Source organism: Capra hircus, chromosome 1 (genome assembly GCF_001704415.2).
Source record: "Capra hircus breed San Clemente chromosome 1, ASM170441v1, whole genome shotgun sequence".
In the NCBI taxonomy this organism is placed as follows: domain Eukaryota; kingdom Metazoa; phylum Chordata; class Mammalia; order Artiodactyla; family Bovidae; genus Capra; species Capra hircus.
In genome coordinates this window covers 3,336,156-3,408,244 of record NC_030808.1, presented here as the reverse complement: position 1 = coordinate 3,408,244, position 72,089 = coordinate 3,336,156, and positions in this window count along the sequence as shown.

The following is a 72,089-nucleotide window of genomic DNA, read 5'->3' as shown; positions in this document are numbered from 1 at the left end:
AAAAAATAGTTGTAAACCTTGAATTTAAAAATGATGAGTGTGTGTGTTAAATAAATATCCTCTTAATTTTCTCATATTTACTTCTACTTCCATTTGAAAATACCATTTCCTACATGAAAAGAACAATGTGTACAATTCATGAAAGAGAAATATTTTATCACAGTGTTTAATAGCTTCATAACTGAAACTATAGTATTGATAAAAGAGAAACTAGCAAATGTGTTCTGTCCTTTATTGTGCTCCTCTTTGCATGAAATGTTCCCTTGGTGTCTCCACTTTTCTTGACAAGATCCCTAGTCTTTCCCATTCTACTGTTTTCCTCTATTTCTTTGCCTTGATCGCTGAGGAAGGCTTTCTTGTCTCTCCTTGCTATTCTTTGGAACTCTGCATTCAGGTGGGTGTATCTTTCCTTTTGTCCTTTGCCTTTAGCTTTTCTTCTTTTCTAAGCTATTTGTAAGGCCTTGTCAGACAACCAATTTTTCTTTTTGCATTTCTCTTTCTTGGGGATGGTCTTGATCACTGTCTCCTGTACAATGTCACTAACCTCCGTCCATAGTTCTTAAGGCACTCTGCCGATCAGATCTAATCCCTTGAATCTATTTATCACTTCCACTGTATAATCATAAGGGATTTGATTTAGGTCATATCTGAATGGTCTAGTGGTTTTCCCTACATTCTTTAATTTGAGTCTGAATTTGGCAATAAGGAGTTCAAGATCTGAGCCACAGTCAGCTCCCAGACTTGTTGTGGTGATTGTATAGAGTTTCTCCACCTTTGACTGCAAAGAACATAAACAATATGATTTCAGTATTGATCATCAGGTGATGTCCATGTGTAGAGACTTCTCTTGTGTTGTTAAAAGAGGGTGTTTGCTATGACCAGTGTTCTCTTGGCAAAACTCTGTTAGCCTTTGCCCTGCTTCATTTTGTACTCCAAGGCTAAATTTGCCTATTACTCCAGGTGTTTCTTGATTTCCTACTTTTGCATTCCAGCCTCCTATGATCTTTTTTGGGTATTAGTTCTAGAAGGTCTTATAAGTCTTCATAGAATCATTCAGTTTCAGTTTCTTCGGCATTACTCGTTGGGGCATAGACTTGGATTATTGTGATATTTAATGGTTTGCCTTGGGAACGAACAGAGATCATTCTGTCATTTTTGAGATTGCACACAAGTACTGCATTCCAGACTCCTTTGTTGACTATGAGGGATACTCCATTTCTTCAAAGGAATTCTTGCCCACAGTAGTAGATACAATGGTCATCTCAGTTAAATTCATCCATTCCAGTCCATTTTAGTTCACTGATTCTTGAAATACCAGTGTTCACTCTTGGCATCTCCTGTTTGACCACTTCCAAGTTACCTTGATTCATGGACCTAACATTCCAGGTTCCTATGCAATATTGCTCTTTAGAGCATCAGACTTTAATTCCATCACCAGTCACATTCACAAATGGGTGTTGTTTTTGCTTTGGCTCTGTCTCTTCATTCTTTCTGGAGTTATTTCTCCACTCTTTTCCAGTAGCATAGATACTAGGAAGAGGCGGCAAGAATACATAGAAGAACTGACTAAATTATCTTCATGATGTAGACAACCACGACAGTGTGATCACTCACCTAGAACCAGACACCCTGGAGTGTGAAGTCAAGTGGCCCTGAGGAAGCATCACTATGAACAAAGCTAGTGGAGGTGATGGAATTCCAGTTGAGCTATTTCAAATCCTAAAAGATGATGCTGTGAAAGTGCTGCATTCAATATGTCAGTAAATCTGGAAAACTAGCAGTGGCCACAGGATTGGAAAGGTCAGTTTTCATTCCAATCCCAAAGAAAGGCAATGTCAAAGAATGCTCAAACTACTGCACAAATGCACTCATCTCACATGCTAGCAAAGTAATGCTCAAAATTCTCCAAGCCAGGCTTCAACAGTAGGTGAACCGTGAACTTCCAGATGTTCAAGCTGGATTTAGAAAAGACAGAGGAACCAGAGATCAAATTGCCAGCATCTGTTGGATCATCAAAAAAGCAAGAGAGTTCCAGAAAAATATCTACTTCTGCTTTATTAATTACACCAAAGCCTTTGACTGCATAGATCACAACAAACTGTGGGAAATTCTTAAAGAGATGAGAATACCAAACCAACTTACTTGCCTCTTGAGAAATCTGTATACAGGTCAAGAAGCAACAGTTAGAACCAAACATGGAGCAACAGACTGGTTCCAAATTGTGAAAAGAATACTTCAAGGCTGTATATTATCACCCTTCTTATTTAACTTCTATACAGAGTACATTATGGAAAATGCTGGGCTAGATGAAGCACAAGTTAGAATCAAAATTTCTGGGAGAAATATCAATAACCTCAGATATGAAGATGACACCACCTTTATGGCAGAAAGTGAAGAGGAACTAAAGAGCCTCCTGATTAAAGTGAAAGAGGAGAATGAAAAAGCTGGTAAAACCCACCATTCAAAAAATGAAGATCATGGCAATCAGTCCCATCACTCCATTGCAAGTAGATGGAGAAACAATGGAAACAGTGAGAGACTTTATTTTCTTGGGCTCCAAAATCACTGCAGATAGTTACTGCAGCCATGACATTAAAAGACACTTCCTCCTTGAAAGAAAATCTATGACCAACCTAGATGACATACTGAAAACCAGAAAATTTGCTGACAATGGTCATTCTAGTCAAAGCTGCGGTTTTCCAGTAGTCATGTATGGATGTGACAGTTGGACTATAAAGAAAGCTGAGCGCCAAAGAATTGATACTTTTGAATTGTGTTGTTGGAGAAGACTCTTAAGAGTCCCTTGGACTGCAAGGAGATCCAACCAGTCAGTCCTAGAAGAAATCAGTCCTGAATATTTATTGGAAAGACTGATGTTGAAGCTGAAGCTCTAATACTTTGGCCACCTGATGTGAAGAACTGACTCATTGGAAAAGACCCTGATGCTGGGAAAGATTGAAGACAGAAGGAGAAGGTGACGACAGAGGATGAGATGGTTGGATGGCATCACCGACTTGAAGGACATGAGTTTGAGCTAGCTCTGGGAGTGGTGATGGACAGGGAAGCCTGGCGTGTGTAGTCCATGGGGTTGCAGAGTCGGACATGACTGAGTGACTGAACTGAGCAAATTAATTACCATTTGTAACTTATTATAATTTCTATTTAAAATTGAATATTTTATTACTGGTGACCTCTGTTTTCAAAGCATGGATGTTCTAATTTTTAGATGGTGAGTTTATAGATCAAAATTTATTTTATATTTAATCATCACTAGTGAATATGAATATCAAAGACCAGGAGTGACCAATACCCTTAAATTAAGTCCATTTAAAATAGGAGGCAAGAACCTTGTCTACATTTTCTGTTGAGAGTGAAGATGAATTGCCATAGTTTAAAGTTTTAAGTGACTGATGTTTCTGATCTTTCATTTATACATAATCTCAAATGGTAACAAATTGCTTCATTTCTATAGAAACCATTTTCCCAAAGTACTTTACCATTATGTTGGATTTTAATTTGAAAACACTAGGGCAAATTAGCCAATAAATACAGTAATTATAATAAAAAATCACTCAAGCAATATAACAACATTCCCCAGGAGGTCACATTGCTTTGTAGTTGAGATTCTGAAGTTATTATTTTCTCATCTATGAAGTTCACAGGTGGAATTCAAGAGAGACTAAGGGACTTTATCATCATAGGTTGAGAATGTGTAGTAACTTTGTAATGTAAGATGATGCTATACTTCTGCTCTTAAATACAATAAATATGCATATTATTTGTTTTATTTTGTGAATAAAACCAAAATAAATCTAAATGATTTCTAAATATTAAAATTTTAAACCCCGTAACTCTATAGATGCTTCCAAGTACCTGGATATTTAGCACTATTGACCAGGAAATGTCTAGAGTCAACGTTGCTATAACAATTCTCCTGTATTTCATGAAGTCCACTGAAAGTATGCAACCAGGAAATTGAAATAATTGTACAATCTGATTACTTAAATTAGAGGATTCTATCTCTCAAAAGTAGGCAAAGATTAAGTATTAAACTGGATGGAAAACAACATACACTGGAGACATTTTGCAAAAATAAAAACAAAATCTTGTTCTTTATTCAATATCTACCATAAGTTGGAGGGCTTCCCTGATGGTGCAGTGGTAAAGAATCTGCCTGCAATGTGGGAGGCCTGGGTTCAATCCCGGGTTGGGAAAATCCCCTAGAGGAGGGCACACCAGTTTTCTTGCCTGGAGAATCACCATGAACAGAGGAGCCTGGTGAGCAACAGTCCATGGGGTCACAAAGAGGCAGACACGACTAAGCGACTAAGCCCAGCACGTGGTCAACTGAATAAGAACCATAATATTTTTCCAAAGTCGATTTTTACACCCCTCCAGAAGTGTGTGAAATCTTGTTGCTCTTACATCTGTTCCCTTGCTTCTATTCTTAGCCTTTCTAATTTTAACCATTCTAGTGATATATGTGGTAGTTAATTTTTTGTTTTGTTTTGTACTTACATTTCCTAAGGATGAAGGATGTTGAAAATCTTTTCAGTGCCTTTTGTACATCAGTAGCTCTTTGTGAAGTGTGTGTTCGGTCTTTCCCCATTTTTCATCCATCTATCTCTTAATAATTGACTTGTAACCTGCAATCTCTTTTGTCACATATATATTCCTTCCTGTCTATGGATCTCTTTACATTTTTTAATAGTGCTTGTTAAAGAGAAATAATTTTTATCTTTGAAGCTCAGCTCATCAAAATTTTGTACACGTATGCTTTTGCTTTATAGTAAATCTTATCTCTTTAAGTCTACCTCAAAGGAAAGTGTTCCTTCCAGGCATTTTAGGGTTTCAGCTTTCACACGTAAGTCCGCAATCCAGTTTGAATTAAGCTTTGTATATATTATGCTATGCTGATAAATGTGTTTCCCTCTAGGAATTTTATAGATTGGTGTTGAAATTTAGGTTTGCAATCCAACTCAAATGTATCTATACATGGTGTGAGGTTTAGATCAATGTTTATGTTCCATTTCTCCACTTGAATATTCATTTATTCTAATATTAGTAATGACATTCAAGAACTTTTGATAGCAAAACTGTAAGAAAGCTAAAAATTGAGCTTGCTTAGCTAATTTGTGATAACCATTTTTGAGTTATACCTAGTTATCATGTAATGTATTCACAATTTACATGTTATTAAGTGTATCATATTAAATTTGTTAAAGATTTTCTTTTATTATCATTTGAAACTTTCCAGCATAAATACAATCTCTAGTCTGTGCTGTTTCCATAGTCGACTAATCTGCAAGAAACATCTGTACTGATGGATTTCTAAGATTTTGCCAAGCCTTAATTTGCATACTCAAAACCATTGTTTGATATCATCTACAATGATTTGTCATACTTCATCAGTGACTATGAATTGCACAACTACAGTTTCATCTCTGAGACCATATTCCCTTTAGTCATTTGAAAATTTCTCACTTCTTCTATCTCTTTCTCTTCTTTGCTTTTGTTCATCATAAACTACTGTTTCACACTAAAGATGTGGCCATTCCAGTTCTTTTCTTCATTTCTGTGTATTTATAAATTTATTCAATCAATTTATAAATCTCTATTCATTACTGAATATGCATCAGACACTGACAACTAACTCAAATTTTTATTAGACTATAAAAGATAAAGAGAAAAAGAAGTATTGGTACTTCCCTGGTGATCCTGTGATTTAAGACTCCATGCTCCCAGTGCAGAGTCTGGGTTCATTCCCTGGTTGGGGAATTAAAAATCTCACATGCTTTCTGGCTTACTTCACTCTGTATAATTGGCTCTAGTTTCATCTCATTAGAACTGATTCAAATGTATTATTTTTAATGGCTGAGTAATACTCCATTGTGTATATGTACCACAGCTTTCTTTTCCATTCATCTGAAAAAAAAAAAAAAAAAAAAAAACACCAGTACAGTATACTAACACATATATATGGAATTTAGAAAGATGGTAATGATGACCCTGTATGCAAGACAGCAAAAGAGACACAGATGTGTAGAGCGGACTTTTGAACTCTGAGGGAGAGGGAGAGGGTGGGATGATTTGGGAGAATGGCACTGAAACATGTATACTATCATGTAAGAAAAGAATCGCCAGGCTATGTTCAATGCCGGATACAGGATGCTTGGGGCTGGTGCAAGGGGATGATCCAGAGAGATGATATGGGGTGGGAGGTGGGAGGGGGGTTCATGTTTGGGAACTCATGTACACCCGTGGCGGATTCATGCCAATGTATGGCAAAACCAATACAGTATTGCAAAGTAAAATAAAGAAAAAAATCTCACATGCCACACAACACAGTCAAAGTAAACAGATAAAAATAAAAAGACACCAACTTAAAAAAAATTTTTTTTTTTTTTAAGATTAAGAATATCTGGATTTCTCTGGTATTCCGGTGATTAAGAATCTGTCTGACAATGCAGAGAACACAAGTTCAATCCCTGATCTGGAAAGATTCCACATGCTGCAGGACAACCAAGCTTGTGAACCCCAACTACTGAACCTAGCATGTCGAGAGCCCATGCTTGACAACAAGAGAAGCCATCTCAATGAGAAGCCCACACTGCACCTAGACAGCAGCCCCTGCTTGCTGCAACTAGAGAAAGCTCATGCATAGCAAGAAGACCCAGGGTAGCCAGAAATGAATAAGTAAAAGAACATCTAAGAACCTGTGGCTCAACTAATCCAGTCGCCTGGCTTCCCAGAATGGTCAGAAAGCCTACAGCAGGTGTTGACTCTTACACACAGAGAGAATTTTCATATTTTTCAAAATTGGAGAATCATCAGTCACATGTTCAGTCACTACAATGATATCACATCATGTCCAGGAATAAAAGGTCTTTTGAAGACCAGTGAGATTTTTGCCAGGCAAGGAGTCATCTTTCCTTGAGTGGAGGGCTGTCGGGGTTAAGGGTGCTTAAAGCACATGGGTCTTTAAAGAATTAAATAAGAGACAAAGGGTGCTCAAAAATGATGCTCTAGAATCAACATTCATAGGATCCTCTAGAACCAAACGGCAGTTAGCCATATTATGCAAAATAGCCATACTGTCACGGTGGGAGCCATATCCACAATAATACCAACAACCATCAGTTCAGTTCAGTCACTCAGTTGTGTCTGACTCTTTGTGACCCCATGGACTGCAGCACACCAAGCCTCCCTGTCCATCACCAACTCCCAGAGCTTGTTCAAACTTATGTCCATCCAGTCAGTGATGCCATCCAACCATCTCACCCTCTGTTGTCTCCTTCTCCCACCTTCAATCTTTCCCAGCATCAGGGTCTTTTCCAAGGTGTCAGTTCTTCACATCATGTGGCCAAAGTATTGGAGATTCAGCTTCACCATCAGTCCTTCCAATGAATATTCAGGACTGACTTCCTTTAGGATTGACTTGTTGGATTTCCTTGCAGTCCAAGGGACTCTTGAGAATCTTCTCCAACACCACAGATCAAAGGCATCAATTTTTCAGTGCTCAGCTTTCTTTATGGTCCAACTCTCACATCCATACATGACTACTGGAAAAACCATAGCTTTGACTGGATGGGCATTTGTTGGTAAAGTGATGTCTCTAGCAGAAGCCATATCCACATCCCCCACCCACATTTCTGCAGTAATTGAATCAGACAGCATCAGGAGATGAGGAGGCAGCCAGGCTTTAAAGGAAAGTTGCCTGATTTCAGTATCACGGATTGCTTTGGGCTCTTTCTATATCTTGATAATCAGATGTCTACAGAGTATCTATCATACTTTACTTCTTGCTTCCACAAAAAGTTATATTTTTAAAAAGCTTATTGTTTTCATTTATGTCATAAGAAGTCCTCTTATTTTATAGCCCTTTTTCAGTTTTCCAAAATCAATCACAAACTTTCAGAAATAACTTGTGTATTCCATATACACGTTCCCAGTGAGTTACAAATATATATTCCACAGGTGTCATGTCATACAATAGCACACAGTTTTTCTCTTCAATAATCTATAATTGTATCATACTAAGGTTGGAACTAGGTTAAGTTCCTTGCTATATCTCCTAAACCAATAGTTGGCCTCTTGCCTCTTCATTATTCATTCCTTACTCTCAGTTGAGTTAAAGCAGTTGAGTTAAAATTTAGTTTTAAAATAATGTCTTAGATTTTCAGTCTTCAAGGTTAAGCCTTCACACACTCATGCTCTCTCCCACCTCCCTCCTCCTTTTTCAAATTAGCATTCCTCCGCTCCAGCACATTTTCAATATTTATCCTTCCTTTGTGTGGCTTTTACCTCATTTCTATATCCCCATATTTCAAAACATCTCTTTACAACATCTCTAGTTTTCAGATTCTATGATTTATAAATTGTCATTGACTTCTCTCTAAAGCGAAATGTGAAAATGCATACTGGCCCAGCATGCTTCCTACGTCAAGTAAATATTATTTCTCTAGAAGTCAGAGGGAGAATTTTCTCAAGTGGCCCTTTACTCTTATCCCCCATGTATGTCATACCAAAATGCATTCCCGTACTTCTCCCCCAACTCCCCAGTGCTTCTTTCCCCCTAATAATGCAACCTCATATCCAATGGATGACATGGTTTTCCCTTTTGTGTCTGTTTGTGTGACCACCATTTCCAAGAGCATTTCAACTACTTGATATAAATGGGACAATCAACCCCCCCCCAAAAAAATGCACATTTTATTTCTAATAAAAGTATCCGATGTCAACCCAAGCAATCTGTACTAATCAGAAAAGAGGCAGAGTGGCAAAGACAACAGAGCGCTCTCAAGATTTTTTTTTTTTTTCCTTTAGGGAGGAATATGCTCTTATAAACAATTTAAATATAGAACCTCCCAAAAATGATGAATTCACACTTAAAAAAATGAGAAAATGGGAATTTCCCCTTTTTTTCTTCTCTCTTTATTCAGCTTTTTAATGCAACCCTTACCATGTTTAGAGTAAAAAGATTTCTTCTTTGCTGCCAACAACTGTCTAACAGAAAATTGCTTGTTAAACCTTATCTGAAATAGGCACACACTGAGTTCCAGAAGTCCCCCTTGGTATCTAAGGATTGCCAGATAAAAATACAGGGCACTCATTTTGCGTTACTGTATGCTGTCGCTCAGTCATGCCCAACTCTTTGTGACCCCATGCACTGGGGCCCACCAGGCTCCTTCATTCACTGTTACTAAAATTAAACTTAACTAGTTGTCCTGTTTTCCTGTGTTAAATAGCCACCCCATATATATGTAAATGGGACTTCCCTGGTGGCTCAGTGGTAAAGAATCTGCCTGCAATGCAGGAGATTCGAGTTCAATCCTGAGTCAGGAAGATTCCCTGGAGAAGGAAATTGGCAACCCACTCCAGTATTCTTGCCTGGGAAATCCCATGGATGGAGGAGCCTGGTGGGTTACAGTCCACAAGGTTGCAAATGAATAGAACATGATTTAGCAACTAAACACTAACACAGCAATATGGGCAAGCAAATATGAGACATCATTAATATAGATGCCCATATTGTTTACATATGTAAGCCTGAAGAAGCTAGAATTAAACCTTCAGCTGCTATTGTTGATTGCTAGTTATAACAATATTTTATACATTCAATAATGAGAGATCAACTAAAACAAAATGATCTCATTACTCTTCAGCATCTTCCCATGGTCTTTGTAATGAGACAGGCACTCTCATGCCACCTCTTAGACTGAAATTGCAAGCTCGTGACATTTGTCTGTGTTCTGAAGTTATGGGTTATAAAGCATTCACATGGCATCTACAGACCATTTTACAAAGCATCATGCTACAGAGTCATTTTGACCATTTCATAAGAACCACACTTGGATTATTGCTTTATATTCCAGCCCACATAAAATAATCCAATGTCTAATGGTAGCATGCTATGCTTTTGAAAATATCTACTTCAGGAAAATGGCAAATATGAACATGAAATTACTTGTGTTTTTAAAAGATAAGCCAGTGGTTATATTAATAGGCTGCTGCTGCTGCTGCTAAGTCGCTTCAGTCATGTCAGACTCTGTGTGACCCCATGGATGGCAGCCCACCAGGCTCCTCTGTCCACAGGATTCTCTAGGCTAGAATACTGGAGTGGGTTGTCATTTCCTTCTCCAATATTAATTGGCTATATCCTGCCAAACACATGAGAGAGAGAATGTAATATTAGCCCCTCTAGCTCCATATGACCCTATGGCTTTAAAATAAAGGAAAATTAACAAGAATTACTGTTTCAGAAAAGTTAAGTCAGAAAAAAAATATATGTACACACATACACAGTTTTTTAAAGTCTACTAGCAAAAGTAGTAAAAATTTCAATAGTAATTGTCTCTGGTTAATGTCATTACACTTTAATTTCTTTAAATCTTCTGTAGCTTATAAATGTAAAACAGTAATATAATATTACCTTTCAAATCAGAAAAATACATGATTGGCAAATCTATTTTCTAAAAGTTTTTTTCCTTAAATCTAATATAAGGCATATTAATGCGAGTGATAAACTCTTTTAACATATTCTAATAATTAACATTTCCCTGCTACTTCTTCACTTTATAATCACTTCAGGAACATAACAGTATAAGAAATAATATCTATGTTAAGAGAAAAAGTGTCTATGTTAATATCTAGCACTTTCTGCTAGGTTGCTGTATTAGTTTGCCAGGGCTGTCATAACAAAGCAGCACAGACTGGGTGGCTTAAAACAACCAAAACTGATTGTATCACAGTTCTGGAAGCTTGAAGTTCAACATCAAGATGTTGGCAATGAGTTTCCTGTAAGGGCTGTGAAGGAGAGTCTGTTCCAGGTCTCTCTCCCAGCTCACTGCAGCTTCTAACTGTGTCTTGGCTAGTAAATTCTGTTCTTGCATTTTCACACCATCTTCCCTCTGCGAGTCTCCGTGTCTGTCTAAATTTTCTCTTTTTCTAAAAGCACAGTTCTATAGGATGAGGGTCCACCTTAGTAACCTCACCTTAGCTTGATTATCTACAAAAGTCTTATCTCCTAATAAGGTTACATTTATAGGTATGAGGGGTTAGGACTCAACATCTTAGGAGAGACACAATTCAAGCCATAATACTCACACAATCAGTCATGATTTTAAAAGCAGTCATTTTTCTGATGAGTAAAAACCATGCCAAAATTTAGCTTCTACAGACTAAAGAGGGATGTGTCACCTCGTTTACCAAGCTGGGGAGTCCACAATGTTTGTAGTACATTAGGAATTGCTATTTTTCTCCACCTACTTTCAAATGTCATAGTCTGCAGCTCTCAAAATTATCTGAATGCAGCACTTTGATGGAGCGTTTGGTATCAGTAGGGTCTCCTAAAAACTTCGTTACGGAAGTAGCTGTTGTTTAGTTGCTAAGTCACGTCTATCTCTTTGCGACCCACTGGACTATAACTCGCCAGGCTCCTCTGTCCATGGGATGCCCCAGGCAAGAATACCGGAGTGGGTTGCCATTTCCTCCTCCATGGGATCTTTCCAATTCAGGGATCAAACACACATCTCCTGCATTGGCAGGCAGATTCTTTACCACTGAGCCACCAGGGAAGCCCTATACAGAAGTAGTTTGGCTTCCAAATGATGGGTGATCCCTGTGTTAACGGAAGGAAGAAGTTCTGAAGAGTGATGAAGGGACAGTTCTTCTCTGGAAGGTTCTGGTCATTAATCACAACAGCTCACTTAAGTCTGGAAAAACATACTTGTTGAAACCTAATTCCTCGTTTCATCTCATCACCTAACTGCTCATGTTTTCTCTAGCTGGAGTCTCAGTACACTGTTGGTTGGAATGCACAGTGGTACCACTGCTATGGGAAATGCCATGGAGGTTTTCCCAAAAACTGAAAAGAAAACTACCACGAAATCCAGCAATTTCATTACTGTGTATTTACCCAAGTGAATTGAAATCAGAATCTGGAAACAATATCTCCATTCTCATATTCATAGTAGCATTATGCACAGTAGCGAAGATATGGAAACAACCTAAAAGTCCATAGACTGTTGTTTAATCTCTAGGTCATGTCCTACTCTTTGTGATCCCATAGACTATAGCCCAGCAGGCTCCTCTGTCCATGGGATTTTCCAGGCAAGAATACTGGAGTGGGTTGCCATTTTCTTCTCCAAAATGTCCACAGATAGCTGAATGGATAAAGAAAATTCAGCATAGGCACACAGTGGAGTATTACTCAGCCTGCAGAAAGGAGACATTGCCGTTTGTGACAACATGGATGAACATGGAGAACATTACACTGGATGAAATAAGGCAGTCACAGGATACATACTGCATAATCCTTGTATGAGGTATCTAAAGTAGTTAACCTCACTGAAACAGACTAGAATGGTGGTAAAGAGGGATGAGGATTTGAGGGAGGGGAAATGGGGAGTTGTACTTCAACAAATATGAACTTTTGATAATGCAAAATGAGTAAGTTCTAGAAGTCTGCTGTACAATACTATATCTATAGTTAATGGTACTCAGTTGCACCCTTTAAAATTTACGAGGGTAGATCTCAGGTTGTGTTCTTAGCACAATAATAAAATATAATATTATTGTATCCCCATTAATTTCTTCCCTTATGTCTGTCACTGTTTGTATTACATATCTGGATGCTTCTATATCCTAAAGGAAATCAGTCCTGAGTGTTCATTGGAAGGACTGATGCTGAAGCTGAAATTCCAATACTTTGGCCACCTGATGTGAAGAGCTGACTCATTGGAAAAGACCCTGATGTTGGGAAAGATTGGAGGCAGGAGGAGAAGGGGACAACAGAGGATGAGATGGTTGGATGGCATCACTGACTGGATGGACAGGAGTTTGAGCAAGCTCTGGGAGTTGGTGATAGACAGGGAAGCCTGGTGTGCTGCAGCCCATGGGGTCACAAAGAGTCGGGCATCAGGGAAGCCTGGTGTGCTGCAGCCCATGGGGTCACAAAGAGTCGGGCATGACTGAGTGACTGAACTGAACTGAATTGATATACCAGATGGCTCAGTGCTGAAGAATCTGCCTGTCAATGCATGAAAAACAGGTTTGAACCTTGGGTTGAAAGGGTCCCCTGGAGGAGAAAATCAATGCACTCCAGCATTCATGCTGAGAAATCTCATGGACAGAGGAGCCTGGTGGGCTACAGTCCATGGGATCCCAAAGAACTGGACAAACTTAGTGACTAAAGAGCAGCAGCAGCACACTTCTGTTAGATGCATGTAAGTTGACAAGTGCAAAATTCTCTTCTTGTATTGATTCTTTTGTCCTTATATAGTGCCCTTCTTTATCTTTATTATGGCCTTTGTTTTAAAGTCTGTTTTGTCTGAGATGAGTATTGTGACCTCTGCTTTCTTGCTGTTTCCATTTACTTGAAAAATCTTTTTCCATCCCCTCACTTTCAATCTATGCGTTTCCTTTGCTCTAAGGTAGGTCTCCTGTAGACAGCATATTGTAGGTGCTTGGTTGTTTATCCGTTCTGCCACTCTGTTTGGATTGGAGTATATAGCCCAATGACATTTAAAGTAGTTATTGATAAATATGTATGACTTCCTTATGACTTGTCTGGTGAAGAATCGGCCTGCAGGAGACACAAGATATGCAAGTTCGATCCCTGGGTCAGGAAGATCCCCTAGAGAGAGAAATGGCAACCCACTCCAGGATTCTTGCCTGAAAAATTCCATGGGCCCTGGGCTACAGTCCAAAGGGTTACAAAGAATTAAGACGTGACTGGGCAACTAAGCATGTACATACAAGTATATATTGTCTCTTTAAACCTTGTTTTTCAGTTGATTCTATTTCTTCTCTGTTCCTTTCTTTTTTCTTTTTGTGGTTTGATGATTTCCTTTATTATGTGCTTGTTTTAGTTCTTTTCAGTATTTTTTAGTCTACTGTAAGTTTCTGATATGTGGTTATCCTGGTTTTCAAGTATGTCAACCCCTTTATCTGCTTTCTTTAGACTGATAGTCATATAGGCTCAAACATTTTCTTGAAAAAAAGAATCTACATTTTCTTACTCTCCTCTCCCACATTTTATGATTTCAATGTCCTCTTTTACATCTTCATGTTTATTCTTTTGGTGTTCCTTGTGTTTATCATTGCTTACACAAGTAGAATTTTTTATCTGTCTACTGATGCATCCAAGTTATTTACTTTCCAGGTGTGATTTCTTCTTTTCTGTATCTTCTTGTTTCTTTTCTATTAAAAAAAAAAAAAAAAAAAAACCTTTAAATATTTCTTTTAGGATAGGTTTAGTATCGCTCTATTCTTTTGATTTTGCTTGTCTGAGAAATTTTTTATCTCTGCTTCTATTCTGAATGATAATCCTGCTTATAGTTTTATTCACAGCACATATTTTTGCCAGCAGTAAAAATCTATTAGGTTTTCATGACAAAATAAAAGAGAGAATCCAGGTGTAATTCCAGCTAAGCATACACTCCTTTCCTATTGCTCTCATAGGTCAACATTTCCCAGAGAGAGTGGACCAAGGCCTGGGGTGTCACACATTTTCTTCAGAGGCTTTGGATTTCAAAACTACAGAGCAATAAACTGCTACTTATTGACAACAGCAGGGATATTTGCTGGGGGCACTGAATTTATAAAGTAATACATATCTTATCTTCTCATTTGTTTTATTAATCAAAGACATATCAGGGTCACAAGTTATATTATTAGTGCAATAAGTTGATTTGATTAGAGTCAAAAGCAAAGAAACATTTTAAAGTGCCCTTTCAATATAATACCTTCCCTGTAGCTCAGACAGTAAAGAATCTGCCTGCAATGCAGAAGACCTAGTTTTGACCCTGGGTTGGGAAGATCCCCTGGAGAGGTGAATGGCTTCCCACTCTAGTATTCTTGCCTGGCGAATTTCATGGACAGAGGAGCCTGGTGGGCTACAGTCCATGGGGATGCAAAGAGTCAGACACGACTGAGTGACTAACATTTTCTTTTCAACATAATCACATAGAAATATGTATAATTTCTTAAAATTTTTATATATTAAAAATCATTCATGGATCCCATTACTAATTTAGTAGAACTGTATAGATTCAAAACTTTGGGCTGGAAATTATAGAATCACTAATACAAAAGCTTTATTTTTAAAGTCAATACATAATAATCATAAATATTATTATTTCAAATTATGTTCTGACATCTAAAAGGTTTTCTGAATCCAAACCTAAAGAGACATAATTTAATTCTAAGTTTAATAATACTCAGTCTTTATCCGTAAAAGCAGTCATCTTTTTCTGCACACCTTTATTGCATGCAGAGTAATCGTCTATCTGTATGATTCTGTATCACTGAACTGTTCAACTGTCTTGATTGCTTTTGCATAATTGTTCTAGACAAGTGTCCTGTCTACTTACTTTTTCAATCTGTCTTTCTTCCTGTAAGTACATCTTGTCTAATTCTTCAGATTCTTTCTCCATATTGATACCTACTTGAGGTTGCCCCAATATAATCCATTTATGATTTCCTAAGTATACTTTTCTATTTCTATCCCATATAGCCATGTACTCTGTGAAAGAAAATCACGATGCTCCCTTTCTTCACAAATTCAATGATTTCAAACTAATGTGTGATGTGGGACATGTGTTTCTGATTTTTAATTAATTGTATCAGATTCTTTTCCATTTTATTGTTTTCTTCTATTTCTTTGCACTGATGCCTAATGAAGGCTTTCTTATCTCTCCTTGGTGTTCTTTGGAACTCTGCACTCAAATGGGTATATCTTTCAGATTGCCAACATCTGCTGGATCACTGAAAAAGCAAGAGAGTTCCAGAAAAACATCTACTTCTTCTATATTGACTATGCCAAAGCCTTTCACTGTGTGCATCACAATAAACTAGAAAATTCTTCAAGAGATGGGAACACCAGACCACTTGACGTGCCTCCTGAGAAATCTGTATGCAGGTCAAGAAGCAACAGTTAGAACTGGACATGGAACAACAGACTGGTTCCAAAACGGGAAAGGAGTACATCAAGGCTGTATGTTGACACCCCACTTATTTAACTTATATGCAGAATACATCATGAGAAATGCTGGGCTGGATGAAGCACAAACTGGAATCAAGATAGCCAGGAGGAATATCAATAACCTCAGATATGGAGATAACACCACCCTTATGGCAGAAAGCGAAGAACAGCTAAAGAGCCTCTTGATGAAAGTGAAAGAGGACAGTGAAAAAGTTGGCTTACAGCTCAACATTCAGAAAACTAAGATCATGGCATCCGGTCACATCATTCATTCATTTCATTTCAGTCGCTCAGTCGTGTCTGACTCTGCGATCCTGTGAACCGCAGCATGCCAGGGCTCCCTGTCCATCACCAACTTCTGGAGTCCATCCAAACCCATGTCCATTGTATTGGTGATGCCATCCAACACAAAGTATTGGCCAAAGTATTGGAGTTTCAGCTTCAGCATCAGTCCTTCCAGCGAATATTCAGGACTGGTTTCCTTCGGGACTGACTGGTTGGATCTCCTTGCCGTCCAAAGGACTCTCAAGAGTCTTCTCCAACACCGCAGTTCAAAAGCATCAATTCTTCAGTGCTCAGGTTTCTTTATAGTCCAACTCTCACATCCATAAATGACTACTGGAAAAACCATAGCTATGACTAGATGGACGTTTGTCAGCAAAGAAATGTCTCTGCTTTTTAATATGCTGTCTAGGTTGGTCATAGCTTTTCTTCCAAGGAACAAGCATCTTTTAAATTCATGGCTGCAGTCCCCATCTGCAGTGATTTTGGAGCCCAAAAAGATAAAGCCTGTCACTGTTTTCATTGTTTCCCCATCTACTTGCCATGAAGTGAAGGGACCAGATGCCATGATCTTAGTTTTCTGAATGTTGAGTTTTAAGCCAACTTTTTCACTCTCCTCTTTCACTTTCATCAAGAGGCTCTTTAGTTGTTCTTCACTTTCTGCTGTAAGTTTGGTGTCATCTGCATATCTGAGGTAATTGATATTTCTCCCAGCAATCTTGATTCCAGCTTCTGCTTCATCCAGTCCAGCCTTTCTCATGATGTACCCTGCATATAAGTTAAATAAACAGGGAGGCAATATACAGCCTTGACATACTCCTTTCCCAGTCTGGAACCAGTCTGTTGTTCCATGTCCAGTTCTAACGGTTGCTTCCTGGCCTGCATGTAGGTTTCTCAAGAGGCAGGTCAGGTGGTCTGGTATTCCCATCTCTCTCAGAATTTTCCACAGTTTATTGTGATCCACACAGTCAAAGGCTTTGGCATAGTCAATAAAGCAGAAATAGATGTTTCTCTGGAACTCTCTTGCTTTTTTGATGATCCAGCAGATGTTGATAATTTGATCTCTCGTTCCTCTGCCTTTTCTAAAACCAGCTTGAACATCTGAAAGTTCACAGTGCATGTATTCCTAAACTCTGGCTTGGAGAATTTTAAGCATTACTTTACTAGCATGTGAGATGACTGCAACTGTGTGGTAGTTTGCACATCCTTTGGCATTGCCTTCCTTTTGGATTGGAATCAAAACAGACCTTTTCCAGTCCTGTGGCCACTGCTGAGTTTTCCAATTTTGCTGGCATATTGAGTGTAGCACTTTCACAGCATCATCTTTTAGGATTTGAAATAGCTCTACTGGAATGCCATCACCTCTACTAGCTTTGTTCATAGTGATGCTTTCTAAGGTCCACTTGACTTCACATTCCAGGATGTCTGGCTCTAGGTGAGTGATCACACCATCGTGATTATCTTGGTCATGAAGATCTTTTTTGTACAGTTCTTCTGTGTATTCTTGCCACTTCTTCTTAATATCTTCTGTTTCTGTTAGGTCCATACCATTTCTGTCCTTTATCGAGCCCATCTTTGCATGAAATGTTCCCTTGGTATCTCTAATTTTCTTGAAGAGATCTCTAGTCTTTCCCATTCTGTTGTTTTCCTCTATTTCTTTACATTGCTTGCTGAGGAAGGCTTTCTTATTTCTCCTTGCTATTCTTTGGAATTCTGCATTCAGATGCTTATATCTTTGCTTTTCTCCTTTACTTTTCACTTCTCTACTTTCCACAGCTATTTGTAAGGCCTCCCCAGACAGCCATTTTGCTTTTTTCATTTCTTTCCCATGGGGATGGTCTTGATCCCTGTCTCCTGTACAATGTCACAAACCTCCATCCATAATTCATCAGGCACATTGTCTATTAGATCTAGGCCCTTCAATCTATTTCTCACTTCCACTGTATAATCATAAGGGATTTGATTTAGGTCATACCTGAATGGCCTAGCGGTTTTTCCTACTTTCTTCAATTTAAATCTGAATTTGGCAATTAGGGGTTCATGATCTGAGCCACAGTCAGCTCCTGGTCTTGTTTTTGCTGACTGTATAGACCTTCTCCATCTTAGGCTGCAAAGAATATAATCAATCTGATTTCGGTGTTGACCATCTGGTGATGCCCATGTGTAGAGTCTTCTCTTGTGTTGTTGGAAGAGGGTGTTTGCTATGACCAGTGCATTCTCTTGGCAAAACTCTTTCCCCTTTGCCCTTTGCCCTGCTTTATTCCATACTCCAAGGCCAAATTTGCCTGTTACTCCAGGTGTTTCTTGACTTCCTACTTTTGCATTCCAGTCCCCTATAATGAAAAGAACATCTTTTTTGGGTGTTAGTTCTAAAAGGTCTTGTAGGTCTTCATAGGACCGTTCAACTTCAGCTTCTTCAGTGTTATTGTTTGGGGCATAGGCTTGGATCACTGTTGTACTGATTGGAGATCATTCTGTTGTTTTTGATATTGCATCCAAGTACTGCATTTTGGACTCTTTTGTTGACCATGATGGCTACTCCATTTCTTCTAAGGGATTTCTGCCCACACTAGTAGATATAATGGTCATCTGAGTTAAATTCACCCATTCCAGCAAACAGTCAGACATGATGGGGTGACTGAACGACAAAATGCAATTTAAATTAGTCTTAGTCAAGCTGGTATGACAACGTGATAGACTGGATGACTTATAAACAACAGAAGTTTACTTCTCACAGTTTGGGAGTCTCGAAGTCTGAGGTCATGTTGTCAGTATGGTGAGATTCCAGTAAGAACCCTCTTCTCAGCTGCAGATTGCCAGCTTTTCATTGGGTCCTCACAAGGATGCCAGTGGGTGAGAGAGCCCTCTGGGGTCTCTTTTAAAAGATAAAAAAAAATCCCATTTGGGCTTCCCATGTGGCCCAGTGGTAAAAAATCTGCCTGCTATCTCACCCTGGTCAGAATGGCTGCTATCAAAAAGTCTACGAAGAATAAATGCTGGAGAGGGTGTAGAGAAAAGGGAACCCTCTTACACTGTTGGTGGGAATGCAAACTAGTACAACCACTATGGAGAATAGTGTGGAGAAGAAATAAAAGGAATCCAAATTGGAAAAGCAGAAGTAAAACTCTCACTGTTTGCAGATGACATGATCCTCTACATGGAAAACCCTAAAGACTCCACCAGAAAATTACTAGAGCTAATCAAAGAATATAGTAAAGTTGCAGGATATAAAATCAACACACAGAAATCCCTTGCATTCATATACACGAATAATGAGAAAGTAGAAAAAGAAATTAAGGAAACAATTCCATTCACCATTGCAACGAAAAGAATAAAATACTTAGGAATATATCTACCTAAAGAAACTAGAGACCTATATATAGAAAACTATAAAACACTGATGAAAGAAATCAAAAAGGACACTAATAGATGGAGAAATATACCATGTTCATGGATTGGAAGAATCAATATAGTGAAAATGAGTATACTACCCAAAGCAATTTACAAATTCAATGCAATCTCTATCAAGCTACCGGCCACATTTTTCACAGAACTAGAACAAACAATTTCAAGATTTGTATGGAAATACAAAACACCTCGAATAGCCAAAGCAATCTTGAGAAAGAAGAATGGAACTGGAGGAATCAACTTGCCTGACTTCAGGCTCTACTACAAAGCCACAGTCATCAAGACAGTATGGTACTGGCACAAAGACAGACATACAGATCAATGGAACAAAATAGAAAGCCCAGAGTTAAATCCACACACATATGGACACCTTATCTTTGACAAAGGAGGCAAGAATATACAATGGAGTAAAGACAATCTCTTTAACAAGTGGTGCTGGGAAAACTGGTCAACCACTTGTAAAAGAATGAAACTAGATCACTTTCTAACACCGCACACAAAAATAAACTCAAAATGGATTAAAGATCTAAATGTAAGATCAGAAACTATAAAACTCCTAGAGGAGAACATAGGCAAAACACTCTCAGACATAAATCACAGCAGGATCCTCTATGATCCACCTCCCAGAATTCTGGAAATAAAAGCAAAAATAAACAAATGGGATCTAATTAAAATTAAAAGCTTCTGCACAACAAAGGAAAATATAAGCAAGGTGAAAAGACAGCCTTCTGAATGGGAGAAAATAATAGCAAATGAAGCAACTGACAAACAACTAATCTCAAAAATATACAAGCAACTTCTGCAGCTCAATTCCAGAAAAATAAACGACCCAATCAAAAAATGGGCCAAAGAACTAAATAGACATTTCTCCAAAGAAGACATACGGATGGCTAACAAACACATGAAAAGATGCTCAACATCACTCATTATTAGAGAAATGCAAATCAAAACCACAATTAGGTACCACTTCACACCAGTCAGAATGGCAGTGATCCAAAATCTGCAAGCAATAAATGCTGGAGAGGGTGTGGAGAAAAGGGAACCCTCCTACACTGTTGGTGGGAATGCAAACTAGTACAGCCACTATGGAGAACAGTGTGGAGATTCCTTAAAAAATTGCAAATAGAACTACCTTATGACCCAGCAATCCCACTGCTGGGCATACACACCAAGGAAACCAGAATTGAAAGAGACACATGTACCCCAATGTTCATCGCAGCACTGTTTATAATAGCCAGGACATGGAAACAACCTAGATGTCCATCAGCAGATGAATGGATAAGAAAGCTGTGGTACATATACACAATGAAGTATTACTCAGCCATTAAAAAGAATTCATTTGAATCAGTTCTGATGAGATGGATGAAACTGGAGCCGATTATACAGAGTGAAGTAAGCCAGAAAGAAAAACACCAATACAGTATACTAACACATATATATGGAATTTAGGAAGATGGCAATGACGACCCTGTATGCAAGACAGGAAAAAAGACACAGCTGTGTATAACGGACTTTTGGACTCAGAGGGAGAGGGAGAGGGTGGGATGATTTGGGAGAATGACATTCTAACATGTATACTATCATGTAAGAATTGAATTGCCAGTCTATGTGTGACGCAGGATACAGCATGCTTGGGGCTGGTGCATGGGGATGACCCAGAGAGATGTTATGGGGAGGGACGTGGCGGGGCGGGGGGGGGGGGTTCATGTTTGGGAACGCATGTAAGAATTAAAGATTTTAAAATTTAAAAAAAAAAAAACTGTAAATAGAACTTCCATATGACCCAGCAATCCCACTGCTGGGCATACACACTGAGGAAACCAGAATTGAAAGAAACACATGTACCCCAGTGTTCATCGCAGCACTGTTTACAACAGCCAGGACACGGAAGCAACCTAGATGTTGATCAGCAGATGAATGGATAAGAAAGCCGTGGTATATATGCACAATGCAATATTACTCAGCTATTAAAAAGAATATATTTGAGTCAGTTTGAGGTGGATGAAACTGGAGCATATTATACAGAATGAAGTAACACAGAAAGAAAAACACCAATACAGTATATTAATGCTGTTGCTGCTGCTAAGTCAATTCAGTCATGTCCAACTCTGTGCAATCCCATAGACGGCAGCCCACCAGGCTCCCCTGTCCCTGGGATTCTCCAGGCAAGAACACTGGAGTTGGTTGCCATTTCCTTCTCCAATGCATGAAAGTGAAAAATGAAAGTGAAGTTGCTCAGTCATGTCCAACTCTGTGACCCCATGGACTGCAGCTTTCCAGGCTCTTCTGTCCATGGGATTTTCCAGGCAAGAGTACTTGAGTGGGGTGTCATTGCCTTCTCCCGTATATTAATGCATATATATGTAATTTAGAAAGATGGTAACAATTATCCTATATGTGAGACAGCAAAAGAGACACAGATGTAAAGAAGAGACTTGGACTCTGTGGGAGAAGGCAAGGGTGGGCTGATTTGAGGGATAGCATTGAAATATCTATATTGCCATATGTGAAATAGATTGCCAGTCCAGGTTTGATGCATGAGACAGAGTGCTCAGGGCTGGTGCACTGGGATGACCCTGAGGGATGGGATGGGGAGGGAGGCAGGAATGGGGTTCAGGATGGGAGACACATGAACGCCCATGGCTGATTTATGTCAATGTATGGCAAAAACCACTACAATATTGTAAAGTAACTAGCCTCCAATTAAAATAAATTAATTTACAAAAAAGAAAAAAAAAAGAATCTGACTGCTAATGCAGGAGACACAGGAAACCCAGGTTTGGTCCCCGGGTTGGGAAGATCCAATGGAGAAATAAATGAAACCTGCTCTAGTATTCTGGCTTGGAAAATTCCACGGACAGAGGAGCCTGGCGAGCTATAATCTATGGCATCTCAACAAGTCGGACATGACTGAGTGACTGAGTGAGTGACACACACACCCAATTCCATCTATGAGGGTTCCATCTTCATGACCTAATTACCCTCAAAGGCCACCTCCTAATACCATCACATTAGGGGTTAGAATTTCAAGAAATGAATTTAACAAAACATACACATTCAATCCATTACAGTTGAATGTAGAGCAAAGGTGACTAAAAACTCTTCCTGAGCTGTGTGTCACTTACAGCGTGGTAAATATATAGATTAGATGCATGCCTCATAATGTGAAATAAACCACTTTATGTAATAATTTTTAACAATTTTATTATTAGCTGCCACTGGTCATCTTCCTTGTTGCCTCACACTCAACGTGATTAAAGTGGAAGAGAAGGGAATGTCATAAAGATCATTGGCCTCCTCGTGAGTGCCCTTCCCTTCAAACAGTAAAGCTTGATTTGTAATTTGATTATGCATTATAAAACTTCAGTGAAAAGGTACAGAATCATGACTCTATAGAATTTAATGTTCAATCTGTCCTTTTTGGCCTTCATCACCTAGTAAAAATTTATGCTGTGTCCAGAGGTCTCCATAGCCTCTGCACCTCTCTGGACAGCAGTTATTTTATGTGTCCAGTTATATGTCTTCAAGATATGCTCCATTCATACATTTAGTTAGTTCTTCTCACATATTTTTCAAAAACCTAAAGGAATTACCTTCAACACAAGCAAAATCGACTTTTCTCTTATTTATTTAACTGAAGGATAATTGCTTTACAATATTGGTTTGATTTTTGCCATACATCAACATGAATTAGCCACAGATATACACATGTCCTCTCCCTCTTGAACCTTGCTCCCACTTCCCACCTTTCCCACCCTACTGCCTTGTTACAGAGTCCCAGTTTGAGTTCACTGAGTCACACAGCAAATTTCCATTGGCTGTTTTAAATGCACTTATTTAATTTAATAATAATAAGTGCCCATAACCACATGCAAGAAAATGCAGTTTGGGCAGAACTAATTTTTTAATCAATGTCTTTAAGGATGTTCTACCATGACTTTAGTTCAGTCAGTTCAGTTGTTCAGTCATGTCTGACTCTTTGAAACCCCACGTATCACAGCATACCAGGCTTCCCTGTCCATCACCAACTCCCAGAGCTTGCTCAAACTCATGTCCACGGAGTCAGTGATGCCATCCAACCATCTCATCCTCTATTGTCCCCTTCTCCTCCCAGCATCAGGGTCTTCTCAAATGAGTCAGTTCTTGGCATCAGGTGGCCAAAGTATCAGAGTTTCAGCTTCAACATCAGTCCTTCCAGTGAACACCCAGGACTGATCTCCTTTAGGATGGACTGGCTGGATCTCCTTGCAGTCCAAGGGACTCTCAAGAGTCTTCTCCAACACGACAGTTCAAAAGCATCAATTCTTTGCTGCTCAACTTTCTTATAGCCCAACTGTCGTATCTGTACATGACTACTGGAAAAACCATAGCTTTGACTAGATGGACTTTTGTTGGCAAAGTAATGTCTCAGCTTTTTAATATGCTGTCTAGGTTGGTCACAGCTTTTCTTCTTCTAAGAAGCGTCTTTTAATTTACCATGACTTAATTTGATTGAATACAGGTATTCACAGTTTGCAAATCACTTTCACATTCATTCTTTCTGTCTAGGGAATAGGACAAGTATCACAAGCCCATATCACAGAGAAACAAACTGAGATCTGTAGTTGCCAGATTTTACATGGTGGCACTAGCAGCTATTGTAGCTAGGACTTGCACTCCTCATTCCAGTACCATCTGGTTGAACAGTACATGATTGATGGTTTAGGGGTCAAGAAATGTTCAAATATAATCCATTTCATATGGTTCAATTTAATTGTATAATACATTTCCCATTTCAAATATAAATTAATTTTTATGCTATAAATAAAATCATAACCATTATCATGGCTCTTCTCTTTCTACTTCTTAACCATAGCTTAAAACCAATCCATGTTTGTGTCAGTCTTTAATGTATTACAGCCACTATGATTGGGACTATAGGATCTCTCCCCTTGGGTCTAAGTATCAACCCTGAATATTCATTGGAAGGACTAATGCTGAAGCTGAAGCTCCAGTACTTTGGCCACGTGATGTGAAGAACTGACTCATTGGAAAAGACCCAGATGCTGGGAAAAATTGAAGGTGGGAGAAGGGGATGATAGATGATGAGATCTTGGATGGCATCACCGACTCAATGGACATGAGTTTGAGTAGGCTCTGGCAGTTGGCGATGGACAGGAAAGCCTGGCGTGCTGCAGTCCATGGGGTCACAAAGAGTCAGACACGACTGAGTGACTAAACAGGACTGAAGTGGTAGCTAAGATGGTATAGAATCTGCCTGCAATGTGGGAGACCCAAGTTCAATCCCTGGGTTGGGAAGATCCCCTGGAGAAGAAATGGCAACCCACTCCAGTATTCTTGCCTGGAGAATTCCACGAACAGAGGAGCCTGGTGGGCTACAGTCCATGGGGGTCACAGAGTCAGACACAACTGAGCAACTAACACACACACACATATAACTGTAACTTTATGGTTTCAAGATATTGACTCTTAGAAGGGCCTTGTGAGGCTTCTATACACAAAGCATCTCTGTGCCTCCCGTCATTTATTTGATTACAGGAAATAGCCTTCTTTCAGCCTCCATGTCCTTCCCTGAAGTCCAAGGAGCAGATTCAAGCAGTTGTTAATTAGGGGAGGGAGGGGATGCAAGACCAAGAAAAACAATAGTGCAGCCTGGGGACAATGTCCTCAACAATATCCTCGAGCTATTTTGCAGATACTGAAAGCCCTTCCAGGTGGGAGAAGTTAAAGATTAACAATGGTATGCTGCCCCCAAGTGCGTATACCTCAGATCAGTTGGAACCAGAAAGTTGATGTTATTAACTCCCACTTACCTCAGCACCAATCACTCAGAAGAATTAGCCCACAAGCTGATCACACCTTCTTTGTGCCTTCTATTATAAACTTTTCACTACCTTCTCAAAGGCAGGCAGTTTTTGGAGGCATTGGCCTGCGGTGTCTCCTCTTTGGCTGGCAAAGAAATACAGCCATTCTTTCTCTTTCCTCCTAATTCTGTCTCTGTATTTCTATTCAGTACCAGTGTACAGAAGCCAAGATTTCAGCAACACTAGCAAGGCTTTAATAACCATGGTGCATGATATCACAGCTGCCAAGAAGATTAAAGACGCGCTGGCAGTGGCACCATAGTCACGGTGCTGCCATGCTGCCAAGAACGTTGTCTGCTTTTCCTGGCACAGCCCATGCTGTGGCGGAAGTCATCCCAGAGCTGCCTGTGAAGCTGGCAGGTGTGGTCTTCTGTTTCCCCACACTCAACTTGTTTATATGAGATCTGACCGGCTAACTAAAGAATGCTATTGCATAATTTGTCAAGGGCTATCATAAAAAATTGCCACAAATTGGTTGATTGAAGACAGTAGAAATTTATTCCCTGATACTTCAAGGGACCAGAAGTTCAAAATCAACACCAGAAGTTAAAATCAAGACTTTAGCAGGATGAGCTGCTTCTTGGGGATTCAGTGGGAGAATTGCTTCATGCCTCATTCTTAGTTGCTGACAGTGGCTGGCAATCTATGCATTCCTTAGCTTAGAAATGCTTCTATTTGTTCTCTGCCTCTGTCTTCACAGAGACATAAAATATACAGGCATTTTCCCTGTGTGTCTCTTATCATCTTCCTCAAGTGTATCAGTTCAGTTCAGTCACTCAGTCATCTTCAACTCTTTGCAACACTATGGACTGCAGCACACCAGGCTTCCCTATCACCAACTCCCAGAGCTTACTCAAACTCATGTCCATCCATTCGGTGATGCTGTCCAACCATCTCATCCTCTGTCATCTCCTTCTCATCCTGACTTCAATCTTTCCCAGCATCAGGGTCCTTTCCAATGAGTCAGCTCTCCACATCAGGTGGCCAAAGTATTGGAGTTTCAGCTTTAGCATCAGTCCTCCCAATGAATATTCTGGACTGACTTCCTTTACAATTGACTAGTTTGATCTCCTTGCAGTTCAAGGGACTCTCAAGATTCTTCTCCAACACCACAGTTCAAAAGCATCAATTCTTCAGTGCTCAGCTTTCTTCACAGTCCAACTCTCACTTACATACATGACCACTGGAAAAAACCATAGCTTTGACTAGATGGACCTTTATTGGAAAAGTAATATGTCTGCTTCTTAATATGCTGTCTAACAAGACCAGGAGCTGACTTTGGCTCAGATCATGAACTCCTTATTGCCAATTCAGACTTAAATTGAAGAAAGTAGGGGAAACCACTCGATTATTCAGGTATGACCTAATCAAATCCCTTATGATTATACAGTGGAAGTGAGAAAGAGATTTAAGGGCCTAAATCTGATAGATAGAGTGCCTGATAAATTATGGATGGAGGTTCGTGACATTGTACAGGAGACAGGGATCAAGACCATCCCCATGGGAAAGAAATGCAAAAAAGCAAAATGGCTGTCTGGGGAGGCCTTACAAATAGCTGTGAAAAGAAGAGAAGCAAACAGCAAAGGAGAAAAGGAAAGATATAAGCATCTGAATGCAGAGTTCCAAAGAATAGCAAGAAGAGATAAGAAAGCCTTCTTCAGCAAGCAATGTAAAGAAATAGAGGAAAACAACAGAATGGGAAAGACTAGAGATCTCTTCAAGAAAATTAGAGACGCCAAGGGAACATTTCACACAAAGATGGGCTCGATAAAGGACAGAAATTGTATGGACCTAACAGAAGCAGAAGATATTAAGAAGAGGTGGCAAGAATACATAGAAGAACTGTACAAAAAAGATCTTCATGAACAAGATAATCACGATGGTGTGATCACTCACCTAGAGCCAGACATCCTGGAATGTGAAGTCAAGTAGGCCTTAGAAAGCATCACTACGAACAAAGCTAGTGGAGGTGATGGCATTCTGGTAGAGCTATTTCAATCCTGAAAGATGATGCTGTGAAAGTGCTACACTCAATATGCCAGCAAATTTGGAAAACTCAGCAGTGGCCACAGGACTGAAAAAGGTCAGTTTTCATTCCAATCCCAAAGGAAGGCAATGCCAAAGAATGCTCAAACTACCACACAGTTGCAGTCATCTCACATGCTAGTAAAGTAGTGCTCAAAATTCTCCAAGCCAGGCTTCAGCAATACGTGAACCGTGAACTTCCAGATGTTCAAGCTGGTTTTAGAAAAGGCAGAGGAACCAGAGATCAAATTGCCAATATCTGCTGGATCATGGAAAAAGCAAGAGAGTTCCAGAAAAACATCTATTTCTGCTTTATAGACTATGCCAAAGCCTTTGACTGTGTGGATCACAATAAACTGTGGAAAATTCTGAAAGAGACGGGAATACCAGACCCTCTGACCTGCCTCTTGAGAAACCTATATGCAGGCCAGAAAGCAACAGTTAGAACTGGACATGGAACAACAGACTGGTTCCAAATAGGAAAAGGAGTAAGTCAAGGCTGTATATTGTCATCCTGCTTATTTAACTTATATGCAGAGTACATCATGAGAAACGCTGGGCTGGAAGAAGCACAAGCTGGAATCAAGATTGCTGGGAGAAATATCAATTACCTCAGATATGCAGATGAGACCACCCTTATGGCAGAAAGCCAAGAGGAACTGAAAAGGCTCTTGATGAAAGTGAAAGAGGAGAGTGAAAAAGTTGGCTTAAAGCTCAACATTCAGAAAACGAAGATCATGGCATCTGGTCCCATCTCTTCATGGCAGATTGATGGGGAAACAGTGGAATCAGTGTCAGACTTTATTTTGGGGGGCTCCAAAATCACTGCAGATGGTGACTGCAGCCATGAAATTAAAAGACGCTTACTCCTTGGAAGGAAAGTTATGACCAGCCTAGATAGCATGTGAAAAGCAGAGACATTACTTTGCCAACAAAGGTCTGTCTAGTCAAGGCTATGGTTTTTCCTGTGGTCATGCATGGATGTGAGAGTTGGAGTGTGAAGGAAGCTGAGTGCTGAAGAATTGATGCTTTTGAACTGTGGTGCTGGGGAAGACTCTTGAGAGTTCCTTGCAGTGCAAGGAGATCCAACCAGTCCATTCTGAAGGAGATCAGCCTTGGGATTTCTTTGGAAGGAATGATGTTGAAGCTGAAGCTCCAGTACTTTGGCCACCTCATGCGAAGAGTTGACTCATTGAAAGAGACTCTGACGCTGGGAGGGATTAGGGGCAGGAGGAGAAGGGGACGACAGAGGATGAGATGGCTGGATGGCATCACTGACTTGATGGATGTGAGTCTGAGTGAATTCCGGGAGTTGGTGATGAACAGGGAGGCCTGGCGTGCTGTGATTCATGGGGTCGCAGAGAGTCGGACACAACTGAGTGACTGACTTAACTGAGGTTTATCATAGCTTTTCTTCCAAGGAGCGAGCATCTTTTAATTTCATGGCTGCAATCATGATGTGCAGTGAGTTTGGAGCCAAGAAATAAACTCTGTAACTGTTTCCATTGTTTCCCCACCTATTTGCCATGAAGTGGTAGTACCAGATGCCATGATCTTTGTTTTATGAACGTTGAATTTTAAGCCAGGATTTTCACTCTCCTCTTTCACTTTCAGCAAGAGGCTCTTCAGTTCCTCTTCAGTTTCTGCCATAAGGGTGGTGTCATCTGCATATCTGAGGTTATAGATATTTCTCCCTGCAATCTTGATTCCAGTTTGTGCTTCATCTAGCCCAGCATTTCGCATGATGTACTCTGCATATAAGTTAAATAAGCAGGGTGCCAATATACAGCCTTGTCGTGCTCCGTTCCCAATTTAGGGCCAGTCCATTGTTCTATGTCCAGTTCTAACTGTTGCTTCCTGACCTGCATATAGATTTCTCAAGAGGCAGGTCAGGTGGTCTTGTATTCCCATTTCTTTAAGAATTTTCCACAGCTTGCTGTGATCCACACTCAAAGGCTTTAGTGTAGTCAATGAAACAGAAGATATTTTTTCTGGAATCCTCTTGCTTTTTCTATGATCCAGTGCATGTTGGTCTCTGTCCAGACTTCCTTCTTCTTTCTTATAAGGACACATGCCATTGGATTTATTGGGGCCCAGCCTAGTCTGTATACCTCATCCTAATGATTATCTCTACAAACATTTTAAGTATGCCACATTTTGAGGTTCTGGATGAACATGAACTTGGGGGGACACACTTCAACCCAGTAGGACTACCAAATATGTTTTGAAGGTGATGAAGAAGACATTGACGAGTTCTCTGAAGATCATATCCTAAGACATAAGAAAGACCAGGTTGCCCTCTATGACATTCAGAATGAAAATCACAGCTTCACCATTGAGGGCTGAGGTTGGCATTGACTCAGCGACTACTTCATGAAGCTCATTGCCTAGAGTGAGAATTAATATGTCTACTGCAGCCATGTGTTTGACCTCATGGTCCACATGGCCCTATAATAGAGTAAAAGCCCTATATCACCAACCCAGCAAGGACACAAGAAAAAGAAAATTCCTCAGTTGCAGGGGAGTAATTCCCCCCAACTCAAACCCAAAACTCTGAAAATCTCCCATCATCTACAACAAGGGTCCCCAACCTTCAGAATCTAATGCCTGATGATCTGGGGTGGAGCTAATATAATAATAATAGAAATAAAGTGCACAATAAATGCAATGCCTTTGAATCAGCCTGAAATCATGCCCCCCATGTCCATTGAAAAATCTCCTTCCACAAAATAGATCTCTGGTGCCAAAAAGTTTGGGAATCACTGCCAGGATTCCCATTTCAGGTTCCTAAAGAAAGATAGGGGCTTAGGGATCTCCACCTTGCCAGTGGCAATCAATATTATCCTAAAATATACAGCCGCACTTAGGAGAAGGTATGGGTGTGGGAAAGTGAAACTGAGAAATATGCATTCAATTTAGTTAGCTTTTATTGAGAGCCTAAAAACAAAAGAGCATCACTCTAGGCATTGCTGAAAATAAAAAGATGAATAAGACCCTGAAAGGGCCTTCAGAGAACCTCCAGCGTAGTGAGGAAGAAAAGTACCTATACAACCAAATCACAGGATGATTGGGTGAGTTAATGGAGATAGAAGGTGACACAGGAATAGAGAAAAAGGGAAAGAGAAATCATGTGAAACAGTCCTCAAAGTGAATTAAATCTTAAAGAGAAAAACAAATATCATACAATTAACACATATTTATATGGAATCTAGGCTTGTCATAGCTTTCCTTCCGAGTGAGCTAGAAAAATGGTACTGATGAACCTATTTGCAAGGCAGGAATAGAAATGCAGATGTCGAGAACAGACATGCAGACACAGGTGGGGAGGAAGAGGATGGGACAAACTGGGAGATGAGGATTGACTTATGTACTCTGCTACTGGTGCCACTCAGGCTCTTCTGTCGTACCCAGTTCTTTGTGACTCTAGAGACTGTAGCCTTCCAGGCTCCTCCATCCATGGGATTCTCCAGGTAAGGCTAATGGGGTGGGTTGCCATGCCCTTCTCCAGAGATCGGACCTTCATCTTCTAGGTCTCTTGCATTGCAGGCAGATTATTTACCCCCTGAGCCACCTGGGAAGCCCCCACGTGTACTCTACCATGTGGGAAATAGAGCAGGAAGCTGCTGTATAACACAGAAAGCTCAGCTCAGTGCTCTGTGATGACCTAGAGGGGTGGGATGGGAGAGTGGGAGGGAGGCTCACGAGGGAGGGGATATGTGTATACCTACAGCTGATTCACTGTTATAGCAGAAGCTAACTGCCTGGAAAATCCATGGATGGAGGAGCCTGGTAGGCTGCAGTCCATGCAGTCGCTAAGAGTCGGACACGAATTAACTACTTCACTTTCACTTTTCACTTTCATGCATTGGAGAAGCAAATGGCAGCCCACTCCAGTATTCTTGCCTGGAGAATCCCAGGGATGGGAGAGCTTGGTGGGCTGCCGTCTATGGGGTCGCACAGAGTCGGACACGACTAAAGCGACTCAGCAGCAGCAGCAGCAACACAACATTGCAAAATGATTATACTCCCCACTCCCAAAAAACAGGAAATGAAAGAAACAACTTCAGTCATAGGTCCACTCAGGGTTTTTATATTTGCTATGCTTCTACCTGCAACTTTAATTTCATAAGTCCATGTGACTCACTCCCTCACCCCCTTAAGGTCTTGTTCAAATGTCGCATCCTTATTTATAATGTCTACCTTCCCATATATGCCTTCCCTATCTAGTTTTTCTTCGTAATATTTACTACCATATAATCATTGGTGTTTTACTTTTTGTTTACTGTCTTTTCTTCTCACTGGAACATAAACTTTGTGAAGGAAGGTATGTTTTTCTTTTTTTTTCCCCCACCATGGGAACAAACTAGAGAAAAAAATCTGATATTCCAGGGTCAAATAATAAAAATACTTAAGTACCAAGGTAAAAGGCTTGGAATTCATTCTAAATGTAATGGAGAATAAGAGAAGCTTTTGAGCCAATGAATGACAGTGATCATTACTTCTGTGCCAATTCATTTAGTCATATCTTATTTCTTTGAAAGCACTATTAAATTACTCGAGTAAAAATCTCTTCATGAGTATTATCCCTGATTGTAATAGATTTGTGGCAGTTCACATCAGCTGCATTCTCCATCTATGTTTCCAGGAACCCTGAGTCTGGGAGGTATTAAAAGGTATCCCAAGAACCAGAGCTTTCAAGATGAAAAAATATATACTGTCAAGTGTTGCAAAATAAAGTCACTTTCAGGAGATTCACAATTTACATTCATCCTTAAAATTTTACTTAAGCACCCCTTGTATACCAAACACTATAATAAGAATACCAATTAGAATGTAAAGGTGCATTTTTAAGTGTCCTCTGGAGAATCATCATGTAGAAAGAACCAATCTGACCTTGTTCAACAAATGACATATCTGTGGTATAAAAATAACTTCAAGTTAAGAAATAACTTTTTAAGGTCTTTGAAAGGTCTTATTTTAGAGTATATGTTAGAATATGAAAGTCTTATGAGAGTACATGCTTCCTAAGTAAATTATGGGTGTTTCTACATAGAAATCAAGAATAAACCATATTAAATCAAATGGTTATTTTCAAAATAGCTGTGTGGGAAGCATTTTGCCTGGAATAAACTGAAAAATTTCAAAATAAACTTTTGGTAGAAAATTGATTCAGTCCTAACAATGTAGTCTCAATTCAACTACAGAAGGGTATGTACTTGATCATGAGAGTTGAAAATTATTTTTGTAGATGCTGAGTGAGGATTGAGCTATAGTTTAACAATCAAAAAAAGCTTCTGAAACATGGCACTTTATTTGAATTATGGTGGGTTTTGTTTTTTTTTTTGCAAGTAATCAGTATGGTGTCATTTTGTGCATTTGTTTGCATAACTGTCTTATGTTACAAAATGTAAGGCATGTAAGGTCTTTAAAAACAACAATCCTACTATTACTTTTATTTTTTGCTTAATTTTGCTGTGTTCATTCTAAAGTTCCAGAAACCATCTTACTTTGCGCAGACCCTTCAGAACCCTAGAACCACAATACATGCTTCTTCTGTGGAATTACTTTCTCCTGTAATTTTATTCAGTTACATATCTGTTCCTTTTTAGATTTTAAACTTTCATGTGATCATCAGGAATTTCAGCCGCTATTCATCATCCCAAAACTGTTCAGTTGTTCTAGACATTATTTCCTTACTTGATAAAATTTCATCTTACTTTTTCGGAAATTCCTTTCTACTTCACTTCCCAACTATCCTTGGTAATATATTACGTTATTACTTTCTGTTCTTCTTTAGTAAAAATTCACCATGTTCAATCAAATGCAAAATTTACTGCCCCTTAATTCATCTTTCCTATACTCTCTTTTTGTTTTTTTGCACCAGTAGCCTCATGTTAATCATAAACGATGACTTTGTACCACCCTAAATAAAATTCGGAACCTTTACACCCACAATCGGAATTTCCCAGGTGGCTCAGTTGGAAAGAATCTCCCTGCAATGCAGGAGATACAACACATACGGGTTTGATCCCTGAATCAGGAAGATCCCCTGGAGGAGGAAATGGTAACCCACTGCAGTATTCTTGCCTGGAAAATTCTACGGACAGAGGAGCCTAGCAATCTACATTCCATGGGATGGCAAGAAGTCAGACACAACTGAGTATGCATGAATATTTCCAACCATCATTTTTAAAATGAAGCCCTCTTTAAAACCATTATAAACTCCCAAAATAGGAGATTATAAAATTTTATGTTCTTCCTGCAGCGCTTTTTCTAATTTTTACTATTGATAAATATAAAATATACTATTGATCCATAATTTTTCTTTCTTGAATAAATGTTTTTTTCTCTATACCAGGAATATCATCAAATTTGGAAATTTTCATTTGTTTGCCCTCTGGAAATTGCTTACATCCTATGTTCTTTATCCTCTGTGAACTTTCTCCAATCTGGAAGAAACAAAGTGTGACTATTAACCTTCATCCATCAAAAAGAAAAAAAAATAGAAAATAAGCTATTTATTATCCCACTAGATGCTTTGCAATTTATATTTATTAGATTTAATCTATCAGGTCAATAAAATAGCCACATAAAAATCCAATGCTATTATAATATTAATGGAAATTCCTTTAGTTCAAAGTCAGTATTCATTTAATGGGTACTTTTAAATGCACCTATAATTTATAGTAGATTACATCATTTGCAAGAAATATTTAATAATTATAGATTTATGTAAATAAATACATTTAATTTTGAGAGTGGGTGATTAGATTAACAATAAATCATATCTAATTTGTGTTTTTCCTTCAGTCTCAATGGATGGGCTATTTTTTTTTTTCACTCTAATCATTAGCTTTCCGCAAGCATACATCCTGCCTTGTTTTCTCATTTTAATTCTTCTGGAACTTTCTTCATTAGTCTCCTCAACTCCACTTTCTTCTCCTGCCTATTTGTCTCTAGGAGATTTTCAATGTTTTCTTTTGCCAAGCCCAGAGACCTCTCCTCATTTGGGGGTTTCTCATCCTCTGCTATGGTGTGCCATTCACCACAATTGACCACCTTCTTCTGCAAACCCTTTTCAATAACTTCCTCATTTTCCTTGTGCTGCTTTACTTCTCACATGTTTCTTCATTGATTTCTCAGATTTTATCCTAATTCTAACTAAAGCAGCCTTCTAAGATTCAACTCTTTGACCTTGTACCCTCTTCCTCTAAATTCCCTCATTAAATTACAGTTTCTACTCCAAATGCAGTGCCTGACCTATTGAAGGCAGTCAATTAAAACTCAAAAGAAAAATATCCATTAGTAAATATTGTATCTCATATTTGTAGCTTTAAATAACAAATTAATATTGTTGATATTGTTGTTTAGTTGCTAAGTCGTATCCAACTCTTTACAACGCCACAGACTGCAGTATGCCAGGCTTCCCTGTACTTTACTATCTCCTAGGGTTTACTTAAATTCATTTCAAATCTGTTGGGTAGGTGATGCCATCTAACCATCTCATCCTCTGCACCTGGCTGGCTACAGTCCATGGAGTCATAAAGAGTTGGACACGACTGAGTAACTAACAAATTAATATTGGTCACTTACAGACTGATAATCATGTAGTCTCCTCTTTCATGAACCTACAAATTTCAGCTAGACAGCTCTCTTCTTGAATGTGTTATCATAACCTCCAATCCATGTATTCCCAGCAAAACTAACTTCTACTGAAAATAATGTTTCTCTCCATCTGCACACTACCTCTCCTGATGATTACTCAAGTTCAATATTAAAAAATCACTTTTACTCATTTATTTGTATCACTAACTCAAACAGTTTTCCATTGGAAATGTCACATCACATCCATCTCTTCTTACTCTCTTGTTGCAACTAGCCTAATTCTGGACCTAATCTTGGCACTATCGGATCCTCCACTGTACTATTAGCTCCAGGTACTCAGAGCAAATCTTATATTTTGATGCTCCAATCTATTCTGCACATTGTTACCAAGCTTATATTTCTTTTCACTGATTTCTCCTATTTAACATTTTGGATTTCATGTTCCACTAATTCTAAATTCTCTGCCTGGGTCACAGATCTTTTTACATATTCTTCTTCACCAACCATTCTAAACCTGTTCACCACTCTAAGTCATGAGAGTCATCAAATTACTTATGAAATTCATACATATGCAAAACACCAACCATATTCCCTAGACCACTAATTTAATGCCCATTTTTATCTCTGTCTCTGTCCTGAAGTAGTTCTCCCACTTTGAATTTTTCCTTCGTTTCTAATCTATTGGTCCAACTCTCTAAGCCCAGTTCAATATTTCCCTTCTGTGAGATCATTCTGTGATTATCAGAGTCCTCTGAATTCCTGTCAGTCTTCTTCTTTGTGTCACATAGCTCTTTCCTACTAAGTTTTGTTCATGAGATTTTAGCCTTCATTTTCCAAACAAGTTAGTTCTTTGGTGGCAGCAAACGTATCTAATCTGTCTCTATATCATCCATCGCAACAATAATCAAACACATATTTAGTGCTCAGTAAATGCGAAGAGTTGGCTCATTGGAAAAGACTCTGATGCTGGAAGGGACTGGGGGCAGGAGGAAGAGGGGACGACAGAGGATGAGATGGCTGGATGGCATCACTGACTCGATGGACATGAGCCTGAGTGAACTCCAGGAGTTGGTGATGGACAGGGAGGCCTGGTGTGCTGCGATTCATGGGGTCGCAAAGAGTCAGATACGACTGAGCAACTGAACTGAACTGAAATCCCTCTTCATTCGTGCTGAGTCCTGGTGGAACCAAGATTTGCCACTAACTATTTTTTGTTATATTAATGTATTTATTTTAATTGGAGGATAATTACAAATTGTGATGGTTCTTGCCACATATCAACACGAATTGGCCACAGGTATTCATGTGCCCCCCCGCCATCCTGAGCCCCCCTCCCACCTCCCTCCCCACCCATCCTCTGGGTTGTCCAGAACACCAGCTTTGGGTGTCTTGCTTCATGCATGGAACTTGCACTGGTCATCTCTTTTATATATGGTAATGTACATGTTTCAATGCTATTCTCTGAAAACATCCCAGCCTCATCTTCCAAAGAAGACATACAGATGGCTAATAAATACATGAAGAGATGTTCAACATCACTCATTATTAAAATGCAAATCCAAACCACAGTGAGGTGTCATTTCACACTGGCCAGAATGATCATAAAAGTCTATAAACAATAAATGCTGGAGAGGGTGTTGAGAAAGGGAACATCCTTACACTGTTGGTGGAAATGCAAGCTGGTATAGCCACTATGCTAAGCGCTGTGGAAATTCCTTAAAAAATAACTGGGAATAGAACTGCCATACAACCAAGCAATCACATTGCTTAGCATACACATGGAGGAAACATAATTAAAACAGACACAGGTACTTTAATGTTCATTGCAGCACTATTTATAATAGCTAAGATATAGAAGCAACCTAGATGTCCATCCACAGATGAATGGATCAGGAAGATGTGGAACACAAACACAAGGAAATATTACTCACCTTTAAAAAGGACTATATTTGACTCAGTTCTAATGAGGTGGATGAAACTGGAGCCTATTATACAGAGTGAAGTAAGTCAGAAAGAGAAAGACAAATACTGTATATTATCACATATATATAGAGTTTAGAAAGATGGTACTGATGATCCTACATGTAGGGCAGCAAAGGAGACACAGATATAAAGCCACTAGCTTTTTTTGACATCATTTGTTTAATAACCATGGTTGCTGAAAATGTGAGCTGTGCGCCAGTGACATCAGCATCACCAGGGAATTTGTTAAAAAATAATATTTCAGACTCTACTCAGTCCAGTTCAGTTGCTCAGTCATGTCCAATTAATACTTACACTGCTTTGCTTAACGTCCACTGATGTAAGTCTTAATCTCAATAAAAAACACCCTCACAGAAGCACCCAGAATAATATTTGACCAAATATCTAGGCACTGTGGTCCAGAGGGCTTGTTCAGTCACTCACTCGTGTCTGACTCTTTGTCATTCCATGAACCACAGCACACCAGGCCTCCCTGTCCATCACCAACTCCCAGAGCTTACTCAAACTCATGTCCACTTAGTAGGTGATGCCATCCAACCATCTCATCCTCTGTCGTCCCCTTCTCCTCCTGCCTTCAATCTTTCTCAGCATCAGGGTCTTTACCAATGAGTCACTTCCTCGTATCAGGTGGCCAAAGTATTGGAGTTTCAACTTCAGCATCAGTCCTTCCAATGAATATTCAGGACTGATTTCCTCTACGATGGTCTGGTTGGATCTCCTTGCAGTCCCAGGGACTCAAGAGTCTTCTGCAACACCACAGTTCAAAAGCATCAATTCTTCAGCGCTCAACTTTCTTTATAGTCCAAATCTCACATCCATAAATGACTGCTGGAAAAAACCATAGCCTTGACTAGATGGACCTTTGTTGGCAAAGTAATGTCTCTGCTTTTGAATATGCTATCTAGGTTGGTCATAACTTTTCTTCCAAGAAGCAACCATCTTTTAATTCCATGGCATCAGTCACCATCTGCAGTGATTTTGAAGCCTAAAAAATTAAAGCATGTCACTATTTCCACTATTTCCCCATCTACTAGCCATGAAGTGATGGAATCAGATGTCATGATTTTAGTTTTCTGAATATTGAGCCAACTTTTCCCATCTCCTCTTTCACTTTCATCAAGAGCCTTTTCAGTTCCTCTTGGCTTTCTGCCGTAAGGGTGGTGTCATCTGCATATCTGAGGTTATTGATATTTCTTCTGGCAATCTTGATTTCACCTTGTGCTTCATCCAGTCCATCCAGCATTTCACATGATGTACTCTGCATATAAGTTAAATAAGCAAGCTGACAATATACAGCCTTGATGTACTCCTTTCCCGTTTTGGAACCAGTCTGTTTTTCCATGTTCAGTTCTCACTTTTGCTTGTTGACCTGCATACAGATTTCTCAGGAGGCAGGTCAAGTGGTCTGGTATTCCCATCTATTTCAGAATTTTCCACAGTTTATTGTGATCCACACAGTCAAAGGCTTTGGCATAGTCTATAAAGCAGAAATAGGTGTTTTTCTGGAACTCTCTTGCTTTTTCCATGATCCAGCAGATGTTGGCAATTTGATCTCTGGTTCCTCTGCCTTTTCTAAAACCGACTTGAACATCAGGGAGTTCAGGGTTCATGTATTGCTGAAGTCTGGCTTGGAGAATTTTGAGCATTACTTTACTAGCGTGTGAGACGAGTGCAATTGTGCAGTAGTTTGAACATTCTTTGGCATTGCCTTTCTTTGGAATTGGAATGAAAACTGACCTTTTCCAGTCCTGTGGCCACTGCTGAGTTTTCCAAATTTGCTGGCATTTCAGTGCAGCACTTTCACAGCATCATCTTTCAGGATTTGAAACAGCTCAACTGGTATGCCATCACCTCCACTAGCTTTGTTCGTAGTGATGCTTTCTAAGGCCCACTTGACTTCACTTTCCAAGATGTCTGGCTCCAGATTAGTGATCACATCATCATGATTATCTGAGTCATGAAGATCTTTTTTGTACAGTTCTTCTGTGTACTCTTGCCACCTCTTCTTAATATCTTCTGCTTCTGTTAGGTCAATATCATTTCTGTCCTTTATTGAGCCCATCTTTGCATGAAATGTTTCCTTGGTGTCTCTAATTTTCTTGAAGAGATCTCTAGTCTTTCCCATTCTGTTGTTTTCCTCGATTTCTTTGCATTGATCGCTGAAGAAGGCTTTCTTGTCTCTTGCTATTCTTTGGAACTCTGCATTCAGATGCTTATATCTTTCCTTTTCTCCTTTGCTTTTCACTTCTCTTCTTTTCACAGCTATTTGTAAGGCCTCCCCAGACAGCCATTTTGCTTTTTTGCATTTCTTTTCCATGGAGATGGTCTTGATCACTGTCTCCTGTACAATGTCATGAACTTCATTCCATAGTTCATCAGGCACTCTATCTATCATATCTAGGCCCTTAAATCTATTTCTCACTTCCACTGTATAATCATAAGGGATTTGATTTAGGTCATACCTGAATGGTCTAGCGGTTATCCCTACTTTCTTCAATTTAAGTCTGAATTTGAAAGAAGGAGTTCATGATCGGAGCCACAGTCAGCTCCTGGTCTTGTTTTTACTGACTGTATAGACCTTATCCATCTTTGGCTGCATAGAATATAATCAATCTGATTTGGGTGTTGACCATCTGGTGATGTCCATGTGTAGAGTCTTCTCTTGTGTTGTTGGAAGAGGGTGTTTGCTATGACCAGTGCATTTTCTTGGCAAAACTCTATTAGTCTTTGCCCTGCTTCATTCTGCATTCCAAGGCCAAATTTGCCTGTTACTCCAGGTGTTTCTTGACTTCCTACTTTTGCATTCCAGTCCCCTATAATGAAAAGAACATCTTTTTTGGGTGTTAGTTCTAAAAGGTCTTGTAGGTCTTCATAAAACCATTCAACTTCAGCTTCTTCAGCGTTACTGGTTGGGGCATAGACTTGGATCACTGTGATACTGAATGGTTTGCCTTGGAGACGAACAGAGATCATTCTGTCATTTTTGAGAATGCATCCAAGTACTGCATTTTGGACTCTTTTGTCGACCATGATGGCTACTCCATTTCTTGTGAGGGATTCCTGCCTGCAGTAGTAGATATAATGGTCATCTGAGTTAAATTCACCCATTCCAGTCCATTTTAGTTTGCTGATTCCTAGAATGTCAACATTCAACCTTGCCATCTCTTGTTTGACCACTTCCAATTTGCCTTGATTCATGGACCTGACATTCCAGGTTCCTATACAATATTGCTCTTTACAGCATCGGTTCTTGCTTCTATCACCAGTCACATCCACAACTGGGTATTGTTTTTGCTTTGGCTCCATCCCTTCATTCTTTCTGGAGTTATTTCTCCACTGATCTCCAGTAGCGTATTCGGCAACTAATGACCTGGGGAGTTCCTCTTTTGGTATCCTATCATTTTGCCTTTTCAAACTGTTCATGGGGTTCTCAAGGCAAGAATACTGAAGTGGCTTGCCATTACACTGGAGAAGTCCAGTGGACCAAGCTCTGTCAGACCTCTCCACCATGACCCGCCAGTCTTGGGTTGCCCTGCAGGCATGGCTTGGTTTCATTGAGCTAGACAAGGCTGTGGTCCTAGTGTGATTAGATTGACTAGTTTTCCGTATGGTTTCAGTGTGAGTATGGTTTCTGCCCTCTGATGCCCTCTTGCAACACCTACCATCTTACTTGGGTTTCTCTCACCTTGAGTGGGGGTGTATCTCTTCAGGTCTGCTCCATCAAAGCACAGCCGCTGCTCCTTACCTTGGACTAGGGGTATCTCCTTACTGCCGCCTTTCCTCACCTTCTACTTGGGATAGCTCCTCTTGGCCCTCGTGCGCCTGTGCAGCCACCGCTCCTTGGGATGCCCTTGCCTGGGGCCTGGGTGGCTCTTCCCAGCTGCCGCCCCTGGCCTCAGGCTCAGGGTGGCTCCTCAGGGTCACCGCCCCTGGCCTCAGGGGCGAGGTGGCTTGTCCCGGCAGGCCCTGACCTCGGACGCGGGGTAGCTCCTCTCAGCCATTCCGGCGCCGTCGCAGCCTGGCACTCTAGGCCACTGCCCCTGACCTCGGACGTCAGGTATCTCCTCCCGGCTGCGCTCAGTGCGCCGGCTCGCGCGGCCACCTGCGCTCAGTGCACTGGGCGCCTGCGCTCAGTGCACTGCTAGAGCTGGCGCACTAAGCGCAGGCGGCTGCGAGAGCCGGTGCTGGGCAATGCAAATGGTTAATTTACTGAGCTTTTATATTTCAAAGCATTCCTACCTGCCTAGTATAAGGCAAGTGGTGATCAGCAATGTCCTTTTGGTGATTCACAGAGTTGGGATGATAATGGAAACACAGTCTGTTTGTGCAGTCATTTATCTAAATCTGAAAAGTTTTGCAGTGAAGGTTTATATTCCATATTTCTTTTAACTTTAGCCTTGAAAATGAAAGTCAGTCAGTCATGTCTGATTCTTTGCAACCCCATGGACTGCGGCACCCCAGGCTTCCCTGTCCTTCACTATCTCCAGGATTTTGCTCAAACTCATATCCATTAACTCAGTGATGCTATCTAGCCATCTCATCCTCTGTTGCCCTCTTCTCCTTCCCTCAATCTTTTTCAGCATCAGGGTCTTTTCCAATGAGTCAGCTCTCCACCTGGGGTCTCCCCAAGTGGTGCTAGTGATTAAGTACCTGCCTGCCAATGCAGGAGACGTAAGAGACACAGGTTTAATCCCTGAGTCAGGAAGATTTCCTGGAGAAGGAAATGGAAACCCACTCCAGTATTCTTGCTTGGAGAATCCTATGGATAGAGAAACCTTGTGGGCTACAGTCCATGGGATCACATGGAGTCAGACATGATTGAAGCAACTTAGCACACAGCGCACAGCTCTTCACATCAGGTGGCCAAAGTATTGGAGCTTTGGCTTCAGCATCAGTCTTTCCAAAGAAGATTCAGGGTTCATTTCCTTTAGGATTCATTGGTTGGACCTCCTTGCAGTCCAAGGGACTCTCACAAGTTTTCTCCCACACCGTAATTCAAAAGCATCAATTCTTCAGCATTCAGCCTTCTTTATGGTCCAACTCTCACATTCATACACGACTACTGGAAAAACCATAGCTTTGACTATATGGACATTTATACGATATGTATGTTGGCTATAAAAGGAAATATGAAAGATTTATTTTAAGCGTTTTGGCTGACATGATTTTGAGTACTGTCAAGAGTAAAATCTGCAAGGCAGGCTGGAGACACAGGGAAAAAATTTGATATTGCAGTTCAAATCCAAAGGCCATCTAGAGGCATGATTTGCTTTTCTTCAAATGGACCTGGCTGGATCTTTTCTCTTAAGATCTTCAACTGATTGGATGAAGCACACCCACATTATGGAAGGCAATCTGCTTTGCTCTACTAATCTAAGTGTTAATCTCATCTCTAAAAATGCCTTCACAGAAACATGAAAACTGGTGTTTGACTGAACATCTGGACTTCACAGCCTAGCCAAATGGACACATAAAATTAACAATCACAGATGGTGAACAGCCTGAGTTCTCAACACTGATTGTAATGTAATTCAGGCTCTCCACACATATTTAATAACAGAACTACTTTGAGTTTTAATTTCAAACAAAAAGAAAGTGTATATCTCCAGGTGGCAGTATAAAAAAAAAAAAAAAAAAGATTTGACTGCTTTAAGGAAGTTCAAGTTCTTTTCAATTATTTGGTCTAAGGCACAATTTTTCTTAACAGGTGTTGAGGTAATAGGGAACTTCTTTTCAATCATGGAAGTGCACTACCTTTCCTGGGGAAGCTTTTATAAAATGCCATCAGTCTCACTCCTGACCAATTAAATTGGAATTTCAGGGATGGGGTCCAGGCAACGACATTTCATGAAAGCTCTTCCAAGTGAACCTGATGCGCAATCAGATTTGAGAATCACTGCTCTAAATAAAGGACACCTACCTCAGCATGTCCTACAAATCCAGTCATCTGATGAATCTGATATTGCAGTCACTAAGAAAAATGAGTCACTTCTTTAGATTCATATCAGCAAAATATAAGCTTCTTTTATGATTGCTTCATATCTTACATTAGAGTTTATTAATATCATAAACATTTTTGTTTGTGTCTACTAGATGATGAACTCTAGTTTTTCCTTTGAATTTTAAACTTTGGATTTATTTTTTAAATATGTATATCATAGAAAAGGCATACTTGTATTTGCAATTTTTCCTTTTTTGTGTTCATTTAGCTTTTCATCTGTAGTTTCTTTTATTTCCATCTCCTCGAATTGCCTTTGTTTTTATTATTATAGTTTGAATATTTCCTAGCTTTCTAAACTTTTCACTCAGTACTTAATCTTTATTCTATTTTAGACATGTTTTAATCATTTATGCTAAATTATAATACGTGTATAAATGGTTTCAATGCTCATCATATTTGTCTCTGGAAAAAAAAACTTCCTATTTATAAATTATTTATTTGTATTCAACTCACAATTGGCAAATATAAACCTTCAAGAATTTGCTTTATTTGGCCAGTCAAAGATACATTAATAATCTGCTTCCCAAATCTTCATATATTTGAAAATCATTTAATATTTTCTTAAATCTATAAACAGTATTAGAAAAGTGTTGGATTTTAAATCCTTGATATAGCAAGACTTTCTCTCAAAATACTGTAATCAGTCTTCTACTTTCCCTTGTTATTCCAGCGATGGAAGGAGTGTTACAGAACAGAATTATTTTTGTTCCCTTTAGGTGATATTTCTCCTGCTCAGTTCCATGTAGAAATCTTTGTTTACACGTAAAGTTTAAAAATTCCAACAAGTTATGTTTTGTTACCACTTTTCTTTCATTTTGGTGGACATCTAGAGTTCTTGTTTTCAATAGACTTGAATTTATTCACTATGTCCACTGTGGCTTTGAATTCTTCTTTTTTATGTTTTTCAAATTAATTAATTTATTTTAATTAGAGGACAATTACTTTACAATTTTGCCATACATCAACAGGAATCAGCCACAGGTACACTTGTTTCCGACCATCCTGAACACTAAATCCCTCATCCCTCCACACCTGATCCCTTCTAGGTTGTCTCAGAGCTCCAGCTTTGAGTGCTCTGCTTCATGCACTGAACTTGCATGATCATCTGTTTTATGTACGGTAACATACATGTTTCAATGCTATTCTCTCAAACCATCCCTCCCTCACCTTCTCCCAGAGATTCGAAAAGTCTGTTCTTTACCTATGTGTCTCTTTTGCAGCCTTGCATATAGGATCGTCATTACCGTCTTTCTAAATTCCATATATATGCATTAATATGCACTATTTGTGGTTCTCTTTCTGACTTACTTCATTCTGTATAATTTGCTCCAGTTTTATCCACCTCATTAGAGCTGACTCAAATGCATTCCTTTTTATAGCTGAGTAATACTCCATTGTGTATATGCACAACTTCCTTATCTATCCATCTGCCAATGGACATCTAGGTTGCTTCCATGTCCTACCTATTGTGAACAGTGTTGCACTGGTTTCTTTAGAAATGCCATATAAGTTTATCTTGAAAAACACCATCTGAATAACATCTAATTGGACGGTTTTCATCTTTTGCCCATTTTCCCCTCTGTGGCTTTTTTATTTTGGATTCTACATAATATCTTTTGTGTTTAGTTTCTATCATGACACAGTTTTCATCCACATTAGCTCTGTGGTTTAATTCCTTTTTTCTTTTAAGATCTTTTATATTATCTTCCCTCTTTTTCTTTCCTACTTCTGTCAGTACCTTTTCTGGTCTCAGTAGATTGACATTTAGTCTGTGAGTTGGTCTTAGTATTTTTTAAAGCATTAAGCAGTATATACATTTTTTCTGCTTCCTAGTATAAATCTTCATAAATGCTGTTTTGTGCATATTTTGATTAACAAATCAATCATCTTTGTTATTGGAAAACATTCACAACAGTTCCATACAATTTTATGCCTAGAAAGTTCATTCAAAACCACACTCTTGGAACTTCTCGAGCAGTCCAGTGGTTAAAGATCAGTCTTACAATGCAGGATACTCAGATTTGAGCCCTAGTCAAACAGATTTTTAAATATTTGGTCAAGGCAATTTGCAAGGCCTCTGAAGTCAACCATTTCAAATGATATTGCCACAGCAGTGTCATTCCATCACCACACCAAATCTTTAAGCTATTATTTCTTATCACAAAACCTTGGCAAATAAAAAGCACAACAAATAGAAAGATCCACTCCTTAGTCCTTTGTAAAAGCTACTGTGAGCCAGATGTGTGTGTCACCATTATAAAGTGTCCAAAATTAAACAGAAACTTGGTTTTAAAAGCTTGAGAATTGATGTTTAATTTGACCTAAAAACGAAATAACCAATGCTTGGTTTACAAAAGATAGCCCAAATATTATAGCCAATGAATTAGTTCTAAAACTTATTTTAAAAGACTTCCTAGGACAAAGGAAACTTTATTAGAAGCCTTATTCTAACTTTCTGTTCCTAGAATATGCTCAAGATCACAAAAGCAGAAGCAACAAATACAAGCGTTTTTTTCTGAATGTATGAATTTTTACTTTGTTTTCCAAAAGTGAAAAATAAACTCTAAAAACTGAAATATTTTTGTTGAGAAGCAAGTACTTAACATCAAAATATTTACAGGTAACTTGCAAACTTGGATTGAGAGGAAAAGCATTTAAACAGACCCAGAGAAGAAAGATTTCTCTTAGAAGACGATGTCAGAACAAATGGGATGTCTTGAAATTCACAATCTAGGAGAAAGGCCAATGGCATCTTTTTAAATTTTTTATTTTATACTGGAGTATAATTGATTAACAATGTTGTGTTAGTTTCAGGTGTACAGCAAAGCAATTCAGTTATACATATACCTGTATCCATTCTTTTTCAAATTCTTTTCCCATTTAAGTTGTTACATAATATTGAGTAGCATTCCCTGTGCAGCTGATTTCCTTGAGCAACTGTAATAGCTCTAGCCAGCTTGCTCCAAGATTTCTTGTTCCACATATCTCAAAAAATTCACTACTGAAACTTGAACCCAGGATACAACCAACCACTTCTGTCCTGGACTAGTACACATGTCTCATTGATAGACTCCTCTTTTCATTGACTTCTCTTTTCTAATCCTTTTCCCACATAAGATAGGAAATTTTGGGTGTGATATTTGTGTTTATATTTAGAAGTAAAGTAATAAATGGACATACCATGGAATAAGAAATATGTCAAAGAGCCAATATTTGGATTCAACCAAAAAAGGAACATAGTTTTTTTCTAAGTGTGCTCATCCAGCTTTCCAAGAGGCTGCAAATTCTGAAATCGATGATCTCTGACATAAAGAAACCAGACTTCTTAATAAAGACTTTTTATTAAGAGACTGACACTTTTGCTCCATTTTCTTGTACTTCAATTGTATATTCCCCCTGCATTTGTGCAAACGGCCACAGCACAGAAAGAAAAAAAGATGTAAGAAGTTACATTTGAAAAATGATCAGAATGAGATCTTCTATCTTCAGTAATGTGATGGAACTATTCTCTCTCCATCAATTGCAAAGAGCTTCTTAGAAATTAGGGACTTCCCTGGTGGTCAGATGGTAAGGAGTCTGCCTGCAATGCAGGAGACCCAGATTTGATCCCTGGGTTGGGAAGATCCCCTGGAGAAAGAAATGGTAACCCACTCCAGTATTCTTGCCTGGAAAAAATCCCACGGATGGAGGAGCCTGGCAGGCTATAGTCCACAGGGTCACAAAGAGTCGGACACGGCTGAGTGACTTCAATTTCTTTTTATTTTCTTAGAAGTTAGATCAGGTTCCTGACAGACAGTAGTAATTTCTTACTTTGGTGTGAAGTTAATGGCGGGGGTGACAAAAGGTGGATTTCAACCGAAGTTGTACTTGGAGCGATCATTTCAAAGGCACAATATGAACTGCAATGATGATTAGCAGCAGGAGAAAGAGCAAATTCTGTAGCAAAGTGATTGGTAACTGCAGCAGCCTGAGCCAAATCGGTGACTATAACCAGATCCTCAGCCATAGCGGGAGTCGTAGCCACAGCTAGAGCCATACCCACAGCCATATCCCCAGTGAGAGCCATAGTTCAGTTCAGCTCAGTTCAGTCACTCAGTCGTGTCCATAGTGCCCACTGTGATGTCCGTAGTGCTGTGACACATGGTGTCAGAGTAAAGCCTTCAGTTAAGCTGTAGGAGGATTTCTAAAGTCTGAACATCATCTTCTCTACCAGGACCTTTAGATACTTCCAGGAATGGATGGGCTCTCCCCTCTAATTGTGCAATAATTTGCCTAAAATGAGCTCATTCTGATTTTCAAAAAATTTCTTTAGTTTGACATTTTTTGTTCCTACCCTAGGAATTTTCTCAAGCCTTTAAGCGCCCAAGCTTATACTGGCTTCCCAGGTGGCACAGTGGTAAAGAATCTGTCTGCCAATGGAGGAGGCACAGGAGACATGGGTTCAATCCCTGGGTTGGGAAGATCCCCTCCAGGAGGAAATGGCAACCTGTGCTACAGTCCATGGGGTCACAAAGAGATAACACTTGGGCTTCCCTGGTGGCTCTGATGGTAAAGAATCTACCTGCAATGTGAGAGACCCAGGTTTGATCTCTGGGTTGGGAAGATCTCCTGAAGAAGGGGATGGCTACCCACTCCAGTATCCTTGGAACTTCCCTAGTGGTTCAGAATAAAAAATGCAAAGACATTGTTACAGTATCAAACTTCACAGATGAGCCATTTACCAATCTTATGGCCATGGAAAATGTTCTCAAATTTATGAAACTCAGTTTTGGCAACTGCTAAATGGGAATAAAAATAGCTACATGTGCTTAAAAATTGGTCAAGAGGTCTATGGGAATTATACGGCAAATACAAAGGTTGTAGCACAGATCCTGATATATAGTGGAGACAAAATGCATTCTATTTCTTTCCCCGTCTTTAATTCAAGTATAAGCATTCCCAAATAACTACAGCAATCAGTGAAGACCAAGTGAAGTTGCTCAGTCGTGTCTGACTCTTTGAGACCCCATGGACTGTGGCCTACCAGGCTCCTCCATGCATGGAATTTTCCAGACAAGAGTACTGGAGTGGGTTGCCATTTCCTTCTCCAGGGTGTCATCCCAACCCAGGGATTGAACCCAGGTCTCCTGCATTGCAGACAGATGGTTTACCATCTGAGCCACCAGGGAAGCCCTAACAACAGCAATACATATTTTCAAATATCTATATTTGAAAATATACTGATATAGTTATTATAGAAAAATTTTAATATTCACATTAATGTTTCTGTTATTTTTTTCATAATAACCTTTCAAAAGTGACTCAACTCCCTCAAAAAATTAATTACTATGCAGTTGAACACATTGCACCTTGCCTGAAGCATCTTAAATCCTATTTCTGTAAAAATACAGTCTAAAGCAATACATCACAGGGTTAGACTTTACAGCATATTTTGAAGCTCAGTTATCATGACCATCTATTAAAACTATAAGTGCCTAACTTGAGAACAAGCTTATTTATTTAATAAAAATAGCTAAATATCTCATTTCAAAATTGTCACAGGTGTGTGTGTTTAGTTGCTTAGTTGTGTCTGACTCTATGACGCTATGGACTGTAGCCCAGGCTCCTCTGCCTATGGGGATTCTCCAGGGAAGAATACTGCAGTGGGTTGCCATACCCTACTCCAGGGGATCTTCCCAACCCAGGGGTAGAACACAAGTCTCCTGCATTTCAGGTGGATTCTTTACCATCTGAGCCACCAGGGAAGCCCAAGAATACTGGAATGGGTACCCTATCCCTTCTCCAGAGGATCTTCCAGATCCAGGAATTGAACCGGGGTCTCCTGCATTGAAGCTGGATTCTTTACCAGCTAAGCTATCAGGGAATAGGATTTCTATGAAAAAATAGTCAGTTTTTATTTGGAAGTGACCATATTGAAATTGACATGAATATAGAGATGACTCAGGTGTGGTTATAAAGTGGTTCCTCCTGATTTGAGAGATCATACTCCAAAAGTTCGATGAGAATCACACTGATAGCAGGTATACTTTTCCCCTCTTTTCACTAGATGTCAATTCAACCTAAGCACAAATGTGATTTGGCCTAACTCCCCCCCCATCTAGTCAATTTTCTCTATCAGTGAAAAAAAAACTGAAAAAATTTCAGAGGTCTGTACTTGATCCTTAAAACCATTTGGTGAAACTAGTAGATTATAAATTATAAAGTCATTTAACAAACGCTGGGGCTCAGAAGGGTTTGATTCCAAATCAAATCACATTTCCAAGTTTTCTTGGTCTAACATACAGTGAGAATACTATAGTATTCTCCAGAGCTATGCAAATGACTTCTCCTTGAATATTTTCAGTGATGGAAACTCTCAACTTCTTGTTTTAAAAATCTCATTTTATTATGAAATCTTTTTTTGTTAGCACTTCTATACAACCCAAATCTCTGGGAAGACCCCGATAGGAGTAGCTAGGGTAACTTAAGATCTTTGCACACATAATAGTTCTTTTCCTGTCCTCTCTAGTTTATCCCCCATGAAATATCTAATGCAGTCTTTGGTTAATAAGAAATATTTTTATCTTGCCTTTAGGTTCAAGCTTCTGCCAGCACTACACTCTAGCTCTGCTCATATGTTTGCTATTCAGTTCAGTTCAGTTCAGTCGCTCAGTCATGTCCGACTCTTTGCGACCCCATCAATTGCAGCACGCCAGGCCTCCCTGTCCATCACCAACTCCCAGAGTTCACTCAGACTCACGTCCATCGAGTCCATGATGCCATCCAGCCATCTCATCCTCTGTCGTCCCCTTCTCCTCCTGCCCCCAATCCCTCCCAGCATCACAGTCTTTTCCAATGAGTCAACTCTTCGCATGAGGTGGCCAAAGTATTGGAGTTTCAGCTTTAGCATCATTCCTTCCAAAGAACACCCAGGGCTGATCGCTTTCAGAATGGACTGGCTGGATCTCCTTGAAGTCCAAGGGACTCTCAAGAGTCTTCTCCAACACCACAGTTCAAAAGCATCAATTCTTTGGCGCTCAGCTTTCTTCAGAGTCCAACTCTTACATCCATCCTGTATGGATGTATGGATGGATGTTTGCTGTTACCTCGCGGCAACCACAATGCCTTTTCTCTTCTGTAGGATAAGATATTCAAAACAGCATTTCCAATCATCTGTGGCCATTTTCCAAACCTATAAAAAGTTGTTTCTCTCACCTCTCTCATTATTTTTAAGAACATTGCCATTTTTCCAGTGATTCTGATTCTATACCTGGCACACAGTGTTTAAGCTATAGGATCAACATTTTTTTTTTAAAGAAGTGCTAATGGTCAGATAGATCTATCTGGCTTTTGTGTGTTTTAATTTATTCATAATATTCAGATTAAGTAAACGTAGTATAATAATCAGACACCCTGAGACTTGGTTAAACCTTTCTGACACCAAAATCCATTTTTGTCTATTAGGTTTAGAAAACTATCACATATTAATAAATTCTCATTGCTCAGTTGCTAATTTGTGTCTGACTGTTTGCAACCCCATGGACTTCAGCATGCCAGGCTTCCCTGTCCTTCACTATCTTCTGGAGTTTGCTCAGACTCATATCCTTTGAGTTGGTGATGCCATTAAGAAATCAGTCTCCTTTAATTTTGAATATATTCATTAAATTGTGGCTCTTGGAACCAGAAGACCAATATTAATCCATCTTTTTCATAAGAATTATTTTAAAATGTAGACAATGATATTGTCAACACAAAATGCTATGGGGTTTGATAGTGTTAGCAGCTCAGTCGTGTCTGACTCTACGACCCCATGGACCCTAGCCTGCCAGTTTCCTCTGTCTAGGCAGGAATACTGGAGCGGGTAGCCATTCCCTTTTCCAGGGGATCTTCCCAACTCAGGGATCAAACCTGGGTCTCCTGCATTGCAGACAGATTCTTTATCAACTGAGCCATTAAAGAAGCTATGAGATATACACTACTAAGTACTCACTCTCTTAGCCTAGCTTCCTCCATCATTCCCCTCACTCTCTGAGCTATCTTTGCAAAGTTCTCTAGCTTCCTCCATCATTCCCCTCACTCTCTGAGCTATCTTTGCAAAGTTCTCTAGCTTCCTCCATCATTCCCCTCACTCTCTGAGCTATCTTTGCAAATTTCCAAGTGCAGATAATAGACACGCCCCCTCACCTATTCCAATATCCTCCAAACAAGGTAGCTTTCTTCCTTTCCTCCAGTGGCCAATATACACACAGAGAAATGATTTAAATTTGTGTTTTAGTGTTGATATGAAATGTGACAAAGAAGCAGAAAAGGAATGAAATTGCAAACGCAAAACAAAAATGGCTGACTAGACCAATAAGTTTCTTGAAGTAAAATCCAAACAAATCTCAAGTCCTTATCATATTAGCCTGTATAATCTGGCTTCTAGCTACCTCTCTAGCCTCAATTTGTTCTGCTTTCCTGTTACATAGACCTGTTTACAGTCGAGATGTGGGTTCAATCCCTGGGTCAGGAAGATCCCTGGGGGGATCCTTAAGGAAAAGGTAACACCTTCCAATACTCTTGCCTGGAGAATTCCATGGACAGAGGACCTTGGTGGGCTGCAGTCCATTAGGTCACAAAAGAGTCAGCCAAGACTAGTAACTAAACAACAGCGAAGCATGTTGAATAGCTATCATCTTAAAGCCTTTATACTCGTCTTCTTCTCTGCCTGGATTTTTCTCCCCAATTCTGAGACCTACCAATTTACCAAATAAAGACTTAGTTGTCACTTCCTCAGACACTTAACCTGATCTTCCTATCTGAAAGGACATTATGTGATTTTTTTTAATTAGACTTTACTTTTTTAATTTATTTTAATTAATTTATTTATTTTAATTGGACGCTTATTTTTTACAGTATTGTGGTGGCTTTTGCCATACATAGACTTTACTTTTTAGAGTGGTTTTACATTTGTGGCAAAACTGAGCAGAAGGTACAGAGATTTTTTAATAGATTCTGCCCCCACACGTGCATAATTTCTTCCATTGGCAACATCCTCCACTAGGGGGGTTCCTCTGTACTGTTTCCATATTCTCATCTGCCACCTTTACATCTTCTTTAATGTGGTGTCTGTAAAGGTCTTTGGCACACTTTTTATTCAGGTTGCTTGTTTCCTTATTTTTGAGTGTTAAAAGTTCTACATATATTTTTAATAACTGTCCTTTATCATAAATAACTTTTGCAAATATTTCCTCTCAGTTTTTGGTTTGTTGTTTCATTTACTTGGCATTGCCTCTCATACAGCAGAACTTTTTAATATTTATGAAGTCCAACTCATCAATTTCTTCTTTCACAGACAGTGCCTTTAGTTTTGTACTTAAAAAGCCAACACTGAATCCAACATTATGTAGATTTTTGCCTATATTATCTCCTAAAATTTTATACTTTTACATTTTACATTAAGGTCCATTTTGAGTTAACTTTTATGAAGAATGCAAGGTTTGTTTCTAGATTCTTTTTTTTTTAAGTGAATGTCCAGATGTTTCTGCATCATTTATTGAAATGACTCTTTTCTAAGTGATCTTCACCATGGATCATGAAGAAAGTAAGGAAGTTTCAGAAAACATTTACTTCTTTTTTTTAATATAAATTTATTTTAGTTGGAGGCTAATTACTTTACAGTATTGTATTGGTTTTGCCATCCATTGACATGAATCCGCCATGGGTGTACATGTGTTCCCCATCCTGAACCCCCCTCCCATCTCCCTCCCCATCCCATCCCTCTGGGTCATCCCAGTGCACCAGCCCCAAGCATCCTGTATCATGCATTCATTGACTATGCTAAAGCCTTTGACTATGTAGATCACAACAAACTGAGGAAAATTCTTAAAGATATGGAAATACTAGATCACCTTACCTGTCTCCTGAGAAATTGTTTGTGGGTCAAGTAGCAACATTGAGAACCAGACATGGAGTAACTGACTGGTTCAAAATTGGGAAAGGAATAGATAAAGGCTATATATTGTCACCCTACTTATTTAAATTCTATGTAGAGTATATCATGCAAAATACCTGACTGGATGAATCTCAAGCTGAAATCAAGATTGCTGGGAGAAATATTAACAACCTCAGATATGCAGATTATGCCACTCCTGGAAGAAAGTGAAGAGGAAATAAAGAGTCTCTTGAGGAGAGTGAAAAAGCTGACATGAAACTCAACATTAAAAAACAAAGATCCAATGGCATTTAATCCCATCACTTCATGGCAAATAGAAGGGGAAAAGTAGAAGCAGATAGATTTTATTTGCTTGGGCTCCTAAATTGCTGCAGACAGCAACTGCAACCATGAAATTGAAAGACGTTCGCTCCTTGGAAAGCTAAGACAAACCTAGACAGTATATTAAAAAGCAGAGACATTACTTTGCCAACCAAGATCCATGTAGTCAAAGCTATGGTTTTCCCAATATTATGTATAGATGTGAGAATTGAACCATAAAGAAGGGAGTGCTGTGCTTAGTTCCTCAATCATGTCCAACTCTTTGTGACCCCATGGACTGTAGCCTGCCAGGTTCCTCTATCCAGGATTCTTCAGGCAAGAGTACCGGAGTGGGTTGCCCTGCCCTCCTCCAGGGAATCTTCTTAACCCAGGGATCAAACTCTTGAGAATTCCTAGGACAGCAAGGAGATCAAACCAGTCAATCCTAAAGGATAACCCTGAATATTCATTGGAAGGACTGACACCTTGACAATAATGAGTCTTCTTATCTGTCTGTGAACATGGAATAATATCTCTTGACTTAAGTTCTTCCTTGATTTCTTTCATCAGAGTTTAGTGGTTCCTCATAGAGATCTTATACAATTTTCTTTTACATTTTTATTCAAATATTCTATTTTGGTGGCTGCTATTGTACGTGGTATAATGTTTTTAATTTCAAATTGTATGTGTTCATTTTTGATATGTAAAAAATTAATTGGCTTCTTTGTATTAGCTTTATATGCTACAACCTTGCTTTAATTTCTTCTTTTTAACAGGAGATGGTTGATCTTTTTCAAATTTCCTATGTAGGTAATCATGTTATCCATGGAAAAGGCAGTTTCATATCTTCCTTCCCTACCAATATATATTTTATTTTATTGCTCTATTGGATCATCATAGTTCCAGTATGATGTTGAAAAAGAGTAGTGAGAGAGGCCATTCTTGCCTTCTTCCTGATCTTAGTGAAAATGCTTCTATGCTCTCCCATTAACTAGGATGTTAGCTGTAGTTCTTTGCGGATTTTTTTTAATCAAGTTGATATGCTTTATTCTGGGTTACTGAAATTTTTATCATGAATGGGTGATGGATTTTGTCAGATGATTTTTCTTTATCTATTAAAAAGTTCATGTGATTTAGGCTGTTAATGTGATAGATTGCATTAACTCTGTTTTTAATATTGAACCAAGACATGCGTTACCGAAATCAACAAATCACTCTTGGTCATGGTGTATAGTTACTTTTATACATTGTAGAATTCAATTTTTTAATATTTTGGTGAAAAGTTTTGCATTCATGTTTGTTTAAGATACTGGTCTGTAGCTTTCTTCCTTGTGATATCGTTGTCTGATTTTGTCATTAGGGTAACATTGGCCTCATAGAACAAATTAGACAGTCTTTTTCCACTTCAATCTTCAGGAAGTGGTTGTAGAAAATTAGTATAAATGTTTTATAGAATTTGCCAGTGAACTCATCTGGGTCTGGTGCTTTTTGATTTGGAAAGTTATTAATTATTGATTCAAATTCTTTAATAAATATAGTTCTATTAATATTACCTATTTCTTCTTGCATGGGTTTTGGCAGATCATATGGCTTCTTACGCATCAAGTTTATTCAGTTCAGTTCAGTCGCTCACTCATGTCCAGCTCTTTGCAACCCCATGAATTGCAGCATGCCAGGCCTCCCTGTCCATCACCAACTCCTGGAGTTCACTCAGACTCACGTCCATCAAGTCATTGATGCCATCCAGCCAACTCATTCTCTGCTGTCCCCTTCTCCTCCTGCCCCCAATCCCTCCCAGCATCAGAGTCTTTTCCAATGAGTCAGCTCTTCGCATGAGGTGGCCAAAGTACTGGAGTTTCAGCTTTAGCATCATTCCTTCCAAAGAAATCCTAGGGTTGATCTCCTTCAGAATGGACTGGTTGGATCTCCTTGCAGTCCAAGGGACTCTCAAGAGTCTTCTCCAACACCACAGTTCAAAAGCATCAATTCTTCGGCTCTCAGCTTTCTTCACAATCCAACACTCACATCCATACATGACCATGGCAAAAACCATAGCCTTGACTAGATGGACCTTTGTTGGGAAAGTAATGTCTCTGCTTTTCAATATGCTATCTAGGTTGGTCATAACTTTCCTTCCAAGGAGTAAGCATCTTTTAATTTCCTGGCTGCAGTCACCATCTGCAGTGATTTTGGAGCCCCAAAAAAATAAAGTCTGACACTGTTTCCTCTGTTTCCCCATCTATTTCCCATGAAGTGATGGGACCAGATGCCAATAATTGTTAAAACTCTTTGTAGTTCTGTCTGTGTATTCATTTTTATTTAGTTATTTAGATATCTAATTTTTTTTAAAAAAATTTTTGTCTGTCTCCCCTATTAGAGCCTACAACAGAAATCAAAAAAGATCTAGTTATATGCAGAGATATGCTATATTTGGGCTTCCCAGGTAACACTAGTGGTCAAGAACCCACCTGCCAATGCAGGAGACATCAGAGACAGCAGGTTAATTCTCTGGGTCAGAAAGATCTCCTGGAGGAGAGTGTGGCAACCCACTCTAGTACTCTTTCCTGGAGAATCCTATGAACTTGTAGCTTGGCAGGCTACAGTCCATAGGGTTGCAAAGAGTTGGGCATGACTGAGTGACTTAGCATAGCACAGCACATGCTATGTTTTATGGATTGAAAAATTCAATATTATTTTGATGTCTATTCTCCCAAAATTGATCTATAGATTCAATTCAAGAGCAACTAAAACCTCAGCAGAATATACTTGTAGATACTGACAAGCTGATTTTAACATCCAGGTGAAAAATGAATTAGAATAGCTAAAAATGATTTTGGAAAAGAAAGAAGTTGGAAGTCTACACTACCTAATATTGAGATTTACTACAACTGAGCAGTAAACAAACCCATGGGATATTAGTGAAAGAATAAACTCTAAATAAATAGTGGATGAAGAAATGAATAATTCTAAGGCTAAGCTGGGGCTCCTCTGATGCCTCAGTGGTAAAGATTCCACCTGCCAACTCAGGAGATGTGGGTTTAATTTCCTGGGGCAGGAAGATCCCCTGGGAAAAGAAATAGCAACTCATTCTAGTATTCTTGCCTATGAAATGCCATGGAATCTGGCGGGCTACAGTCCATGGGATCACAAAGAGTCAGACAAGACTTAACAACTGAGCATGCACAGCTGGATTGAAGGCAACAAGTCAGACAAGGCTAAGCTAACACAGCGGTCTCCTAATATTTTAGCAAGGCCACACATATTAATCTTATTAATGATTCTGGCACAAAAGTCACAATTACTTGCAGGAATAAGTGAAATTTGTTTCTTCCAACTATGGAGTATTTATGCTCATGGACAACACAAAACTATAGAATAGATAACCAAGAATTTACATTTTGGACATAATCAGAATCAAATCTGTCTTCAGATAACATAATGGAAGTATTAATAACATTCCTCAATAACAAATTTTTTAAGTAAACACAGGGGGTGTTCAACACTTACTTGAATACAGAGATTATAAAATAGAGAGCATCCTTTAGCTGGGGCGGGTGGGTGGGAGCATTAATCTTTAAATATTTCAGAGGCATAGAATATTCCAGGTTGTTATTCTGTCTGCAAGAGGAATAGCATCTTCTGTTAAAAAAAAAAAAGTCAGTAGATATAGCAACCACAGACAGAACCACAGTCATAACTATAACTATAACCATAGCTATAACCACAGCCAGAGCCACAGTCAAAGCCACCGAAATATCTACAGCCATAACCCCCATAGGAGTTCCCATAATAGTTGTAACACATGATGGGCAGAGGGTGAGGTTTTAGTTGAGGTGCAGAAGAATGTTTCTAACATTTAAATGTTACCTCCTATCCTAGATCGTTTATATGCTGACTGAAGGAAGGACCAGAGCACACCGTCAATTTTATGATTCAAGCAACAAATATTTATTTAATACCTAGTGTTCGCAAGTCATTCCTGTCCATTGATAATGAGAGGACTGTCTTTACAAAGCTATGGCACCTGTCTTAAATAAATCCATTATTATAGAGTTTCCAGTTTTATTGGGGAATCATGTTTGCTTTTTTGTCATCCAGGCATTGACTTGAGTCAATTACAAATCTATATTATCTGAATACCTGATTCCGAAGATATATTTTATATAACAAGGCTCTGTGGAAGGTAGGGGAGTTTATGTTTGGGAATGCAGCTATTAAGATGAGCTTGACTAATTACATTGACTAGCTTACTAATTGCTTGTAAGAAATTTCTTTGGCACACAATGTTGCTCTTTAGAGAAACTCCCCAAGCTTCTAGCTTATAGAGTTCCTGCGAGCCCACACACTTGTGAGTATAGTACTCTGATAATTCATTTTTATCCCAAGAGCCATTTCTCACTAAATTTTTATCAACTCTATATGTGGTCATTTAATTCAAACCAGAACAACAAATGGAAAAACTATCCTTTACAATAACACCGTTGGATGTTTTGTAATAAATCACAAATTTCATTCAGACATTTTAATCTGTTTGATCATAATAAAAGTGTGAAAGTGATAGGTAACTTTTAATAAGAAAACCAGGTACAAAGAGGTTTGGAAATTTACTCAAAGTCCACAGGTAATTCATTACCAAGATTGAGTATTTGTTCTTCTTTGTTATGATATAGTCATCATTTCTAATCACTGGAGGCTTGAGTATTTGCTGTAACAAGAAGTTTATTGCTTTTTTATGGTGATCTTTCTCATTTCATTGTGAAATTACTCTTATAAAATATCCACATGCTTCAAAATCTTTCATTATTCCCAATGTCACTTCAAGTCCTAATTAAAATGTATTTCAATGTTTTGTTTACATGTCCCTCCTATCAAGTATGGTTGATAATACCTCTCTCCCTTTCACTTCTACTCCAAATGGATCTATTCTTGGTATAGCCTAGTCTCTGCTGATATGGAGATATGACATCCAGGTAATCAAGTCAACCACACCAGTTACCAGATAGTTTAAAGAACAATAGGGAAGCCTGTTGTAAATTACTCCAAAGATAGTATCTTAGAAAAATATTCATCCATATCTTTGCATATAACTAGATCTTTTTTGATTTCTGTGGTGGGCTTTAATAGGGGAGACAGACAAATTTTTTTAAAAAAAATCAGATATCTAAATAACTTAAAAAATTAGTAAATAAACAGAATTGCAAACAGTTTTAACAATTTTTTAAATCTGAAATTCAAATTTATCCATGACATGTTTTATCTACCAACCCTAAACATAATTGCAAGAGTGACACCCCATTATCTTTGCCAAGGTTAGAGGCAAGTTACAGATCTTTCTTCCTGCATGAAAGAGGAGGGGATCATACAAGAGTGTGTCTTTGGGGGTCATCTTAGAATTCTCAGCACCCACCTTTCTACTTAAGCCCACTAGTGAAAACATTTCCTCCAGGATAGTTGATAGCTATTGCAATAAGGTTCTGACTTATGGACATTTTCCAAAATGAATCTTTTCTCTTTCCCTTGTCAAGAATGATTTTCTTTTCAACTATAATTAACCAACTTCTATTCATTTTTAAAAGAGGTCTGTTATCTTTTTAGAAATTCTGTCCATTTTTAAAAGAGGTCTGTTTCCTTTTCAGAAAGATTCCTGAATTTTCTCTCTACTTTCTCTTAGTCCTGACCTCACCTCTGATTTCTTCCTCTGATTTTCCCACTCTGGTGTATAAATATAACAGTATTCTGATCTTTGTAACTTGCAGGGTATTCTTTTTGTCTTTTCCATATTTTAGAAAGCAGGGGTGAAATATTTTAGCTCTCTGTTCTTAGGACATAGTGAAATGTCCTTTATGAGGAGCTCAGTAAGTGAATGAGACTACTCATTCATCTAACTCCTAAGAAGAAGTTCTATTTCTTTAAGAATAACAATCTATCCATCCATCTTCTGGTTTACTCTTCTCAAGCCTGCAATCTCATTCAAGTTTCAAGGGATTTTAGAAATACTGAAGTTATTTAACCATGAGTGGTTGAATCTTGACTTCAGTTCTTGTAGTCTTCTTATATCCTACAAGAACATTGAATTTCTAAAGCCAAAATATAAACATACTTTAACTGATCTCTCCTCTCAGACATATAACCACAAAAGTTGCCCATTCCTTATTTACCTGGTGTCAGCATTTTAATTTTCACAATTAGGGTTCATAGTTTATTACTAATTTATTACTAATACAATGACAAACATTATTTCACTTTACTGGGTACCATAGTGTATGGTAGAGTATATGACTATGGAATATGTATATATGACATATATACAAAACATCTAACAGAAATCTGCCTAATTATTTGACAGAAAATTGAAATTATTGATTAAAGTTCTGGGATTTTCAAGATATTGACAATAAGAATAATATCTAAGGTTGAGTCATATAAAATTGCCATTTTTGTAGGTTACAGTGAAAGAGCCAGCTTACATTAAAGAAACTAAGATCATGGCAGCCAGCCCCGTTACCTCATGGAAAATAGAGGGTGGAAAGGTGGCAGTGGTGACAGTTTTCCTCTTTGTGGCCTCTAAAATCACTGCGGAGTGTGACTGCAACCATGAAATCAGAAAACATTTGCTTCTTGTCAGGAAAACTATGACAGACCTAGACAATGTGTTGAAAAGCAGAGACATCAACCTGCCGACAAAATCTGTATAGTCAAGGGTATGGTCTTCCCAGCAGTCATGTATGATTATGAGAGCTGACCGTAAAGAAAGTGGAGCATCAAAGAATTAATGCCTTTGAACTGCGGTGTGGTAAAAGACTCCTGAGACAGCAAGACTCTGGATAGCAAGGAATTCAAACCTGTCAACCTTAAGGGAAATCAACCCTGAATACTCTTTGGAAAGACTGATGATGAAGCTGAAACTCCAGCATTTTGTCAGCTGAAGCTCCAGTATTTGGGGGAGCTGACTCATTGGAAAAGATCCTGATGCTGTAAAAGACAGACAGCAGGAGAAGAAGGCATCAGAAGATGGAATGGCTGGATGGCATCACCAATGCAAGGGACATGAACTTGGGCAAACTTCAGGAGATGGTGAGGGACTGAGAGGCCTGGCATGCTGCTTTCCATGGGGTCACAAAGAGTTAGACACGACTGGGCAAATGAACAACAGAGGTGATTAAATATGATCAACTTAATATTAAGCAACCTAATAATAAATATAATAACAAAAATGTACTGAGTTCTTGCAGTGGTATCAGTTCAGTTCAGTTCAGTTCAGTCGCTCAGTCATGTCTGACTCTTTGCGACCCCATGAATCACAGCACGTCAGGCCTCCCTGTCCATCACCAACTCCCGAAGTTCACTCAGACTCATGTCCGTCGAGTCACTGATGCCATCCAGCCATCTCATCCTCGGTCGTCCCCTTCTCCTCCTGCCCCCAATCCTTCCCAGCATCAAAGTCTTTTCCAATGAGTCAACTCTTCGCATGAGGTGGCCAAAGTACTGGAGTTTCAGCTTTAGCATCACTCCTTCCAAAGAAATCCCAGGGTTGATCTCCTTCAGAATGGACTGGTTGGATCTCCTTGCAGTCGTATAGCTATGCATATTTTATTTAATCTAGTACTCTCAACAATCCTGATATAGCACTATTTGCCATTCGACCTTTGAGTATACTGAGGCTCAGAGAAGTAAGGGAATGTGCCTGTGATCAATTACATAGTTAGCAACTGATAGAGCTTATGCTTGAGCATAAATATTGTAACTCTGGAACGTGGACTGAATTGCTGTCTATACAACCTTCCTATTTTAAGCATGATTACTTGTATGTCCTTGAAGAAATGATGTATTATTGCAAGGGAGTACAGTTAAAGATAATGTTTCCTGTGTCAAAGAACATAGATATCAACTCAAAATAAGCTTAAGATTTCTTTTTTTATTTTTACTTTATTTTACTTTACAATACTGTACTGATTTTGCCATACAATGACATGAACCCACCATGGGTGTACATGAGTTCCCAAACATGAACCCCCTCCCACCTCCTACCCCATACCATCTTTATGGATCATCCCCGTGCACCAGCCCCAAGCATCCTGTATCCTGCATCAAACATAGACTGGCAATTCTTTTCTTACATGATATTATACATGTTTCAATGCCATTCTCCCAAATCATCCCACCCTCTCCCTCTCCCTCAGAGTCCAAAACTCCACTCTACACATCTGTGTCTCTTTTGCTGTCTCGCATACAGGATCATCATTACCATCTTTCTAAATTCCATATATATGTGTTAGTATACTGTATTGGTGTTTTACTTTCTGGCTTACTTCACTCTGTATGATCAGCTCGAGTTTCATCCATCTCATTAGAACTGATTCAAATGAATTCTTTTTAATGGCTGAGTAATACTCCATTGTGTATATGTACCATAGCTTTCTTATCCATTCATCTGCTGATGGGCATCTAGGTTGTTTCCATGTCCTGGCTATTATAAACAGTGCTGCGATGAACATTGGGGTACACGTGTCTCTTTCAATTCTGGTTTCCTTGGTGTGTATGCCCAGCAGTGGGATTGCTGGGTCATAAGGTAGTTCTATTTGCAATTTTTTTAAGGAATCTCCACACTGTTCTCCATAGTGGCTGTACTAGTTTGCATTCCCACCAGCAGTGCAAGAGGGTTCCCTTTTCTCCACACCCTCTCCAGCATTTATTGCTTGTAGACTTTATCTCTGGGCTTTCTATTTTGTTCCATTGATCTATGTTTCTGTCTTTGTGCCAGTACCATACTGTCTTGATGACTGTGGCTTTGTAATAGAGCCTGAAGTCAGGCAAGTTGATTCCTCCAGTTTCATTCTTCTTTCTCAAGATTGCTTTGGCTATTCGAGGTTTTTTGTATTTCCATACAAATTGTGAAATTATTTGTTCTAGTTCTGTGAAAAATACCGCTGGTAGCTTGATAGGGATTGCATTGAATCTGTAGATTGCCTTGGGTAGTATACTCATTTTCACTATATTGATCCTTCCAATCCATGACCATGGTATATTTCTCCATCTATTAGCGTCCTCTTTGATTTCTTTCATCAGTGTTTTATAGTTTTCTATATATAGGTCTTTAGTTTCTTTAGGTAGATATATTCCTAAGTATTTTATTCTTTTCGTTGCAATGGTGAATGGAATTGTTTCCTTAATTTCTTTTTGTACTTTCTCATTATTCATGTATAGGAATGCAAGGGATTTCTGTGTGTTGATTTTATATCCTGCAACTTTACTATATTCATTGATTAGCTCTAGTAATTTTCTGGTGGAGTCTTTAGGGTTTTCCATGTAGAGGATCATGTCATCTGCAAACAGTGAGAGTTTTACTTCTTCTTTTCCAATTTGGATTCCTTTTATTTCTTTTTCTTTTCTGATTGCTGTGGCCAAAACTTCCAGAACTATGTTGAATAGTAGCGGTAAAAGTGGGCACCCTTGTCTTAGTCCTGACTTTAGGGGAAAGGCTTTCAATTTTTCACCATAGAGGATAATGTTTGCTGGGGGTTTGTCATATATAGCTTTTATTATATTGAGGTATGTTCCTTATATTCCTGCTTTCTGGAGAGTTTTTATCATAAATGGATATTGAATTTTGTCAAAGGCCTTCTCTATTGAGATAATCGTATGGCTTTTATTTTTCAATTTGTTAATGTGGTGAATTACATTGATTGATTTGCAGATGTTGAAGAATCCTTGCATCCCTGGGATAAAGCCCACTTGGTCATGGTGTATGATCTTTTTAATGTGTTGTTGGATTCTGATTGCTAGAATTTTGTTGAGGATTTTTGCATCTATGTTCATCAGTGATATTGGCCTGTAGTTTTTTTTTTTTTTTTTTTTTTATTGTAGCATCTTTGTCTGGTTTTGGCATTAGGGTGATGGTGGCCTCATAGAATGAGTTTGGAAGTTTACCTTCCTCTGAAATTTTCTGGAAGAGTTTGAGTAGGCTAGGTTTAGCTCTTCTCTAAATTTTTGGTAGAATTCAGCTGTGAAGCCGTCTGGACCTGGGCTTTTGTTTGCAGGAAGATTCCTGGTTACAGTTTCAATTTCCGTGCTTGTGATGGGTCTGTTAAGATTTTCTATTCCTTCCTGGTTCAGTTTTGGAAAGTTGTACTTTTCTAAGAATTTGTCCATTTCTTCCACGTTGTCCATTTTATTGGCATACAACTGCTGATAGTAGTCTCTTATGATCCTTTGTATTTCTGTGTTGTCTGTTGTGATCTCTCCATTTTCATTTCTAATTTTATTGATTTGATTTTTCTCTCTTTGTTTCTTGATGAGTCTGGCTAATGGTTCATCAATTTTATTTATCCTTTCAAAGAACCATAAGCTTAAAATTTCTGAACACAGAAAAATGTTGTAGTCAACACAGAACAATTTTGTAGGTTACAAAATTGCTTAAAGTTTATACCAACTTCTAGTACTTTAAAATTTAAATTTCATGTTTAGAATTTGAATAAATATGGAGTTTCTATTGTGTATGGTGTGAAGCAAGCATTTATCTTTCCTGAAGTAGTTATCTCAGATGAGAACTTTTCTTTACTGGGAATACCCCTGAAGTCTTTTGCACTGACTACCGTGGTCTTACTGGTTCAGAATGATCCACTGCCTACACCTTGATAATGTGGCCAGATTGTCTCACCTTTACTGGTGGCTTCTCTTCAGATCTACAGTCTTCTCTGGGTCAGCTTGCTGAGACCTCCTAAAATGGCATGGTAGAGTAAAATATATTCTGCGAAATGTGTATAGAATTTTTAATTTTCCTGGAGTCACATTTAAAAAAGATTAACAGAAACAAGTAAATTAATTTTATAGCATATTTTATTTAAGCTGCTGCTGCTGCTGCTAAGTCACTTCAGTCATGTCTGACTCTGTGAGACCCCATAGACGGCAGCCCACCAGGCTCCACCGTTCCTGGGATTCTCCAGGCAAGAACACTGGAGTGGGTTGCCATTTCCTTCTCCAATGCATGAAAGTGAAAAGTGAAAGTGAAGTCACTGAGTTGTGTCCAACTTTCAGTGACCCCATGGACTGCAGCCTACCAGGCTCCTCTGTCCATGGGAGTTTCCAGGCAAGAGTACTGGAGTGGGATGCCATTGCCTTCTCCTTATTTAAGCTAATACATGCAAATATTATTTAATACCTAAGCAATATTTTAATGTAATTTTCATAATATTTTTACACTACATCCTTGAAACCTGACTTGTACTTTACATTTAATATCCCCTTTCATCTTGCACTTAGCAACATTTTCAAGTGCTCAATACAGATATATCTCTAGTGGCTGTGATACTGGGCTGAGCAGCATGAGAAAATTTAAAGACTCCTCTATAGCTGTTGATTATAACTTTTCCAGTAATGATTACTTCTCTAGAAATAAGTTGGCAATTTATTCATTTCTTTTTCTAAATTTCTCTGCCTTGAATTCTATTTTCCTTCCTACATAACTGACCAATTTCAACTCATCTTTTATAGCTCTGCTCATATACCCTTCTCCTTTGGAATCAATTTATGACTCTTAGCTAACTTTCTCTTCTGACATTCTGGCTGATTTAGGCTTCCCCCTTGAGTTCTTCTTCAGTTGCCCCATAACACCTGTAAATATACCTGCTTTAATGTGCATCTATGATTTACTATTTTGTATCCAATGAACATTTTGAATTCTTAGAAGGAACAATGTGTTTTGTATCTCTGCACCCAATACCAGATGATAGTGCATATCTGCAACATGTGCCTTGAAGTTTGCTAACTGACTGAAAGAACAAATAATGGGTTTTACAATTTAGAACCTCTGCATTATGCAGTAGCTCACCAAAGAAAAGGATTTTGTGTTTCCTCTTAAAGGGGTATTAAAGTTTAAATCATTTCCTGACTACAGAAGGAACTCACTCATGGCAATGGTCTTTCCTTTCTGTTATATTATGATTAGATGTGTATGCATATGTGAGTGTGCTCTCAGTTGTGTCTGACTCTGCAACCCCAGGCTGTAGCCCACCAGTCCATGGAATTTTTCCAGGCAAGAATACTGGAGAGGGTTGCCATTTCCTACTCCAGCGGTTTCTTCCCAAGCCAGGAATTGAACCTACATCTCATGTGTCTTTTGCATTGGCAAGTGGATTCTTTACTACTAGCGCCACCTGGGAAGCCTGATATGATAACATATGTGAAGCCAAATCTTCATTTTCCCAACATTCATTAAACTCATACTACCCTACACACACACAAATTTTCTCTAATTTTATTATCCCTGTCTCTTCCAACATTATTGTTATTTTCTCATTTCACTCAAGCTAATAGCAACAAATTCTCTTATATTTCAGTCCTAATATTTCAGATGCCAAAGCTATATTAAGTGTTAGTTTGTGAAAACCTTTCTCTGGATATATAAATTATTTCATACATGCCTAATAAAAGATAGACCCTTTTCTGGACACACAAATTTTTTTATACACACTTACTAAATTACATTCTTCTTTATTTTAGACATATCTTTGATGATAAGGAATATAAGGAAAAAAGTTAGATTTTTCAAAGAGCTTTAAGTGTTGAAATTCTCTTCCTCTGCTTGTAAGACTAAACTTAGTGTAACCCAGAGCATAGTCCTATCCTCAGATCAGATTTAACAAATGTTGTAGCTGTGAAAACTGTACTGCACTTGAAAGAACCAGCTTTTTCATCACTTGGACAAATTGTATTCTGAGTATAACCTCACTCCGGAGCTGAATTTGACAACAGGTCCAGTTTACCTGGTGTGGGCCATTGTGTGCAGTCTCCTAGGTTCAAGGACCTCAACACCACATTTTGTGTAATGAAGCATGACATGCTGATGAGCAACATCTTCATCTCTGCCCGTTGAAACTTGATTGTTACTGAATCTGAAGATTTATTGACTATGCCAATGCCTTCGACTGTGTGGAGCACAAAAATCTGTGGAAAAGAAATGGGAATACCAGACCACCTTACTTGCCTCCTGAGAAATCTGTATGCAGGTCAAGAAGCAACAGTTAGGAACAGACTCAATGAAATTATGAGCCATGCCATGTAGGACCATTCAGGATGTATTGGTCATAGTGGAGAGTTCAGAAAAAACATGATCCACTGGAGAAGAGAATGGCAAACCACTTCAGTATTATTGCCTTGGGAACCCCATAAACAGTATAGAAGAGCAAAAAGACATGACATTGAAAGAAGACCTCCCCAGGTCAGTAGGTGCCCAATATGCTACTGGAGAATAGTGGAGAAATAACTCCAGAAAGAATGAAGAGACAGAGCCAAAGAAAAAAGAATGCCCAGATGTGGATGTGATTGGTGATGGAAGTAAAGACAGATGCTGTAAGGAACAATATTGTATAGGAACCTGGAATGTTATGTTCATGAATTAAGGTAAATTGGAAGTGATTTAAATCAGTCCTGAGTGTTCACTGGAAGGATTGATGCTGAAGCTGGAGCTCCAATACTTTGGCCACATGATGTGAAGAACTGACTCACTGGAAAAGACCCTGATGCTGGGAAAGATTGAAGGCAGGAAGAGAAGGGGGCGACAGAGGATGAGATGGTTGGGTGGCATCACTGACTTGATGGACATGAGTTTGAGTAAGCTGCAGGAGTTGGTAATGGGCAGGAAAGCCTGGCATGCTGCAGTCCATGGGGTCACAAAGAGTCAGACACGACTGAACTGAAGTGAACTGAGACAGGAGACTGTAAGAGGGAACATCAACATTTTAGGAATCAGTGAACAAAAATGAACTGGAATGGGCTAATTTAATTCAAATGACCATTATACCTACTACTAGGGCCAAGAATCCCTTAGAAGAAATAGAGTAGCCCTCTTAAGTCAACAGAAGGGTCTGAAATGCAGTACTTGTATAAAATCTCAAAAATGACAGAATGATCTCTGTTCATTCCCAAGGTCAACCATTCAGTATCACTGTAATCCAAGTCTATATCCCAACCACTAATGTGGAAGAAGCTGAAATTGAACAATTCTATGAAGACCTGCAAGACCTTCTAGAATTAACACCCCAAAAAGATGTCATTTTCATCATAGGGGACTGGAATGCAACAGTAGGAAGTCAAAAGATACCTGGAATAACAGGCAAGTTTGGCCTTGTAGTACAAAATGAAGCAGGGAAAAGACTAACAGCTTTGCCAAAGGAACACACTGGTCATAGCAAACATCCTCTTGCAACAACACAATAGTTGGCCCTACACACAGACATCACCAGATGGTCAAAACCAAAATCAGATTTATTGTATTCTTTGCAGCCAAAGATGGAGAAGCTCTATATAGTCAGCAAAAACAAGACCAGGAGCTGACTGTGGCTCAGATCATGAACTCCTTATTGCCAAATTCAGACTCACATTGAAGAAAGTAGGGAAACCACTAGACCATTCATAAATCAAATCTCTTATGATTACACAGTGGAAATGAGAAATAGACTCAAGGGATTAGATCTGATAGAGTTCCAGAAAAACAATGGTCAGAAGTTCATCACATTGTACAGGAGGCAGTGATCAAGACCATCCCCAAGAAAAAGAAAGCAAAAAGGCAAAATGGTTGTCTGAAGAGGCCTTACAAATAGCTAAGAAAAGAAGAGAAACCAAAGGCAAAAGAGAAAAGGAACGATATACCCATTTGAATGTAGAGTTCCAAAGAATAGCAAGGAGAGATAAAGCTTTCCTCAGTGATCAATACAAAGATAGAGGAATAAATAGAGGAAAACAATAGAATGGGAAAGTCCATGGGGTTGCAAAGGGTCAGACACAATGAGTGTTTGAACTGAACTGAACTGAACTGAGTATGAAGAGGCTTTTTTGTTACAGGATCTAAATGTTAGCATTCAGGAAGGTCATAAAAAACACTTAAGTCAGAATCCAACAGAGTAATAGGTTCTCTGATTCAGTGATTTGACTGCACTTTTTAATCCCATTTTTATATATGCTCCAGTTAAGGCATTAGAGAATCTTACTGAGCCACTAGACTTTATTCTTTTCCACCTGAAAAATGTAGCCCTACCTTATCAAAACTTAATTGACTCTTCCCGCTGACACTTGCTATTGATCTTTCTAATCTTTCTTTTCAATTGGTGTCAGCTCATTTCTCACAACTTCAAACACCTCCTAGAGATAGTTCAATCCTTATTCTCTTTCTTTTTCATTGTTTTTGTTCAGTCAATAACTCATGTCCCACTCTTTGCGACTCCATGAACTGTAGCACGTCAGGCTTCCCTATCCTTCACTGTCTCCCAGAGTGTGCTCAAACTTATGTGCATTGAGTCGGTGATGCCATTCAACCAGCTCATCCTCTATCACCCTCTTCTCCTCCTGCCCTCAACCTTTCCCAGCATCAGGGTCTTTTCCAGTGAGTCACCTCTTTGTATCAGGTGGCCAAAGAACTAGTGTTTCTTTTTCAGCATCAGTCCTTCCAGTGAATATTCAGGGCTGATTTCCTTCAGGATTGACTAGTTAAGTCTCCTTGCTGCCCAAGGGACTCTCAAGAGTCTTCTCCAGAACCACAGTTCAAAAGCACCAGTTTTTCAGTGCTAAGCCTTCTTTATGGTTCAATTCTCACATTCATACATGACTACTGGAAAAATCATAGCTTTGACTATATGGATCTCTGTTGGCAAAGTGATGTCTCTTATTTTGAATGCACTGTCTGTCTCATTAATTCATTTTATTTCCTCCATTCACTATCAGCTTGAATTTGTCTTCATTATTTTTTGTTGTTTATTTTTATCTTCATGGACTAGAAAGTAAAGACTGTGAGGACAGAAAACTTGTCTATAATTTTCCTACTGTGTCTTCACTGTTTAGTATGAGAGCTTCTCAATACTACTCAAAAGTATTTGTCAATTAAGTGACTGAAATCAATTTCTTCAATCTCAATAAATATATGAAAACAAATATATTTCCAATTTCATCAAAAGTAGATGGTATGATAAAACATTTATTCTCATTTATCTTTTGCGAGTTCTTTTTTCCCTGTGTACTTTAACACCTAGATCTGCTTGTAATTTTTCACTAACTCTGGAAAGTACGTCTTTCATTCTATTACTCCTTTAACCACTCAGGTCACCTCTTCTCTGTCTTAGACTTTATGTTAACAACATAAATAAAGTGTCATTCATCCTTCTCTTTCCCCTGAAGATCCAACTTGGACAAAATGTTATTTTCCAAGCATGGTTCTGAAGTAGTGTAAGATATGTGCATGGGTATGTGAATGACTGAGCATGTGGAATACGAGAAATAAGTGGAGAAGATATTATTTCTAACACAGGTATAAGAAGAAATGTTTGTATGATATTAAAGAACAACTCAAGGTGCAGGCAACCTATTAGCCCAATCTTCAAGAGAGGTCAGAAGAACTAATTCACAAACAAGTACACAGAAATTTGTTAGAGGAAATGAACCATTTTTATTGAGAATAAGTGATTTCCCCCACCATATGATGCTACAATCATCGACACAGTCATAACAGAGAATCAGAGATTAAGACGATAAAGGCTAACTATTGGGAGATGATCAGGTGCTATCATGGAACCTCAAGCTTTAAGGATGTCAGTCTAAATATGGGCGGCTGGAGGTCAAAGCCTCTGTCAGGCATGTAATTTCTTAGACATAGAAATGTAGCTTAAAAATCCTTGAATCAGCATTATCTTCAGATGTGTTATTTCAGAAGCATTATCTTTAGATGTGTTATTTCAGAAGGCTTGGATGGTGATATTCTAGCAGCAAGAAGAATAATATCTGTAGCAGACTGGCCGGTAACTGCAGTATCTGGAGCCATATCCGCAGCCATATCTTGTCCCATAACCACAGCCATAATGGGAGCCGTAGCCACAGCCATAATAGGGGCTGAATCCACAGCCATATCCTGAGCCATATCCATAGCCAGTCCCATAACCACAGCCGTAATAGGGGCTGAATCCACAGCTATAGCTGTTTCCATAGCCATAGCCGCAGGAGTTGCCGTAGTAGTTGCAGCACATGTTGTCAAGGCAAGTGGATTCAGGTGGACTGCAAGAGGATGTTTTCGAAATGTGTGTGTCTTCTCCTCCCCATGGACCTTTATATCCTGTCACTAATTGGCAGAGCATACCATTCATTCCCTGACATAGAAAATAAATACGCAAGCAGCATTATGCACCAGCCACTGTTGACAGTCACTAATGGTTTCTTTTAAATGAGCTTGCTATTTTGGTGATTCCAGTTCTATTAAAGAGCATCATTTGAATTTTCACTGCCAAAGAATTGTCTCAGTAGAGTCATGTGCCCAAATAACAAATTTCTTGTCTGGGTTGGTTTTTTGGTTTGTTTGTTTTGTTTTTTGAGCTGTGTGAGCTATTTATCTAATTTGGATATTAACACCTTGTTGGTCACATCATTTGCAAATATATTCTTCCAGTTCATGGTGGTCTTTTCATTTTTCAGCTACTTCCTTTTGCTGGGCAAAACCTTTTAAGTGTAACTATGTTCTGTTTGTTTAACTTTTAATTCTTTTGCCTTAGGAGACAGATCCAAAAATAGTTGCTACAACTTATGTCAAAGAGTGATCCTTTATGTTTTCTTCTAAGAGTTTTATATTTTCAGGTCTTACATTTAGGTCTTTAGCCCATTTTGAGTTTATTTTTGTATATGGTATGAGGCAATTTTCTAATCTCATAGTTTTACATATAGCTCTCCAGTTTTCCATGTAGCACTTGAAGAGACTGTCTTTCCACCATTGCATGTTCTTGCCTCCTCTGTCATAGGTTAATTTATGGCATTATTTCTGGCCTCTGTATTCTGTTCCACTGACCTGGGTCTGTGTGTGCATATGTGTGCTCAGTCATGTCCAACTCTTTGAGACCTGATGGACTGTAGCCCACCAGGCTCCTCTCTGCATGGAATGTTCCACACAAGAATACTGGAGTGGCTTGCCATTTCCGACTCCAAGGGATCTTCCAGACCCAGGGATCAAAGCCAAGTCTCTTGAGTCTCCTGTATTGGCAACCCATACCACGGTGACACTTGGGCAGCCCTGTTCTGGGGCAAACACCACACTGTAGTATTGTCTGAACTTTGGGACGGTTGTCCAGTTTTGTCCTTTATTCTGAAGAGTTCTTTGGAAATTGAGGATCTTTGGCTGTTCTAGTTTAAGATTATTTTTCTATGAAATAGGATTATTTATTCTAATTCTGTTAATTAAAAAAAAATTTGTTCTACTACTGTGAAAAATGTCATAGTTATTCTGATGGAGATTACATTAAATCTGTGGGATTCTTTCTGTAGTGTGGCCATATTTAATATTCTTCCAATCCAAAGACATAGGATATATTTTCATTTCTTTATATGATTTGCAATTTTGCTAATGAAAATTTAATAATTTCCAGAACACAGGTCTTTCACTTCTGTGTCTAGGTTTATTCCTAGGTATTTTTTGATGCAGTTTTTGTGAGATTCATTCTACTTTCTCTTCTGAATGTTCTATTATGAGTTATAAAAACATAGCAGATTTCTGTATATTAATCTTGTATCATGCAGCTTACTGAATTTATTAGTTATTTATGGTTTGAAGGTGGAGATTTGATTTCACTACATAAGGTACAAAATCACTGCAGATGTTGACTGCAGCCATGAAATTAAAAGATACTTGCTCCTTGGAACAAAAGCTATGACCAACCTAGACAGCGTATTAAAAAGCAGATACTTTTTTTTTTTTTTTTG